Raw genomic sequence first — 54,073 nt, 5'->3', positions numbered from 1 at the left:
AGGCTTGACAAAGCCCTGGCTGGGATGATTTAACTGGGAATTGGTCCTGCTTCGAGCAGGGGGTTGGACTAGATGACCTTCTGGGGTCCCTTCCAACCCTGATATTCTATGATTCTATGAAACTTTCTTGATTAAATCACTTTCAGACCCTTCAGTTGCAGTAAACTGCTTGCAAAGACTCCATGAGGATTCCTTTCCCTAGGGCTTTTCTATGCAACAATTCACCCTTCACAGAAATTCTGCTCTTACCCTCTTTACCTAGGGCTTGCTCTAGTGGAACACTTTCCTGAGCAACAACAGACTCTTTCTGGGTCTCCCTTACATCCAGAATTACCTCTGGCCCATCCGGCGGATTCCTACACAATCCCCTTTCAGGCAAACTCACAGACTTCCTAGATAAAAGGTCAGAAGCATTCTCCTTCCCTTTGCCACACAAAAGTTCACAAATCTTTTCCTTCTTGCTACAGGTTTCCACACCCTCAGTAAATAACAAGATCACATCACCTTCATGCTCTCCTTGTGCCCTGGCTAGGATCTCACCCTGATTAGACAGAGTTGCTACACCCTTTCCCAACAACACACTAGCAACAGGCAAAATACAAGCACCAGAATTGTCGGGTCTCTGGGTTTTTACATAGACACTAACTGGATGTGACTTAGTTACAGGGCCATTCTCCTGAGCAGGCTTAGGACCCTTCCCTTCCTGGGCTTTAGCTGAATCCAGAACCAGCTCTGGGACAACTGCACGACCCTCAACCATCACGGGCTGAAAGGCCCCTTCTGTCTGCTCCACAGACAAAGAAGAGCCGGACACACTTTCTCCTTTCCCAGACACCCAGCTTGGGATCTCTTTCCCCTTGTCCCATCACACAAGGCTGGTCACAGACAACTGCTTGGAGATCAGGGTAGCTCCCTCCATAGGCAAGTCAATACCCCTGACAGACACAGACACATTTCCTTCCCTGTCACAGTTCTCCACCCAGCTAACAGGTAAGGTCCAGGGACACTCATCTTCCACTCTCCTCGCCTTCCCACCCTGCTGACTAGACAAAGCCATCAGCTCACAAGGTTGCCTAGGTTCATCCAGACTTTCCTTACCGAGCACCTTGCCACTCCCCACAGATCCCCTGCCCGGCTTGTGTCTCCCCCTACTCAGCTTGGGTCTCAGCTCCCACTGTGCTCAGCGCTGCCCTTGCTGTCCCAGTGGGGGTAGGCAGCAAGCTCGCTGCTTTCCTCCCTGCATCAGAGCCAGCGTGAGCCCCCTCTCCGGTGTGCAAAGGGGGGCGGGGAGCCCGGGGGGTCTGGTTACAGGCAGGCAGGTAGCCTGAGCCTAGAGGCTCCTCCCTGCTGCCAGCCAGGTCATCTGCATTTTCACTGACCGTTTCCCTCTCCACCGATTAGTTCCCTGGATTCAAATTCAAACCCTTGGCAGTTACCGGAGCAGGGCCTGGATCCTGTCCCAAAGAGACACAGTCACCCCACAACAGGATCTCGCAGCTTGTATCCTGGAGAACCCCAATGGCCAGACCCTCCTGGGTCTGCACAGGGATCTGGGCCATAGTGAGGGCGAGGGGCTTCATCCCTGGGACCCTCACCCAGCTCACCTAGTCCCTCAGCATCTGAGGCTGCACCACCCAGGGCCTGACAACAGTTCTCTCCGTCCCAGGATCTCGCCACCCTAGGAAAGTCTCCCCATTGACCATCACCTTCCGCTCCCACTGGAGGTCCGAGGGGCCTGGCCCAAGGAAACTCCACACAGACATATAGGTTGGGGTCAGGAGTGGGAGCTTGTCTACCTCCCCACCCATCTGGCTGATGGAGTCTATGGCCTTGGGACTCAGCAAGGGAGCTAGACACCGGGGCTTTTCCGCAGGGTCTCCCTGGTTCAAATCGCCAGCCTGCTCAAAGGCAGTGAGGTGGCATCCACATCCCCCCCCTCCCCAACCAGGGGCAGCAATTTAGCCTCGAGGTTCCCTGCAGAACTGGCCCCCTGGGGTCTATCCCCACTCACCCCTGGGAGGTCCCCTAACCCTCTCCGCTCCACCACTGCCAGTTCATGCTGCTGCTGCTTCTACCCCCTGGGGTTTTGGGGTGGCCAAAGGGCATGGGCCGCATAAACCTTCCCACATGTGGCCTGCGAGTGCTATCGACCACCCCCGACCTAAGGGAGGGCGTGAAACTGGAAGGGCCTGGTGTAACTCCCCACCAAGGAATGGGAGAGATGCTGGGGCATCCATGGGAACGTTGGTGGCTTCAAACTTCCCCAGGTCACCGGCTAAAGTGACCCTGCTCAGTTCGATCTCAAAGGGGGGAGAGATGTGACAAAGTGGGACTGTTCTTAATGTTTCCTCAGAATAGTGTGGGGGTGCCTCAGTTTCCCCTAAGCAGTTCTTAAGTATCTAGATGGTGGGTGTCACGGAGTCTCTGGGCGATGCTCTGGAACTGCTCCACATGAAGTCAGTCAGGACTCTGGGGTAGTCGCCTTTCTGTGAGCAGCCTGTCTTCAGGACACACAGCTCACACAGCTTCCACCTTCCTGGGTCTGACCTCGGAGCATTCAGCATCCTCTGCCTCTCCGTGCGCTTCCCACAGCGAGTCCGCTCAGGCGGGGCTCCTGGGGAAGCCAGAGGGTCCTGCACCCCAACTTCGCAGTCAGACGTGACTCTCAGCCAGCCAGTAAAACAGAAGGTTTATTAGACAACAGGAACATGGTCTAACACAGAGCTTGCAGGTGCAGAGAACGGGACCCCTCAGCTGGGTCCATTCTGGGGGGCAGTGAGCCAGACAACCACGTCTGCACTTCACTCCATGTCCCAGCCAGCCCCAAACTGAAAACCCCCTCCAGCCCCTCCTCCTCTGGGCTTTGTTCCTTTCCCGGGCCAGGTGGTCACCTGATTCCTTTGTTCTCCAACCCTTTAGCTCTCACCTTGCAGGGGGGGAAGGGCCCAGGCCATCAGTTGCCAGGAAACAGGGTGTTGGCCATTCTCTGTGTCCAGACTCCTGCACACACCTGCCCTCTAGGGCTCTGCAATGATCATACACCCTTACCCCACCCCCTAGATACTTAAGAACTGCCTAGGGGAAACTGAGGCACCCCCACACTATTCAGAGGAAACATTAAGAACAGTCCCACTTCGTCACAGTGGGGTAAGGGTGTATGATCATTGCAGGGCCCTAGAGGGCAGGTGTGTGAAGGGGTCTGGACACAGAGAATGGCCAACACCCTGCTTCCTGGCAACTGATGGCCTGGGCCCTTCCCCCCCTGCAAGGTGAGAGCTGAAGGGTTGGAGAACAAAGGAATCAGGTGACCTCCTGGCCCGGGAAAGGGACAAAGTCCAGAGGAGGAGGGGCTGGAGTGAGTTTCTGTTTGGGGCTGGCTGGGACATGGAGTGAAGTGCAGACTGGGCTGTCTGGCTCACTGCCCCCAAAAATGGACCCAGCTGAGGGGTCCTGTTCTCTGCACCTACAAGCTCTGTTTTAGACCATGTTCCTGTCGTCTAATAAACTTTCTGTTTTACTGGCTGGCTGAGAGTCACGTCTAACTGCGGAGTTGGGGGGCAGGACCCTCTGCGTTCCCCAGGAGCCCTACCTGGACGGACTCGCTTTGGGAAGCGCACGGAGGGGCAGAGGATGCTGAATGCTCCGAGGTCAGACCCAGGAAGGTGGAAGCTGGGTGAGCCGTGTGTCCTGCAGACAGGCTGCTCCCAGAAAGGCGACTGCCCCAGAGTCCTGCCTGGCTTCATGGGGAGCAGTTCCAGAGCATCGCCCGGGGACTCCGTGACACCGGTGCCTGCAGCACCAGCCCTTGCTGCAACCTGGGGGGTCTCCCATGGGGGGGCACAGAGAGAGCAGGGGTTCAGGGGGAGCAGAGGAGACAGGAGCTAATGCTGAGGCCCTTCCGGCAGCGTGGTTCACGCCAGTGAGCTGCTGCTCCAAGCTGACTGGCGCATGAAGGTGGCTGTGCCCACTGGGCTCAGTGCCACATGTAAGGACCACGTGTCACGGAGTGTGGGGGAGTCCAGGCCCTGCCCCCCTCTTCCTGGGATCCACTGAGACTCTCAGCCAGCCAGTAAAACAAGGTTTATTGGACAACAGGAACACAGTCCACAACAGAGCTTGTGGGTACACCCAGGACCCCTCAGTCACGTCCTTCTGGGGGAGCAGGGAGCTTAGACCCCAGCCCCGGGGTTCCCTGTGTTCCTCCACCCAGCCCCAAACTGAAACTAAACCCCCCCAGCAGGTTCCCTGCTGCAGTCTCCGTCCACATTCCTGGGCAGAGGTGTCACCTCCCCGTCCCCCTCCTGGCTCAGGTGACAGGCTCTCAGGTCTCCCATCCCCAGGGCACATTCCCAGGTCAACACTCCCCCCTCCCTGCTGGGTCACACCAGGATTCCTCACACACCAGTCTGGGCATCGGGTATTGCCCAGCGGCTGCTGACACAGGGAAGATGGAGCAGCATTGGCAGGTTGAAATGCCTGAGGGGGGCTACAGCTCGAGCTTTAAATGCCCTAGCTTGGCCTTGTCTTCACGCCCTACTCCAGAAGGCAGATGGCAGGACTTCGGCCCAACAGGGGAGACTTTGTGACCTGCCTTTGGGGGACCAGGTTTAACATAGAGACCAGTGAACTACAGCTCGCACTGGGAGAGCAGCAAGGGGTGGGGGTGGCAGACCTCCCCATGCCCAGGCAGGGCCCAGCACTGCCCCAGGCTGCCATGGGGGCTAGACTGGCTGGTGGGATTTGCATCCCCCAACTGTCAGCATGATCCTCTCACGCCGGCTGGGGAGGTGCATGGGGATGGCTGGGAGTCCCTGACACTTCACCGCAGTGATTGTGGCACCTGGCAAGGTGTCCCATGGTCCCAGTCCCATCCACCCCCAAGACAGACGCAACCTGAGCAGGGCTCGCTGCCCTAGCTCCTTCCCACATACCCCCCCAGCCTGCCCCCCCTTGCAGCAGCCACCCAGGGCAGTGCAAACTACAGGGCGCAGCGGTGGGGTGGACGGAGCCAGGAGCCGTGCGGGGAGCAGACAAGTTTATTGGGGCCCCGTGGCAGGGTCACGTCCCCACTGGGGGGGAGCACAGCCCACCTGTACAAACTCAGGGCAATGTGAGGGCTGCTTCACTCCGAACCCCTCCTCGTTCTGGGACGGCCATGCTGCTCCCCCTCACACCCGGTCGCCCTGGGCCTCGCCCGCAGAGAACACGAACTTGTGCATGGCGCGGACGTACTCTGAGCCGTCAGGGCTTGTCAGCTTGAGCCGGGTGAGCGGCATGAAGAACTGGGTGGTGAAAGAGCGCAGAGGGGGGCAGGGGGTGCAGATGGCTTCCAGGAACACCTGGGAAAAGCAGAGAGGGGGCACATGAGGGACAGCTCCAAGCTGGCGGTAGGCAGGGGACCTCTTGGGGGCTGGGGATCCCCTCGCTGAGGGGCAGGAGGCTCAGCTGACAGGAAGAGCAGGGCCATGTCAGCATAACAGGGCCAGAGCCCTGCCTGGGACTGTACAGACCCTTCCCCTGTCCAGGGAGCAGCCCCACCTTAGGCCCCTGTGGGCAGAGAGGGCTGCGCCAGGCTCCCCGCCCTCATGCTCCCTGGGAAAGGGGGCAGGGACAGGTCCCAGCCAGTCCCCCTTGCCCCAGCAGGCAGTGTGAAGTCAGGGGGTGGCTGCACCCTGTCACGGCCGATTCATGGCTCTTCTCCCCAGGGCTAGATTGCTCTGCGGGGACCCCTCCTTGGCACTCTGGCTGCTCTGGGGCTCAGGGCTTGCCTCAGCCCCTGGCCCTGGCCCTTTCCCCTCCCCTGGGCAGAGAAGCGGGGGGCTGGGAGCGACCTGCAGGACCTCCTCAGTGTCTTGGGCCACGTCGCGGAAGAGGCTCTGGCTGTGCTGGAGGTACTGGCTGTACAGGGCACAGGTCTGCGGGTCCAGGCCTTGCAGCACGCAGCCCTCGGTGTCCATGCGCTGCAGGTTGGCCAGGAAGCTCGTATTGACTGGGCCGCACTCAATCAGCGTGATGCTGCGGGAGGAGAGAGCAGAGACGGGGACAGCTGTCTGTGCAGACAGAGCCAGCACGCCCCACCCTGCCCAGGGGCAGAGCCCCCAGTGACACCCTACAAGCACACACAGAGGGGCTTTCACCCCCAGGCCCTGGGCACTCGGCCTCTTGAGCCAGTTCTGCAATATGGCCCCCAGGAGCTGGAGGGGTGTGTGTGACGGGGACAGGCCCAGAGGCGGGGAGAGCACAGCCGTTACATGCTAGGGCCGAGGATGGTGGCATGTTGGACTTGCTGGCGCACAGACGTCTCCAAGCCACCCAGATTTCCCCTCCGTAGCCGGCCGCGGTGCGAGCGGTGCTGGAACTGGAATGCTGCGTGCAGGTCTGGGGCGAGCGTTGTGTGGAGACCTTGGGGAGGTGGCAGGAAAGAGCCACAAAAGCGATTCCAGGGCTGGAGACGATGCTGCACAGGGCGAGGGACCGAGCCCAGGCTGGTCAGCTTCCCAGAACGGTGACTGAGCGGGGACTAGGACAGCGCGGCAGGACCTTCCCGGGGAGAAAATGTGGGCTCCCTAAGCTAGCTGAGAAAGGCAGAACAGGAACCAGCAGCTGGAAGCTGAAGCCAGATGAATTCCAGTTAGAATTAAGGCAGCGGTTTGTAACCGGGCGGGTGACTGACCACTGGAACAAGCTCCCCAGGGCACTGGTGGGTTCTGTCTCCTGGGGTCTGCAGACCCAGACTGGTGCCTTTCTGGGCAATGCTTTAGTCAGACCCCAGCTCTTGAGCTCAGGACAGGGGAACCGGGGGATTCTCTGGCCTGTGCCATGCAGGAGGCCAGACCAAACAATCTAACGGTCCCTCCTGGCCTTAAACTCCAGGAATGGATGAACGCCAGCGATTCGGGTGTTTCCATCCTCTTGCCTGGAACTGCCCCTGCACTGTCAATTGGCTGCAGGATTATTCTTCCCTTTGTCACGGAGTCCCTGGGCGATGCTCTGGGACTGCTCCCTACGAAGCCAGGCAGGACTCTGGGGAAGTCTCCTCTCTGGGAGCAGCCTGTCTGCAGGACACACAGCTCACCAGGTTTCCACCTTCCTGGGTCTGACCTCGGAGCATTCAGCATCCTCTGCCCCTCCGTGCGCTTCCCACAGCGAGTCCGCTCATGCGGGTGTGACGATGAGACGCAGCAGGGAGGGGGGAGTGTTGACCGGGGAATGGGCCCTGGGGAGGGGAGACCTGAGACCCTGTCACCTGAGCCAGGAGGGGGAGGTGGAGGGGGAGGTGACACCTCTGCCCAGGAATGTGAACAGAGGCTGCAGGAGGGAGCCTGCTGGGGGGGTTAGTTTCAGTTTGGAGCAGGGTGGAGGAATGCAGGGAACCTCAGGGCTGGGGTCTAAGCTTCCTGCTCCCCCAGAAGGACTTGACTGAGGGGTCCTGCTTGTACCCACAAGCTCTGTTTTGGACTGTGTTCCTGTTAATAAACCTAATAAACCTTCTGTTTTACTGGCTGGCTGAGAGTCTCAGTGAATCCCAAGAAGAGGGGTGCAGGGCCTGGACTCCCCCACACTCCGTGACAGCAGGGTCCTGGGGAAGCCAGAGGGTTCTGCCCCCCAACTTCGCAGTCAGACGGGACTCTCAGCCAGCCAGTAAAACAGAAGGTTTATTAGATGACAGGAACATGGTCTAACACAGAGCTTGTAGGTGCAGAGAACAGGACCCCTCAGCTGGGTCCATTTTGGGGGGCAGTGAGCCAGACAACCACGTCTGTACTTTTTAAGGTCAGGCTTGATAAAGCCCTGGCTGGGATGATTTAGATGGGGATTGGTCCTGCTCTGGGCAGGGGGTTGGAGTAGATGACCTCCAGAGGTCCCTTCCAACTCTGATATTCTATGATTCACACCATGTCCCAGCCAGCCTCAAACTGAAACTCTCTCCAGCCCCTCCTCCTCTGGGCTTTGTCCCTTTCCCGGGCCAGGAGGTCACCTGATTCCTTTGTTCTCCAACCCTTTAGCTCTCACCTTGCAGGGGGGAAGGGCCCAGGCCATCAGTTGCCAGGAAACAGGGTGTCAGCCATTCTCTGAGTCCAGACCCCTGCACACACCTGCCCTCTAGGGCTCTGCAAGGACCATACAACCTTATCCCACCCCCTAGATACTTAAGAACTGCCTAGGGGAAACTGAGGCACCCCCACACGATTCAGAGGAACTGTTAAGAACAGTCCTGCTTCGTCACACTCTTTCCGTCCCAAACTACTGAGCAATAGCACTAGGTTACAGCTGCCTTGTTCCACCCCAGAGGTGGCTGCAGGGCAGTGAGTGCTAGCGACAGGTATAAAGTCCTTTGCATGGCCTCAGGCCTGTTCACTGTGAGCTCCCCGCGGTACTCACTGCACATTGAACTGCTGCAGGATCACAGCCAGGCTCTCACACAGACCTTCCACAGCAAACTTGCTGGCGCAGTACACGGCGTTGAAGGGGATCCCTTGGGCACAGCAGGAGGGACGGGTGAGAACCAGCAGGGAGACCCAGGCCAGCTCCTCCCAGACAGACCCCAGGAGCTCAGATGTTATACTGGGCCCCACTTTTCACCCCTAGGAGGAGGGATTTGCAAGGCTACGTAGGTACCCACAGGCCATGGGGTGCGGGCAGCATCACAGAACACATGCATGGCTGTCCTGGTGCGTGCACACGTCAGGGGAGCTGCTCCCCAATCCCCGCCTCGCCACAGCAGCTGCTCGAGCTCTTTGTGAGAGGCCCAGTCTCCCCAGGGTCCTTGGTGGACGGTGAGGCCATGCATGGCTGGAATCTCCCCAAGAAGGGTGGGGCCGGGACCCCACAGGCTGCAGTGAGGGGCAGATGAGTGCAGTGAGCAGGCACCTGGGGAGAGGGTCGCTGGGTTCCACAGGGACAGGGCTTCTGACCAAGCCTGGCCTGGGAGGTACCTCCCCCATGGGGCAGGGGGGTCTCTCACCTTGCAGTGCCCCCACACTGCTGGAAATGATGATCTTGCCAGCCTTGCGGCGCTTCATGCCGGGTAGAAAGGCCTGGATGGTGCCAATGGTCCCAAACACGTTCACATCGAAGATGGTCTTCATGGCCTGGTAGGAGTAGGTCTCCAGGGGGCCCATCAGCCCCACCCCGGCATTGCACACTGGGGGTGGGGCACAGCAAGGAGCCACTGTTAGTGGGGTGCAGGGAAGGGAGCTCCCTGGGGCCCACGTCCCCCTCAGCACCAGCCCCATGTATTCAAAAACAAGTCAGCCCCCAAAACATCATGAAATTGGCTTAGAAATCTGAAGCATGGTGCTCTGGTCACGGGCTTTTGGGGGCTGAGCCCTTAGATCTTACCTGTCCCAGTGGCCACCCTGACACCAGGGCTGGACACTTCGGTTTCTTTTGCAGTGAGAAGCGTGATTCTCTCCCAGTCACGGGACAAACCCCAGGGACGGCAGGAGCAGCAGGACTGGACATTATCCCCTTCTGTGTGGTGGGGGGCGAGGGGGGCCTAGGGCCTCACTGGCCCTCCCCACATTGCTCTGGGGGCCTCCCTTTCCCTCAGAGGCTCTGCAGGGCCCATGGGCAGATCCCAGGGGCAGCCCCTCGAGGAGCTGGCTAGTGGGGTCTCAGCTGTGCAACCCCCCAGACCTGTCACACATGGCAAACCTGGCAGCTGGAGGGGAACCTGGCAGATCTCCCTTGGTGCCCAGCAGGTGGGGAGAGGCAATGGGCTGGCTGGGTAACTAGGCCCCTTTCCCAGGGCGGGCCCAGGGGGGCGGGACGGAAGCTGGGGCAGGGTCGAGGAGCGTGGGGCTTGCAGAGATGCCTGGCCAGACTGGCTCACCCAGCACGTCGACACGCTGCTCCTGCACCTGCTGCGCGGCTGCAGCGAGCGAGAGCGGGTCGGTGACATCCAGCTGCAGGATCTCCAGGGTGCTGGCGTGGCAGCCCCTCACGCACTCCAGCAGCCGCTCCTTCTTGGCCAGGTTGCGCATGGTGGCGTAGACTAGGAGAGAACAAGTGCCCGGCTTTGGGGTGGGGGCTGCTTGCAATCCCCCCCAGCCACTGGGCAGTTGGCAGCGGATCTTCTCTGCCTCCAGGGGAGGCCCCCCACTCTGGTGAGTACAAAGACCCTCCTGATATGGGCGGCTCCAGCAACTCCAGAGGACAAAGGCTCTGCTGTGGATTGCACCATGCAAGTGTCTTCTGAACGTCCCCCCCCCCCGCCCCCCAGGAGATACCTTGGGCCCATGCTCCCCTCAGACCGAAGGCTCATCCTGGCCAGTTCAGCCCATCTGCTGGCCCCAAGGGGCTAACTCCCTCCAGGGCCACGCAGGAGCAGAGCGAGTGACTCAGTTCCCCCACCTCCTGGGATGCAGCAGATCTCTAGGGAGCCCCATCTGCATGGACCAGGAGCAGCTGCTGCCCCACAAGTGCTCAGGACCCCAGCCAGCTCACCACCAGGCACGTGCTGGGACTAGACACCCCTTGTGCTGCCTGACACTACATGGCTCCAAGTCACCTCTCCTCCCCCAGGCTGCGACCTGCCCAGGACCATTTCCTCTTCTCCTCCCCTCTGGCCCCAGGGAGTTTATTCTGCTGAGACTGCTTGGAAGGGAGTAGCCTGGCTGCCCCATTGGTTTCTCTCTTAGGGGGCCTGTACGCCATTACCTTTAAAGGCGTGTGTATCCCGTCGGCCCCACCATGCCCGGCCCCACAGCATCCCCCATCTCCAGCCCACAGCTAGTACTCCCATCCCTTGGGGCTGAGGAGCCCACCTCCTTCCCAGCTGAGGAACACGTATCTGCCGGCCCCTCGTCCGCCCATTGCACTGGAGCGCACCAGCCATGGGGTCAGGACTGGCTCCAGCTCACGGCTCTATGAGCCTGGGGAGTACCTTTAAACCGGCAGGAGGCGTCCGAGGCCAGGCGCACAGCCAGCCCCAGGCCGATCCCCGAGGAGCAGCCTGTAATGAGCACCACGGTTTTCTCCATCGCTGGCTCTGGCTCGGAGACTGAGCATCCAATGCAGCTGCGACGCCTGCTTCCCGCAGACAGCCCATGGGCTGTGGGCTCTGCTATTTTGTCTACTTTCTTATCTCAAGGCTGGGCTCTCCCCCATCCCTCCTCCACCCCCAGCAGAGCTTCCCTTTTGCCTTCACTCTCAGCAAGCTGAGAGATAAGATTTCAGCAGAGAGGGCACGGCTGAGGCCCCAAGCAGGGGAGGGGTGTGGCGGGGCAGGGGCAGGCTGTTTGCAGGAGGCGACAAATGGCCTCACCCCGTCCCAGGACACGGACTTAAAGGGCTGTAACAGCCTCAGGCAGCCATGGTTAGCAGTGGGGTAGGGGGCTGACAGGTAGGAATTGGGGCCAGCAGAAACCCCTGGACTCAGCCTGATCCTTCCCCATGGGACAGGGCCAGAGCAGGATCGCTCCATGTGCTCTCCACCATTTCGTCCAAACCCCTATTAACACCAGCGCCCCAGCCAAGGAGCTTCCACTCCTCCCCTTGGAGCCACCAAAGCCTGGCGAAAATGGAGAGATGGCCCAGCTGCTGCTTCCCCCATCCACTTGGCCAGTGACCCTGCCAAAGAAGGAAATTCAGCTGGTTTGGCAAATCCATGCTGGCTAGTCCTTGTTATCCACCAGGTGCTTACACATGCATTGTTTAGTCATTTGTTCCAGTCCCTTTCCAGGGATCGAAGTTGGGCTGACTGGCCTGTATCACAGAATATCAGGGTTGGAAGGGACCTCAGGAGGTCATCTAGTCCAACCCCCTGCTCAAAGCAGGACAAATCCTCAATTTTTGGCCCAGATCCCTAAATGGCCCCCTCAAGGATTGAACTCACAACCCTGGGTTTAGCAGGCCAATGCTCAAACCACTGAGCGGTCCCTCCCCCCTGTAGTGCCCTGGCACTTCATTGGTCCCCTTCCTAAAGATGGCAAATGTCAAAGCCTTCTCCAGTCCTCTGGGACCGAACTGGAGGGAAGAAGCGACTGGTCCAGGGGCATCCAAAGCCAGGCCCCTGCAGTTGCTCATTTAAGACCCACAAAAGGGTATCTTGGCCATGAACCTCAAGCCAAACTCCACCGGCATGGAGCCCCCAGAGCTCCAAGGGCAGAGCTGAGTCCCGCAGTGAGGAACAGCTGCCTGGCTGCAGACAGCCTGGCCGGGATGCGCCGTGTTGTGACTGCCTGCAGCTGTGAACTCCAGCCTCTGGCTGTTCTCAGAGACCTGCTCCGATTCACAGCTGCCACCCTCCTCGCCCCGCTGGGCACAGCGCCAAGAGCCACATCGCCCTCTGTCAATAATGCCAGGAGGGGATGAGGAAGAGACACCCCCAGACGCGGAACGAACGGCTGCCAGGGCTTTAATTGGCAGGCACAGTACGGGCATCAGAGCCTCCGAAAAGTGCTTCCAGTTCAAACCAACTTACGCAATCGTATGAAAATCATTCGGCTAGAAGAGAGAGAGTCCACGGCAGCCCAGCCCCCGCGCTCCGGCTGCACCTCTCGTGCCCCGAGACTGCAAGCAGGTGCAAGGAGGAATTCAGACATGTGCCAGCTCTCCTTAGGAGCCTCACAGGCCGGTGCGGGAAGGGGGCAAGGCACAGAGCAGCACTCTGGGTGGAGGGGGGCGAGTGGGGGGGGTCTCTGGTGTAAAAATATACTGTCCTCATAAAAATATATTCCCAAAGTCTGTTTTTCCTTTAGTACAAAGGCACAGAGGGGGTTCAGAGTGGGGAGCCGGCCCCCATCCGGACAGGTCCTGGCACTAGGAATAACCCCACGTGGGTGAGCTGCTGTTCTGGGGCAGATCTGCCCCCATTTGAGACCAACAGAGAGGGCACGTGGGGAGAAGAGTGGGGACAGCCCTTAGAACTGCTCTGACACCCAGGGGCTGGGAGGGGGCTTCTGGGGGGGGCAAAGGGGGGACAGGAGTTGAGGCAGCACCCCCTAGCCAGGGACAGATGGGAGCTGCGGGCAATGCAATGCCTCCTCCTAGCCCTGGGCAGGGGGCAAGATTCGCAGGGACCCGGCTGCAGTGCGCACTTTGCAACGGCAGGATTGGGGCTTTCCGGCCTCCCTGGTTTTTGTTCTTTAGACCCCTGAATAGCAGCATGTTCACACTCCCCTCCCCGGACAGAGAGACTCTTCCCCTGGGCTTGCGAGGGTCCCGCTGCATTTCCCGCCCCGGGTCTGTTCAGAAGCGATTCCCTCCTCTGAGAGCCTCCCCAAACCTTGCAGCTGCCAGTGGTGGGGAAATGGGACTTGGGGGTTTTTCAGCCTACAGCAGCGAGGGCATCACCTACAAGGCGGGCACTGCCCACATGTGCCCATTCCAGATCTGCACCCAGCACCATGGTATCCCAGCGTCTATCCCTGCCCCCTTCTGCAAATCCCATGCCCCCAGGGGATCAGCACTCTCACCCTCCGTCCTCCCTGCCCCTGCAACAGGCCCCGTCCACCCTCCGCCCCACAATCCAGCGGCCTCCCCCAGACACTGGGATCAGCCTCCAAGCCGCAAGGCTGGGCCGATGGAGACGCTGGTCAGGTCAGAGCATCCCAGCTCCCCGAGGGTCAGTGCAGGATCGGTCCCTCCAGCCCTTTCCCCAGGAGCTCATTCCCCAGCTCGCCGTGCTGCACTGGTGGGTCCAGCCCAGTCCCGCTCCTGCCCACACGGCAGCGTGGCTCACACACAGCGCAAGGCTCCTGCTTGGTTTCCCTTTGGGTCCACGGCCTTGGTTCAGGCTCTGGCAGAGGCTTGGGGGGGTAGGACGGGGAACCACCCTCTCCGGCGTGGGAGAGGCCGGGCCAGCCGCAGAGACGCCGTTCCCACCCCCCCAGAGCCACCAGCCGCCCTCATGCGGCCCCCACCCGGCCGCGCCGCATGGCACGGGGGTAATACTTGAGGAAGATCTTCCTGACGATCTCCAGCGTGTCGCCGGCCGGCTGGGAGGGGTAGCGCTTGCCGTTGTAGATGAAACCCCGCTCCAGCTGGAAGACGGCCTGGTTGAACTGCTCCTGGTGGAAGGGGGTGCCGGTGGTCAGGCTCTCCACCAGCGCCGAGACGAAGAGGCTCCAGCGAACCCGGTAATAGTCCAGCACCAGCCCCCCGAGCTGCTTGTTGGCGTAGTCCAAGATGTTGCCGTTGGGCCCCCACAGCGTCACCTGGTTGCGGGCGTTCAGGTCGTACAGCTCGGCTTCCCTGTCGCTGGTGGCTGCGGCGCGAGCCTGCTCCAGCCAGCGGCCCAGCAGGAAGTGGGGGTCACTGGCCAGGAGGCCGTCCAGCGCCGGGAGCAGGTCGTACAGCAGCACCCCGCCGGCCGTCAGCAGCTCCGGCAGCGAGCGGCTCTCGAAGGCCCGCTTGATCTCCAGGTAGTACTCGCTCACCAGCTGCTGCGCGGCCTGCCGGGTTACGTCCACCAGGTCGTAGCGGAAGGCGGGGCTGGTGCCCAGCTCGGCAGCAGCGCCCAGCAGCAGGCGCCAGGCCTCGTAGACGTCGCTCGTGTTGTACCACAGGCCCGTGGCCATGCGCAGGGACGGCCGGCGCACCAGCGGGCTGCGGTTGTGGTTGGCGCAGAGCCCCGAGCAGTTGTAGACGCTGCGGAGCAGCAGCTGCCAGGCGCCGGCCGCCTCCGCGTTCCTGGCGCCGTAGCGCCGCTCGGCGTAGTTGGCGACCCACTGCTGGAGGTCCAGTGGCTCCTGGCGCCAGCCCAGCTCGCTCATCAGCTCGTAGACCATGTCGTTCTGCTCAATGCCCTCCGGGGCCAGGCCGGTGCCCACCAGGGTGGAGTTGGGGAAGCGCCGGGCGTCGAAGGGGCCCCGGTTGATGCTCTCCACCGTGCCGAAGAGGCCGTGGTTGCCGCCGAAGTTGTGCAGCATGCACCAGATGAAGGGCTGCCCATAGAAGGACTCCGTCCGCTGGTACACGGGCTTGGACTCCGCAAAGAGATCCAGCACGATCATCCTGCCGCTTGGCACGCCACGCAGCAGGGCCCGCACCTGGGCCGGCTGCCAGAAGTCGGGCTGGTGCTGGAAGAGCCAGCCCTGCATCAGCCACAGCGCGTCGGGGTCGGCTGGGCACAGACACACAGAGCCGTTAGTGACCTCAGGACACGCTGTCCCCCCACGACAGAGCTGCCCCACACCTGTCGCTCCCTATAAAGGGCTCAGCGCATCAGCTGCCCTTGGGCTCTGAGCGGTACCAGCCCCCCTCTCGTCCCAGGGCATCCGCCTGCCTGCCGGCCCCGAGAGCTCACTGTGCAGCTCACTCCCCAAGCTGCATGTGAGGGCCTGGCCTGCTGGCTGCAGTCCCCAGAGCCGGTTCAGCCCAGGCAGGCTCTCCCGTGCACTGCCCTCCCAGTCTCGCTAATGCCCCTGCCCTGCGGAGCCCGCACCATGCCCCTCCTCTGCGGAGGCTGCTCACAACTGGCCACCCATCCACTGCCCTGAAATGACCAACTCATTCCAGCTGGGCCACCAAGCCAGCGCAGCCTGGGGACAGTCTGAGCTGCAGCCCCGGCCGGCAGGAATCTAGACCAGCCTTGACCCAAAGCCCTGGGATGAAAGGTTCCCAGATCCCCACCCCTGAGCCATCCAAGCCCTTTAGGAGGAGCCTGGTTTCCTGCTCGGGTCCTACCTCCGGTCATGGATCTGAAGACAGCAGCGCTGACCCCTGAGAGGTAGGCAGGGTCGGAGGACAGGGGCCTCATCTCATTGAAGGTGTCTGCGTTGTAGATGTGATCCGTGCCGAACTCTCGGATCAGCTCCTTCAGGAAGAGGGTCCCGATCACTTGGAACATGGGATCGCCGGGGTCCAGCAGGTAGGCACATGAGTAGGTGCAGTCGAATTTGCTCCAGCTCCCGAGCCGAGTGACGTTTATCCGAGGGAAAACCCTACGGCACAGAGCAGCAGCCAGGAATCAGAGCAGGGGGCAGGGCTCCCCCAACCCACTCAGCAATGTAGAGCTCTGCACGTGGGTGCAAGGAGCCATCTGGGGAGCCTGGTCTAGATGGGTGTGCACAGCTACGAGGGACGGAAATATCGGTCAAAAAGGGAAACCGGTTAAATGATTAAAATTATCTAGTTTAACCGGTTAACTGTCAACTGAGGTGGCTCTGGAGGACCAGCGCGGGGCGGCAGGGGCTGGGCTCCCACTGGCCCAGCTTGAGCTGGGATCCCAGTGGGGCTGTGGGCCTGGGTCCGCTCCAACCGCCTACCCGCCAGGGTCCTGCCAGCCTACCACAGCCAGGGATGGGGTCCCGCCTGCCTGCCCAGCCTGGCACAGCTGGGGCTGCTCCAGCCGGCCACCGGGGTAAACGGTTACGGTTCGGTTAACAGTAAGCCTAATGCTTACCAGTTAACTGGTTAATCGGTTAACCATTTACATCCCTAACAGCTCTGTCAGTCCCATGGGTCTCTGCTGCTCTCAGACACATGTGGCTGAGTTGTATTCGGTGGGGACAGACGCCCATCTGGGAGAACTGGTCTTGCCCAAGCCCCAACCCTGACGCACTCACACATCTGTATCTACCTCAAGACACCCCTGGGGACATGTCCCGCGAACGCCGGCAGCACCGGGATCATTCCCAACGACCGCATCCTCTCCAGGATCCTGTACTGGGAGAAAGGAGGAAAAGCCAGATAAAGGGGGAGAAGGGGCCGGGAGACGGAGGCACGTTGCTCTGGGCTGCACCACCCAGCTCAGGGACAGACACGCACCACATGAGCGTATCCGTACTGGAGTCTCCCGCCCCCAATCGTAGCCCTGAACAAAGCTCCAAGCCCACAAGTACCAGACGGGGGGGGGAAAAAGACAGCCTGGCTTGGAGCTCAGCTCAGGGGCTGCTCTCAGTCCAGAGGGACTAGGACGATGGAGACAATACCCAGGTCAGCTCAGTGTCCCAGCTCTTTGCGGGCCAGGGCAAGATAGTCCCTAGAGCACGTTTCCTAGGGCCCTTCCCCCAGGCACTTATTCCACAGCCCCTGCATCCCATGGGCAGCACCATACCCCTGGCTCCCACATGCTTGTCTGGCAGTGCACGCTGAGGGAGGAAGAAAGCAGGGAGAGCTGTCGCGGGGGCGTCTCCACAACATGCAGGCTGGGTGCTCACAGACCTGGCCCCAACAGTGAGCCAAGCGCAGGTACCTGCAGGTACAGCTGCTTTAGGTTCCAGGAGAGAGGCAGGGGCCCCGCCCAGGTGTGCAGGTTCCCCATGCGGTTCCAGGCGAGGAAGGCGGGCCCGGTGAAGTACTCGTCTATTTCAGACTGGTTCAGGCCCAAGGACAGATACACCTGGAGCGAACGGGGGGAAGAACACAAGGAGCGACGTCAGCTGCTCAAAGCAGAGGGCCAGATTCAGCTGAAGCCCTTTGCTGCTCCCTCCTGCAGCTCCCAGGGGCTGCTGACGGGAAGATGCTGCCCTGCTGAGCACAGCGCTCGCTCAGCCCCACAGGGAGCGTTCGGCCTGGACGTGCCCAATGCTGGGAACGCTCCCCTCTGGCCAATCCCAGCATCCGCAGCCCCAGCTCGGCCACCGCAGCAGATCTACCTGGCCACGCTGACCAGAGATGGCTGGGCTGCTGGTCAGCTGCTGCCCCACATCAAGGGGCTGGGTCGCTCCCCGGACGGCAGCCCTCCCCACAGAGCGACCTGTTCTGTGCTGTCCACAGGACAATACATTTAACGTGTCCCCCCAGCCAGGCCCTGCATGCAACACGGCTTCACTAGAGACCAATCAAATACTCAACCCGCTGCCAAACAGCCTCCTGCCCGGTAAACGCCAGCGCTAGGTTGATGCCGTTGAGCGCCATCCAGTCGATCTCTCTCTCCCAGCGAGGCCAGTCCCACCACACGTAGGAGTAACTCTGGGTGCAGACGTTCTGGTAGTAGCGGAACCTGGGAGCGGAGAGAACAGATGCGTCAGAGAACACGCCAGACTCCGGACCCCACCCCAGGAGACTACCTCGGGGTTGGCACGGGTGAAAGAAGCCGGGATGGAAGCAGCTCCTCGCAATGGAACTTAATGTGCATCCAGGCATCTTGTCCGCTCCCGGCCAGCACTGGCCCCACGGATGCTGGAGAACTAACTCAGACAGCCTCTTCCCCTGAGCGCAAACGTTACACCCCCGATGCTACACACGGGGACTTTGTTTTTTCAATGGAGACACTTTTTTGTGTCGATTTCGACATCCCCCTGTGTGTTTTGCAGCTCAAACACCTACAGCTCATGCAAAGCCTAGCAGGGAAACCGATCCAGTTGTTTGCAACAAACCAAAGGGCCCATTCTCTACGTTAGACAGAGAGGAACGGTCATTGTCCAAGACTAATGAAGCACAAGCAGCGAACAGGACAGCGAGGACCAGGCGCTGAGACCCCCTGCCGCGCTCTCCGGTAAGGCAATATCTTTGCCCGTGAAGAATTGTAAACGGACAGGTCCCCTTTCTCCTCCAAGCAGCAAGAACAGCAGCAGGCTGTTTCCAGTTGATCTCGAGTGAGAGCCACAAGATTTCACGAGCGGCTTGACTGTATGGCAACGAACCAAGCCAAGACCCTTCCCGCTCCCTTGCATCCAGCGCAGCAGCTAGTGGGAAACGCTGCAGGGCTTTGCCTTCCGGCTGAAGGAGCACTAACCAAAGCTTCCTGACGAGCCGCACCAGACCACAGGCCGAGGGCCAGGGCAGCCTTGGGGGAAGAGGACTGGTTTCTGTGACGAAGTGGGACTGTTCTTAATGTTTCCTCTGAATAGTGTGGGGGTGCCTCAGTTTCCCCTAGGCAGTTCTTAAGTATCTAGGTGGGAGGATAAGGGTGTATGATCATTGCAGTGCCCTAGAGGGCATGTGTGTGCAGGAGTCTGGACACAGAGAATGGCCGACACCCTGTTTCCTGGCCACTGATGGCCTGGGCCCTTCCCCCCCTGCAAGGTGAGAGCTGAAGGGTTGGAGAACAAAGGAATCAGGTGACCACCTGGCCTGGGAAAGGAACAAAGCCCAGAGGAGGAGGGGCTGGAGGGGGTTTCAGTTTGGGGCTGGCTGGGACATGGAGTGAAGTGCAGACGTGGTTGTCTGGCTCACTGCCCCCCAAAATGGACCCAGCTGAGGGGTCCCGTTCTCTGCACCTGCAAGCTCTGTTTTAGACCATGTTCCTGTCATCTAATAAACCTTCTGTTTTACTGGCTGGCTGAGAGTCACGTCTGACTGCGAAGTTGGGGTGCAGGACCCTCTGGCTTCCCCAGGAGCCCCGCCTGAGCGGACTCGCTGGGGGGAAGCGCACGGAGGGGCAGAGGATGCTGAATGCTCCGAGGTCAGACCCAGGAAGGTGGAAGCTGTGTGAGCTGTGTGTCCTGAAGACAGGCTGCTCACAGAAAGGCGACTGCCCCAGAGTCCTGACTGGCTTCATGGGGAGCAGTTCCAGAGCATCGCCCGGGGACTCCGTGACAGTTTCCAAGACCTGCATGTGCAACCCCGCTGCCCCAGGATTCTTCCTTCGCTTTCACGTAGCAAAACCGATCAAGCCACGCAGCCCCGATGCGCCTGCCAGCAGCTTTGTCAGCTTTCACAGGCCAAGGGAAGGCTCCCCTCGGGCGCCCCAGTGGCCGAGCTAATTGGGTCGATCTTTGCTAGCCTGGGCATCAGGACCCAGCCAAGAGCACCCGTACACACGACCAGCACAGCCAGGATCCAAGCGGCTCTCAGTCAGCGTGGGGGCCGCTCCAGGACAGGGAGACACTTCCTCTTGCCGGGAAGGCTGCGGGCAGCTGACTGAAGCTCCCTGTTAAATGGGGAAGTGCCCTTTCCGCCCCAGAGCCCCCCGGTCCCGCCACGGGCCCACCCAGAGCGGCTGCACTGCGAGCAGAACAGGCGCTAGAGGCAGACGCCATCCCTCTCACCCCCGTGGGCCAGAGACACAGGACCACGGACGCCCCTGGGGTAAGCGCCATTAACTCCACGCCCTCCACCAGCCCCAAACCTGGCCCACGGCATCTAAATTCCAGGACAGGAGCGCGGGGGGGGGGGGGGGGTGAGAGAAGCCGGGGGGGGGCGGGGGCAGCGGCCGGGGGTGGGGGGACAGCCGGGGGGGGCGGGTACCTGTTGGGGCTGGCGGCGCGGATCACCCCGGGCACGGCGGGCAGCGGGTCCGGCAGCCGCAGCTGCGCCCCGGACCAGGACACGTGGCAGCCGCAGAGCTCCCGCAGGTAGCGGTAGACGCCGGCGGCGGCGGCCACCCCGCTGGAGCCGGCCACCCGCACCCGCTCCGCGGCGCCGGGCGGGGAGCTGAGCCGGTAGGTGTCCGGGCCGCCGGCCGCCAGCGAGCGGTTCACCGCCACGGCGAAGCCCGCGGCCGCCCGCGGCCCCAGCAGCCGCTGCAGCAGCTCCCGCACCGCCGCCTCCTGCCGCGCGTCGGCCGCCTGCGGGGCGGGGGCGGGGGCCGGGGCCGGGGCCGGGGCCGGGGCGGCCGCCAGGAGCAGCAGCAGCAGCGCGGCGAGCGCCATGGCCGGGTCCAGCCTCCCGCCCCGGGCGCGGCCAGCTGGGGGGGGCGGCCCCCCGGGAGCCAATCAGCGGCCGGCCACGCCCCCCCCCCCGCCCGATGTATCCATGCGCCCGAGCGAAACAGTGTCCGGGGATCGAGCCCTCCCTCAGCCGGCCCTGGGGACCCCTCCCGGCCCCCCCAGCCCAGCCTACGGATCCCTCCCAGCCCCCCCGCCCCAGTCTGGGGAGCAATCCCTCCCTCCCCCCCAGCCAACCCTTGGGCTCCCCCCCAGCCCCCCAAACCGACCCAGGGGATCCCTCCCAGCCCCCCCGCCCCAGTCTGGGGAGCAATCCCTCCCTCCCCTACAACCAACCCTTGGGCTCCCCCCCAGCCCCCCAAACCGACCCAGGGGATCCCTCCCATCCCCCCCCCCCCGAGTCTGGGGAGCAATCCCTCCCTCCCCCCCACCAACCCTTGGGCTCCCCCCAAACCGACCCAGGGGATCCCTCCCAGACCTCCTACACTATCCTCAGAGCCACCCCTGACCCTCAGAAACTCTCTCTGGCCTTGTCCAAGTTAAGGATTTCTTATCGCTGACTGTATCACTCTGACTGTTCTTCCCTGGTGTGTTTATTTATTCTCCGCGCCGTGGGTAGGGCCTGGGGACCTCATCACAGATCAGGCCCCTGTTGTGCTGGGGGTGCACACACACAAAGAGGTGGCCCCCGCCCCGAAGAGCTGGCAGCCTCAGCATCAGGCCTGGTCTGCCCTTAGAGATTAGCTCGACCTCCCTCCGTCTCTCAGAGCTGTGAAAAAGGTCACGCCCTGAGGTCGAGCCAACCCCCAGTCCTGACAGCTGAGTTGGCAGAAGAATTCTTGCAGCATCCACCTCGGCTATGTCTCCACTGCAGACCGCACGGCAAAGCCTGTCACTGCAGCTGTGCTGCTGGAAGGTCTCCCGTGTAGCCGCTCTAGGCTGGCGGGAACGGGCGCTCCCGATGGCATGATTAAACCACCCCCGGCGAGCGGCGGTCCTTACGGCACCGTCCACTTATGTCAGTGAAACACAGCGGGCAGGGGGGTGCTTTTTCACACCCCCGACAAAAGCGTTAGTGTAGACATAGCCCTAGCTACTGCCTCTGGGAGAGGACAATTAACTACGCAGATAGAAAAAGCCCTTGTGTTAATGTGGGAAGTGTCTACACCACAGCAGCAGGGCTGTACCCGCGCGGCTGTACCCGCAGGGCTGTACCCGTGCGACTGTACCCGTGCAGCTGTACCCGCAGGGCTGTACCCGTGCGGCTGTACCCGCGCGGCTGTACCCGTGCGGCTGTACCCGCAGGGCTGTACCTGTGCGGCTGTACCCGCGCGACTGTACCCGTGCGGCTGTACCCGCAGGGCTGTACCCGTGCGACTGTACCCGTGCGGCTGTACCCGCAGGGCTGTATCCGCATGGCTGTACCCGTGCGGCTGTACCCGCAGGGCTGTACCCGCAGGGCTGTACCCGTGCGGCTGTACCCGCAGGGCTGTACCCGCGCGGCTGTACCCGCATGGCTGTACCTGCGCGGTTGTAGTGTAGACCTGCCCTAAATGTAAAAGCGTGATTTAAAAGTGCATCGTTAGTATGTGGAACTTGTGTTAACCAATGCCAGCTGCTCTGCTGGCCAGAGGTCAGACACTACAAGTAGCAAATATGGCTCACAGTTTGGCTACTCCAAGATTAGTGGCAGTGTATCTCTCCCTGCTCTGGGCCAGATTCTCATCCCCTGGAGATCCTGGGAGCAGGCTGGGGGTCTTGGCTGAGAGCACCAGGAAGTAGCAGCAGGATAGTAACACAGATCCCTGAGCAAAAGGAGAATGGGGCCCAGTCTGCACACGGAACCACAAGCCCTGCAGCTCCCAGTGCAAGCTCATGTGTGGGCGAGTGTGGGGGGTGCCCCTGTGTGTGTTTGAACCGTTTTCTGTGTGTGGCTGATGTAAATGCAGAGCAACAGCTGTAATGTGACACTTGGATGGTTAAGCCAGAGAATTGCATCTGGAGTAGTGGAGTGTGTTGCTGTGAACCCTCCTTCCTATTTGTGAATTGGGCACTGAGCTGTTCTGTGGGCCATGCTCTGTTCTGGGGGTCCACAGCCACACACACGAGTCTTTAATTTTCCATTTGTGCAGCAAGTATCCGCCTCTGTCTGAACTGTGTGGCTCGCTGAGTGTCTTCTCTCGTCCCCAGAGGCGTCTGTTCCTCCTATTTAATTTTCCATTTGGGTGGGCTTTTCCCTGGAATTCCCCCTGCAGTCAGCTGTGGGAAGAGAGTATTTATATACACCCTGCCCCAAAGAAGATCATATGGCAGAATGTCAGTGGGATGCAGTCAAAGGCAGCTGATGGTAGAAATAACAGCGCAGGGTAGATGAGCCATCCTGGCCACATGGAAGTGACCCCACCCTCTCCAGAGAATGAAAGAGAGACGAGTGTGACTCATGGCCAGAAACATCCTGCAGAATAAATGACTCAAACTCAACCCTTAAAGACGTGGGGAGATGAGTAGCGGTCAACAGTGTAATCCACAGTCCCTGTCTCTGCTGTATTCTGATAATTCAAAGATCAAAAGAACGTCCTAGCATTTAAATGAATTGTAAACACGGGATATCGCTGTATTAATCTCTCTTTGAAATGTAGAGCCAAGCATTGGTGACTGGTGGAAGAACCAGCAGTTAGCTGATGTTAATTCGTATAGCTAAGTACTCGTGATAGACTGCCTAGTGCATAAATTGCCTTATGTTAATCTGTGTGAATAATTAACAACGATGCTTAGGAAATAAGGGCCTGTTGTTCCCTGAGGGAGTCCAACTTGTCAAAAAAGACCTGAAATTCTATAAAAGATCCTTGGGTCCTGATCCTTTTTATCTCATGTCTGCATAAGCTTCACCAGGGGAAGTTTGAGTGACAAGATGAGATCCCAGTTCAGCTGGTACACCCTGTATATGACAGTGGATTCTCACCTATGGACTAAATTCCAAAAGAACTCTTTGCAACTACAAAGCTCCCCATCTCTGCTTTGAATCTGAACCTCAAGAATTGAACTCAGGTCTATCTGTATATTGATCTTTTAACCATACTCTCTCTCTTTTCTTTTTTTTAAATAAAGTTTAGTTTAGTTAATAAGAATGGTCTTTTAGTGTGTATTTGGGTAAGATCTGGACTATTCATTAACCTGGGAGGTAATATTTCCGATCCTTTGGGATTAGCAGATCCTTTTCTTTTATATGATGAAATAAGATTTTCAGAATCTTCATAATATTTGACTTGGGTACCTGGATGGAGGGAACTGTGGTGTTGGCTTCTGGGCAACCACCAAGGTAATAAAGAAGCTGTTTTATAATGCCTTGGTAAATCTAAGTATTGAAAATATCCACCAGCTTTGAAGATTATCTGCCCAATTCTTTGCAGTTCACCCTAATTGAGTGACTTCAGCTGCCCCCCCGGGACACCGGTCACAGCAAGCTACAAGGCTGCGGCTACAGGACACATCAAACCAGCAGAGTGAGGCTGGCATTGGGTTGTTGGACATGGGAGCGACTGGGAAGGGCAGAGGGAGGGGGTGGATGTGTATCTGCTGGTCGGTCAGTGTGCGTATGGGTCCATGGACCTGCGTATGTCCCTGGGAGGATGTCTGGCTGGGTCTAAGAGGCACCAGGCTGGGAGAGCTAAGTTCTGAAAACAACAACTTTCCATTCAGGAAAACCACACACAGGCGGAGCAGAACGCCAGTCTGGCTTGGGACAAACCAGCTGTTCTCCAGACCCTCTGCCCCGCTGCTACTGAGGGGCCCTTCTGAGGGATCTCCGCGCAGCTGGTCAGACTTAGCCGGATTCTGCCCTCTGTTCCAGCAGGATGAATCAGGTGTGAGCACAGTGCCCCATGCATGGGGTTGCTCTGGGTTTACACCATGGGAACCTGGCCAGGAGTCTGCTAGAGGGAAAGCAGTCTCCCCCGTGACACTGCTGGATGCCATTCCAGCCCTCTGAGAGGCACTGCGGCCTGCCCAGGAGAGGGATGGGATCTGAGCCCTGAAATGGAAAGTCCTTGCTGGGATCCAGGGGCAAAATGCCCAAGGAACAGTGGAGGAGTCATGGGACCAGCAGGCTGTTATGTGTCTAGTGCCCCTTTGCCAGCGGTTTCCCACGGGATCGTTTCCCACCACCCCTCCACCCCCCAAAAGCTGCTGCCAGGGTCAAGGGTGCTGTCCAGAAATACAGCCCGTGGCCGAGATCTCAGCACCGTGCAGCATAGCTGGGGGGAGGGGAGTGGGACGCAGGCAGCCGTGTCTGAAGTGAAACTCCCCAGCTGATGGACTGCAGGGCTGTGTGTTCTCTCTGCCGGCGGCTGCCTTCCCAGGTCACCCAAACCAGGCTGACCCGGACAAATAGCAACACACCAGGGCCACTTCCTGGCTCCACCCCTGTGCATTCCCATTGACCACAAGAGCCCTGCAGGACTGCTCATGTCCTCCTGACAGTCACATGGGTCCTCTCTCCTGACAGCTGTCCTGTCCCGCTGTTCTCTCCTGGGCCCAGCACGTCTAGGGACGTGTTCCATGGGGAGAGGGGTCGGGGGTGCTTTGGGCACACAACTCTTCCCCACCCCAAGGGCTCCCAGCAGCTGCATGGGGTCACCACACACTGAGACAGGCGGTCCCGCTTCAGCCTGCACTCGTCCAGTGCCACTGTAATCGTCCTTCAGCTGTCCCACAGTGTCACGGAGTCCCCCGGCGATGCTCTGGAACTGCTCCCTACGAAGCCAGGCAGGACTCTGGGGAAGTCTCTTTTCTGGGAGCAGCCTGTCTGCAGGGCAATCAACTCACACAGCTTCCACCTTCCTGGGTCTGACCTCGGAGCCTTCAGCCTCTTCTGCCCCTCCGTGCGCTTCCCGCTGCAAGTCCGCTCAGGCGGGGTCCTGGGGAAGCCAGAGGGTGCTGCCCCCCAACTCCGCAGTCAGACGTGACTCCCAGCCAGCCAGTAAAACAGAAGGTTTATTAGATGACAGGAACATGGTCTAACACAGAGCTTGTAGGTGCAGAGAACAGGACCCCTCAGCTGGGGCCATTTTGGGGGGCAGTGAGCCAGACAACCATGTCTGTACTTTTTAAGGTCAAGCTTGACAAAGCCCTGGCTGGGATGATTTAGATGGGGATTGGTCCTGCTCTGGGCAGGGGGTTGGAGTAGATGACCTCCAGAGGTCCCTTCCAACTCTGATATTCTATGATTCACTCCATGTCCCCAGCCAGCCTCAAACTGAAACTCCCTCCAACCCCCCTCCTCTGGGCTTTGTCCCTTTCCCGGGCCAGGAGGTCACCTGATTCCTTTGTTCTCCAACCCTTTAGCTCTCACCTTGCAGGGGGGAAGGGCCCAGGCCATCAGTTGCCAGGAAACAGGGTGTCGGCCATTCTCTGTGTCCAGACCCCTGCACGCACCTGCCCTCTAGGGCTCTGCAGTGATCATACACCCTTACCCCACCCCCTAGATCCTTAAGAACTGCCTAGGGGAAACTGAGGCACCCCCACACGATTCAGAGGAAACATTAAGAACAGTCCCACTTTGTCACACCCAGTGCACTGGGGCTCCCAGAATCCACTGCTTCTGGGGGCTGAGCACCTGGGGGGCATTGCCATGGTGGGTGGAAGTGTAACGGGTCAGATCACGAGCCAGCCTGGCGAGCATGGACCGTCCGGGCTGAACCGGCATCTGTCCAGCTGGCCACTGCAGAGCAGCTCAGACTCGGGCCCATGGCGTCAGGCCCTGGCACGTGGCCCATTTCTGCTCTCACAGGCAGTGGGAGCAACAGGGTGATGGCCCCGGCCGGGCTAGTTCCACCTGGCCTTGCTCAGCCCAGGGACTTGCCCGCATTTCAGTACAAGCCTGGGCTCTGGGTCTGGGAACAGCAGCTGGCCCAGCAAACAGTGTCCCGGGTTGCAGGAGCCTTTGCATGGTGCTCGGCTGCCCCCTGCTGGGAGGCTGCAGGAAAAGAGGCCAGCCTGTGGTGACCAGCCCCTGCCCCAGCTGTTCCGGGGAGCTCTGCACCCAGGTCACTCTGGCTCCAGTTTTCCAAAGTGACCTCCAGTTGCCCAGCTTCTGGCACCAGGGGCGTGGTCAGCTGGAGATGCTCAGACCCCACAGTTCCCACCGCTCTCAGCAACAGCTGTGGGGGTGTTGGCGGGGGGGTGCTCCAGGCGGCTGGAGCTGGGTACCCCGGTCCTTCTCTCTGATCCTGGCCAGGCCAAGGGCCCCGGAACACTCTGGCCACTGCGTGCTCACTGACACCCCCAGCTCGCTGGCCACAAGGAGCCCTGAAAGCCCTACTGATGCGGGCCCCCCCAAGATCTGCAGCTCCTCGCTGGGAGGCATTGGCCAGTGGCAGCAGGGCTCAAGGGTGCTGGAAGGGAACAGAGGGCTGTAGCAGATCCCTCAGGGGTGAGCCCTGGCTGGCCAGCATGGGGGCAGTGGGCTCGAGGTGGAACGTGCTGAGCCGGCCCCAGGGAACCGTAATGTTATTTTCCCTTTTGCAGAGTGATTTGTTTTCCAGAAGCCACGTGATGGCAGAGCTGCCCATCCCGTTGCGCAGCCTGGAGGGGAAGCTTTGCTGTCCCAGGAAGAAGCCAGGTTACATAACAGAGCTGGTATTAAATTCCAGCACGCAATGCTGGCGATTCCTGCCGAGGAAGCCCGGAGATGCATGGTGTGCAGGCTGGGTACCCCAGGACGGAGGGTGTGGGTGGGGGGGCAGGCTGGGAGCCCCAGGACAAAGGGGGCAGGCTGGCTGCCGAAGGATGGATAGGAGGCAGTGCAGAGTTACTCCTTGAGACACGGCATGCGCAGGTGAAGAGAAATGCATTGCTCTGTATGGCAAAGTGGGACCCAGCTTCCTTCTCCCCAGAGGCGAGACCTGGAAGCAGCTCTCCAACCCCTCTGGCCTTGCTCAGCCAGGCTGGGGCGATCCCCTCTCTGGCCTCTCTCAGCCCAAGGATGCAGGGACCAGCTGAGGGGTGCAGGCTGTAAGTCCCTCCCCCTGCCTTGCATAAAGGCCCCAAATGGCTCCATGCGGAGCTGCCTCCTTCCCACTTTCCTGTTTATTTTGGCTGTTTTCCCTCTTTACCACAAACAATGGATGGGAAGGAGAATTTGGTCTCCATGGTGCATGCCACGTCCTCTGAGTGGGCCTGGAGCAGGGAGGACCGGGAGCCAGGACTCCTGGGTTCTATTCCCAGATAGGCCACTGGAGTCACTTGGGCTGAGTCCATTCCTTGCTCTGTGCCTCAGTTTCCCCCGCAGTGAAATGGTGCTACAGGCCCTGCCCATCTCCCAGGGGTGAGGGAGCATCTCTCCATTAATGCTGGTACCAGCTGCAGAGAGATAGATGCATCTGCTGGTGGAGGTGCTGAGCAGGGCCCAGCATCCCGGCAGGGGCCCAGGGGAAGAGGAGGAGTTAATGGTGTTTTGTAACTGCTTCCCACTGGGGGTTCCCAGGAAATTCAATAACCCTCAGGGAAGGTGCCCTGGGCGGGTCCAGGTGTGCCGCAGATCAGAGAGTGAAATACCCAGAGAAGCTCCCAGCGGAGTCCGGCCCCGCTCGGCCTGGCCCATGTGCAGCACCCTCGGGGCTCGCCTGGCAGAGCTGCTGTGTGAGGCTCTGGGGTCCAGTTCAGACAGGACTCGCCAACCTGGGGTGGAGTTTGGGGAGGTGCTTACCCTGCCTGTGCTGACTTGTAACAAGGCCCTGGGGGAACCTCGCCTCCCCCGCAGCCCCTGTGAAAATCTATTCTGTCCCCAGCCAGCTCCGGCTGGCCACAGGGACAGGACTGGTGCTTGGTGCATTCTACGCCTTCCTTGGTGGCCCACGTGGCTTGAGCTGGGGGGGCCTCATTCCAGTTTCTTGTAGACATGAGCCCACACCCCCTGGGCTGGCTGGGCCCCAGGCACTGTGCTGGGGAACCTGTCCCCGGCCCAAGGGTGCCCAGAGACCCTCCGTCTCCAGGGCTAGTGACCCAGCCCTTGCCCCCCCAGCAAAGCCCCAAATGGCTCCAGCAGACTGAGGCAAGTCCGGGCAGGCCCTGGCTGGGGCGAGGCCGTTGGGTAATTAATGCTGATTAACATTGTAACGTATGGATTCTTCTCCGGTAACAATTCCACAGGGTGGGTGCCTGCTGCTGCCCTGCTCCGGGCCTCCCTGTGGGGCCGGGAGCTGGGGCACCTGCCAAGCCAGCCAGGGCACCGTGGGGATGGTAGGGCAGCCATCGTCAGGGCAGAGCATGCTTCTCGTGGGCTCCGTGCTTCGCCCTGGGAGCAGCAAAGGCTGAAGTTACCAGCCGGGGCCAGGAAGCAGAGCGCAGGGCTCGGAAAAGCCTTGGAACACGGCCCCTTGCCACCCAGAACAGCCGAGTGCTGGCTGGTGTCAGCTGGAGAGGCAGGATCCTCACGCAGCCACCTCAATGCATCCAAGCCCCCTCAATCCTGACCTGCAGCCCCCTGCAATCCCAGCCCTGGGCTCCCCCCAGCTCTGCTGGTGCCCCTGAATCCCAACCCGCAGCCCCCCCGGCTAGCCCACACACTCCCCGCCGGTGCCCTTAACATTTGGGTTGAGGGAGACATGCCTGACTTGTTGTTTCCGCTGGGAGAAAAAGTATTTTCTAGCCTGAAGGTCCCTCCAGGGTCAGGCGGGATCCCGTTAAACCCCCAGCACAACAACCCCCACTCGTAACTCATGGCCCTTCTTGGCTGGGGGGCTCAGCGGGGCGGGGGCAAACAGCGCATCTCCTAATGCTCCGACCACAGGGCCCCTTCCAGCCAGCTGTGCCCCCTCCCACCAATTCCAGGGGTGGACGTTGCATTATGGGGGCGGCCTTGCTCCTAGGGAAGGGCGGCTCCAGCCCCAGGCAGCCTCGTTCCCATGACCCCGGGGGCCAGCCGCTCCCTCAGGTCGTTCCTGGCAGGGCTCTTATCAGTTTGGCCCCCTGCCTGCTGGGAACACAAAGGCTGGGGGGCGATTGGCATCTCAGAGCTGGGCTGGGGACACTTGCAGCGGCTCAGCCCCCCCGACACGCCCACCGTATCGCTCCCTAGCTCTCTGTGCTATGGTGATGGGAAATGCACGCCCTAGAGAGGAACACTGTGACCCCCCGGCTTTAGCGCCCGGGGATTGTTTCCTCTCTGAGCTGCCTTTTCCTGACTGATTTACCAGCCAGGGTGAGGTCACCTCTTCACCCAGCAGGATTGGGGAGGGAACTGGGAGGCAGGACTCCTGGGTTCTATCCCCAGCTCTGAGAGTGGGACAGGGTCTAATGGGTTAGAGCAGGGGGGCCTGGGAGCCAGGACGCCTGGGTTCTATCCCTGGCTCGAGCACTAGTAAATCAATCTCTGCCCTGGTGTAGACAGAATTCCTCCGTTGACCTGGCTCCATCCTCTTGGGGAGGTGGGTTAGCGACGCTGATGGAGAGTCCCTCCCGGGAACAGGCCATGGCTGCATAGTAGTGACCTGCCCTTCAAATGCTACAGTGTCTCTGGGTCAGTCCAGAGTCAGGGCTGGGGTGTGATTCCAGAGAGACCAGGGCCATAATCTGGCCTGTGGGCTAGTCCGGGGCCATGTCAACCCCCCTCTCTGCGTCCCTTGTTTGGAGGGTACAGAGACTGGGTGGTGGGGCCTCGAGCCAGGCTCCCGGGGGAGATTTGTGGAACTAGTCCCATTTAGGGACAAAGCAATGTGGCCCCAGGGGAGGGGGCTCCCCCGGGAGAAGGGGAGGGGGCTGTGCTGGGGGCAGAGTGGTGGGCCAGCCAGGAGCCAGTTACCACTGCACTACCCCCCCCTCACCCCCACCATAAAACATGAAAGAATTCAAGTGGAGAGGCTTTAATGAGATTTGGGGCAAGCATGCCAGGCAGGAAATGCCTAAACATTGCCAGGGGAATGCTGGCCGGCTCTGAGCCCGCCAGCTCCTTCCACATGAAGAGGGGCAGCTCAGGCCTGGGGCGCGAGACTGAGGCCAGGGCTGGCCCCGGCCCTGCTCTGGCTTTGGAGCAGGAGCTGTAATGGGCTCCCATGGGCTCTGCTGGGTGCCCTGTCCCAGCACCGGCATTGCCCACTCAGACCCAGGCCCACGGGGCAGAGCTCCCATGGCAGGCAGCACTGCCTTATGCCAGCCTATTCCTGGGCACTGTGGGGTGGGGCTTGCCAGGGAGTCTCTGCTCTTTGTCACCCCAAGACCCAAAGGAACCTCTTGCCCCCGGTCAAGTTACAGTCTGGGCATTTCCATCCTAGGCAACGTCCCCCAGCTCCTTGTGCCGCACCACTGCCCGGCCATCACCCCATGTCACTCCTGTGCCTTCACGCTGCTCCATGTCACTTCCCGGCCACCACCCCACGCCACTGCTGTGCGGTCACACTGCACCGCGCTGTTTTGCTGATGCTGTGTCCCACCCCAAAGGCAGCTTGTGATGGGCCATCAGCCTCCAGCACACGCCCTGGTGGCCCTGCCAGTGCCAGGCCTCAGCTCCCTGCTGGGGCTGGCGGTCTGCTACTCGGAGCTAGGGTCTAAGAACAAGAGGCCTCCTTGGTGGGGAGGTTAACCTCCTTGGTTAACTCCTTTTACAGGGTACAACCCCTCCTCCCCCTCATTAGTCCCCCGACAAAGTGGGCTGTAGCCCATGAAAGCTTATGCTCTAATAAATTTGTTTGTCTCTAAGGTGTCACAAGTTCTCCTGTTCTTTTTGCAGATACAGACTAACACAGCTGCTACTCTGAAACCCCTCAATATCCAGCCCTTCTTCTGGCTGGGGGCTAATGGCAACAAGTATCACCTCCCACATGCAGGCCTTGAATCCTGTCCTGCCTCCTGCAGGACTGAGTTTCACATCAGGCCCTCTCTAGTCCTCAAGCAGCTTGTCCGTGTCCGTGTCCGTGTCCCTGCCCCTTTGTACTCACTTCTCTTCACCAGCCAGCAGCTCCTGCTAACGTCCCCAGAGCTCTTATCCTTGTGAGCCCCTCCTTCGGCCGCCACCTGGCAGCCTTTGCCAGCCCCAAGTCCTCATTAGCCAATGAGCTGCCAAGTGGCCCCCTGGCCAGGTCATTGCTCACAGGTGGGCCAGGATGGGCTCCAAGGGGTGGCTACATGAGACACGGCTGCATTATGTGGCAGAGGGAGCGACTGCATGAACACAGCCCGGGCCGACCCTCCTGGGAGGGTGAGGGCCCATGTTCTGGCCGCGGCAGGGGACCCCTCAGTGCATCACTTACCCCAGGTCAATGAAGTCATCAAGCAGCATGTAATAAACCCTTTAACGAGCCCCATCGGAGAGCAGAGCTAAACTCCTCCAGTTCCCAGTTAACTGTCATTAAACCCACTGCCTAATCACCCCCAACATGAGCTGAGGAACCCCACGGCGGTGCTGGGCCCTGATTACCGGGTCCCCACCCTTCTAAGTGATCCAGAGCAGATCCCAGCCACCAGATCCCTGGCCCCAGTGCAGGCCCCTTGGCTGGCTGTCAGCCTCCAGTCCAGATGTTTCTAGGGGACGAGGGAGCATTTGTTTCCCCATTTGGCGCTGACCTCACAGAGCCAGATTCTTTATGGAGCTTTATCCCCCTGCCAGGCCCCAGGCCATGACTCTGCCCCGTGGCTGCTATCCGAGGCTCCACGGCTAGTCCAGGGCAGAGACTCCCCCCTTTTCCTTCGCAGCTGGACAGGACCATGACTCTGGGGTTGGCAGGGGCCTGCTGAGCTGCCCATTCCCTTCCCTCTCCCTGCTGCACAGGGACTGTTCTCTCCATGGCCGTGGCTCCTACCAGCTGGGCAGGGGGTCCCCAGCTGGAATGCGCTTGGTATCTCTTGATGGGAGCTCAGACCCAATGGAAGCTGGGCCTCGCAGCCTGGCAGCAAGTTCCCTGCATGGCCCAGCGCCATATGCCAGTGGGAAAGGGGGCGGGGGGGCTGGAGCACTGCGCCATATGTGAAACAAGCCCGTGGGGCTGTATTGTTCCCTTCCCTCGTCGCAAACGAGTCCAGACAGGCAGCTCCGTCTGCAGCAGCAGCCACTCACCACAGAACTGCAGGAGAATTGTACTGAGCAGCGATGCCAGCAAGTGTGCGGGGCACGGGGAGACACTGGGGTAGTGATCCCAAGGCTGCTGGCTGTCCCTCATGCTCCTGCCCATCACCATGGTGTCACGGCCCCCGCTAGCTGCTCCAGGCCCACAGCTGCTCAGTGACACCAGGTTTATCACCATCCCTGATCCGTGCCTCGAGAGACAGCTCTGTTGCTGGCTCCCACCCCTCCCCCTGGGGCTGCTCTCAGGATGCATGGGGACAGAGTAAACCCAGAGTGTTCCTGAAATGGGATGATCTGGCTCCATTGGTTCCTGGTGGATACCTGTCCACATCACAAAACCACCCCACAGCTCAGCCTGACGGGCAATTGGCTTAGGGCAACCCCAGACTGGGACAGCGGGGGGCTGTGGGTTGGGACTGGGGGACAACCAGCAGAGCTGGGGGTGGGAAGCTTGCAGAACCCTAAGCTGCATCCACCACTATCAGTCACTGATCAAGATTTGGCACTGGAAGCCGGGAGTGGCTGGTAGGGAGCTGGTGATAGGCAGGGCCCTGTGGGGCTGGGCCATAGCCCATAGTGTGGTGGGGCAAGGCTTGTGCCCTCCCTGCTGGGGGGACAATGTTCCCATCTCCGGGGCCATCCATCAGGCACCAGCACAATGCCTCTCCCATGATCCCTCCTCACTGTGGCAGGTGAACATGGGGAGCCCCTCTTCACAGTGTCCTGCCCCCCTAGCAGCGGCCATGTCGTGCCCCAGAGGTGGGAGCATTCCATTGACGGAGAAGATGGGTGCTGTGCATGGTAGCAAAGCCCTTGGAGAGACAGGTGTCCTAGAGATGCCAGGGTGATTCTCCACCTGCACCTCTGGTTGGCTCCTTGCTCCTCTCCAAGGCATTGCAGCCAGTCACAGCCTGAGAACCAGCCCCTCTGATTCCTGCCAACCATCCCCTGGCAGGTCTGGCACTGGGAGGCAGAAGCTCAGATGGTAACTTCCCCAGCCCCAGTGGCTTTGCTGAGGTGCTAAGCAGCAGCGTCGGTGCTGAGAGCAGGTGGGCAGGGCCCAGCCAGGTCCGAGGGAGCTCAGCCTGTCCCCAGCGGGGTGTGCTGTGGCTGGAGCTGGGCAGAGCCTCGCTGGGGACAGTTAGACCATGTGGCTGCACTTTGCTCTGATAACTTGACTCAGGGAAGCCAACGGGTGGGACCTGGAGAACTGGAGGCAGCCGGTGGGATTGTGGTGGGGGATGCTCCAAAGAGGAGCCAGACTAAACTCGGCCCCTTGCCTTGCCCACTGGCGCTTGGCGTGGCCTCTCTGGATCCAGATCCTTCTGCTAGGCCTCACTCTGCACTGGCCAGCTCCTCTTTGCAGCCTGTGGGCAGTGCTGACCCTGTACACTCCTGTCCGGGCTTCCCTTCCAGCAATGCTTGGCTGGGGCTGGAGGAGGGCACAGGGCTGGCATGCAGAGCTCTCACCGTGGGCACCAGACAGACGGGCCCACGAGATGCCCTATCACTCTCCCTGGGAATTGGGTAGTTACTCCGCAGGCTTCTAAGCAGCAGGAAGGCCAGGTGGATCCCAGCTGGGCCTGACCAGGGCCTCTCTGAATGGGGTCACATCTGCGGCAGATTGGCTGAAGCCACAATGACAGTGGCTGAGATGGTGCCTTGCAGAATGACATCAGAGCAAAGCAATTGGGGGAGGGATAGCTCAGTGGTTTGAGCATTGGCCTGCTAAACCCAGGGTTGTGAGTTCAACCCTTGAGGGGGCCATTTAGGGATCTGGGGCAAAAATTGGGGATTGGTCCTGTTTTGAGCAGGGGCTTGGACTAGATGACTCCTGAGGTCCCTTCCCACCCTGAGATTCTAGGATTCAGGGTCTGGCTGGAGCTGGTCCCATCCGTAGCACTGCAGTTAATACATTCCTGGATTTTAAGGGCAGGGGGGACCGCTAGATTGTCTAGTCTGGCCTCCTGCATGGCACAGGCCAGAGAATCCCCCAGCTCCCCCGTCCTAAGCCCAAGAGCTGGGGTCTGACTAAAGCGTCACCCAGAAAGGAACCAGTCTGGGTCTGCAGACCCCAGGAGATGGGGAACCACCAGTGCCCTGAGGAGCTTGTTCCAGTGGTCAGTCACCCGCCCGGTTACAAACCGCTGCCTTATTTCTAACTGGAATTCGTCTGGCTTCAGCTTCCAGCCGCTGGGTCCTGTTCTGCCTTTCCCTGTTCGAGTAAAAAGCCTGTTAGCACCGGGAATTTTCTCCCCGTGAAACATGCCGTGCTCGAATCCCCGCTCAGTCGTCTCTCTGGGACGCTAACCAGCTTGAGCTCTGTGAGTCTCTCGCTTCCTCCAAACCCCTTGAGTCATTTCGTAGCTCTTCTCTGCGCCTTCCCCAGCCACACGTTCGTCTCATAACCAGGCCCCCCTGCAGCTGAGCTGTCGTCATGAAAGAGCCCAGAGATCCCAGTGCTGGATGCCGGATCCTGCGATGCTGCTGCCCCAGTGCCTGTTTGCAGCGCTGGTCGATTGCAGGGGGTGAGGGTGTCTCTCACTGGTGCTGCTCCACCCACCCAGCCCCCACTCGGAGTCACTTCCTCTGTTACATCGCAGCTCAGAAGCATCCTTCTCCCTCACAGCTCTGTCTGGAGCAATCCCAGGCAGTGACAGAGTGTTATAATTATAATTGGGATGACGTCCCCACGTCCTGTAATTAACTGTGATCTACAGGGGTTCCCACGTGTGGTGTCAGGTGCCAGTTTCCTTATGGATTAGTAACTGGGGAGGAATTCTGAGCACACGGGGTGAAATTCACCCTGGGTGTAGGGCGGGTGGCCAGCCTCGGTTGAAATGCAGTGGCAGCTGTCCCATGAGGACCTGCTCCAGACCCCTGCAGTCTGTCAGGGCTTTGCACACTTGCCTCATGGGGGTTCTCTGCGGCAGCTCATTAAGCACCAGGATCGTGGAGCCAGAAACACATGGGCAGTGCTGCAGGGGGTGGGGTGGGGGAGAACCCAATGCAAACCTTGTCCCACCTGTGCACCAACCGCTCCCTGTCCCCAAGCTCCATTAGAGCACACAGGAGAGGGAGTCTATGGAGCTTGTCCTGGAAGAGATGGTGAAGAGGGCCCTGGTGCTTGTTCACGGTCTGTTTGGATGCTGCTGAGGGCACCAGAATTCCTCTCTGGAGGAATGTCTGTGAAACCTCCCTTCTTACCTCTGGCTTTGTCATTCCTCTGGCATGCTAGACGGTGAGTGTCCCAGGAGCCTGTGCAATGCCTGACGCTAGTGGGGCCGGGGCCTGTTATCGTAGTACATACTAAATAACAAGGGTTTGTTATTGTAGGGTTGAATATAATACACCTAACAAACAAGGGTTTGTTACTGTAGGGCTGCTCCTGCCTACGGCCTTCAGGCCTGTTTCTGTTTTGTAGGGAGGCAGATACCCGGTCCTGGGTTGGGGAGTGAGCTGGGGGCAGGGGCAGGTGTGGGGGGCGGGTAATGGGGGATGCTTCTGCCTCTGGCCAGTGCTGAGAACTGTTACTACCGGGGCTGCCCCCAGCTCCCTGGGGCCAAAGCAGCACCCCCCCCCTTTGCTCCCCAGCCCAGGAGGGGGCGCAGAGCTGCCCCTCCCCAAGGAGGCCTCACCTGGGTGCCCACGTCCAGGGTCCCCAGGTGTGTCCCCGTGGCTGGGGGGGTCTCTCGTCCCACGCGCTGTCTGCAGCACGGACCCCCCCATCCCCAGCGAGCCGCCGCCGCAGAGGCAGGGGGAGGGACCGGGCCTGGAGCCGCCCCCGGGAGGAGGAGACGCCGACGGGGCTGAGCGGCCCCCCCCGGGCCCTGCCGAGCCAGACTTCGCTGCACACCAGAGCTGGCCCCGGCCTCGGGACCGAGCCGTCCAGAGCCGCTTCCCCCTCGCCCGGGACGGGGCCAGCACCGGGACCCGAGCGTCTCGGCAGCGTCCCCTGGGCGCCCCGTCCAGCATGAGCCGCCAGGGCATGGCCGCCCACACCCAGACCCGCATCCGCACGGAGCGCTTCGCCGACAGCTACACGCTGCTGGGCCGGGAGCTGGGCAGGTGAGCGGGGGGCTGGAGGGGTCCCCCGTGGTGCCCCCAGACTAGGGACCCGCTCGCCCCTCAGTCACTGGCCCGCAGCAAGGAGAGGGGGGCTGAGTCTGGCAGGTGCGGGGGGGGGGCGTGTTTGTGTCAGTGTGTGAATGTGTGTGTGTGTGTGACCGCTCAGCTTGTGCTTGACAGTGTGTGAATTAGTTGGGGGGCGGGGGGATGTGTGTTGCTGTGTGTGAATGGCCCGGGTGTCGCTGTGTGTGTGTGTGTGTGAATGGCCCGGTGTCGCTGTGTGTGTGTGAATGGCCCGGTGTCGCTGTGTGTGTCTCGCTGTGTGTGTGAATGGCCCGGTGTCGCTGTGTGTGTCTCGCTGTGTGTGTGAATGGCCCGGGTGTCACTGTGGGTGTGTGTCACTGTGTGTGTGAATGGCCCGGGTGTCGCTGTGTGTGTCTCGCTGTGTGTGTGAATGGCCCGGGTGTCACTGTGGGTGTGTGTCACTGTGTGTGTGAATGGCCCGGGTGTCGCTGTGTGTGTCTCGCTGTCTGTGTGTGTGAATGGCCCGGGTGTCTCGGCCTGGGGAAGCGTAGGCCAAGCGCTGTTTTGGGGCCTCGCCCCCCGGCTGCGAGCGCCCGCGGTGGGGGCCGTGAGTGCGCGGTGGAAGTTGGGAGCAGGCTCCAAGCCCCCGGGGGGGCGCGATGTGTGTGGCCTCGCTTGGGGCCGCACCGCTGGTGCCCACATGCGGGGAGCACTGAACAAAGCTGCCCCCGTGGGCGTCACAGCCCAGGGCCACTGAGGCAGGGGACAAGCCCTGAGCCCGGGGCCCTGCAGGTTGTGGCAGCAGCTCTTGGCTGAGAGCCGGGGCCGGGAGAGGAGGTGGTGGAATCGCCAGATGCCGCCAGGCCCTTGGGGTTTGTCGCTCACTCTGCCGCCTGGAGCAGGGGTGGGGAGGCCTCCTTGCAGGCACCGCCAGTGTCCTCAGCTGACCCCTGAGCCAGGCTTGCAGCAGGGAGCCGGGCACAGCATGGACTGGGGGGTGGAGGGATGCCACTGGGATCCCCTTCCCCTCTGGGGCCTGAAATAACCCGTGGGGGGCATGGAAAGGGCCTTTCCTAGCCCATCTCCTCACTTCGCTGGCACCAACCGAAAGTGCCCAGGTCGGGCTGCGGCGTCTGGGGGAGGGGAAGGAAATACAGCAGCTTCTGGTGAAGGAAGAATCTCTTGTCACACAAACCGCAGCCACACACGGGGGCAGAGAGCCTGTAACCCTCCCCCCCCCCCCCCCCCCAGGCAGAGAGCCTGTAACTGTCCCTCCCCCCCCCCCCCCCACGGGGCAGAGAGCCCTGCACCCCCATCTCTCTGAGACCTTCCCCCGGCGCCTGGCTTTGTCAAACGCTGGTTTTCCCGCCGCTGAAGTGCTGTTTGGCTGTAGCTGCCCGGTGTCAGGCGGGGGGAGCTGGTTGCAGGGAGGCCCCCAGCATTTCAGTGCTCTGCAGACTGTCGGAAGCCGAGTGCGGTGCGGTTTCTTGCTTAGAGCAAGTCTCTTGCTACCTGCTGAGTTCCTGCTAGCCAAGAGGAGACCAACCTCCCTGTGGCGTGCGGCTCTGCACAGAGCGGAGTCACTGGGTGCTGGGCAGGTGGTGTGCCCTAGGCGTAGCACGAGCAGCCACCGGCATGGGGGAGCTCTCTGTGTTTAGCAGGCTGCTGGCACTCTGAAAGCAGCCCTGGATTCCCCAGGGCTGAGGCCGGAGCTGGTACCCACCCTGGCTATCTTTAGCAGCACAGTCTGCCCGGGACAGACGGCTGCAGCTGGGTTCTTGTGGCGGAGGCTATTTCTGAGCCGGAGCCTGATGCCCTCGCGGCCTGGGCGAGGACTTGGCATCTCACCCTGTCTTAGCCATTGTGCCAGCCACCTCTTGCCCTAGTCCACACTGGCTGCTGCCTGCCCTCAGCAAGGGGAAGGTAGCACAGAGGCTGGCCCCCACCTTCCGACCCTGAGAACGTCACCCTGGGAGCAGCCCGCAGGGCCTCCTTTCCGTCTGTGCCTGTGGCCTAGGGGCCAGTGTGGCCCTGTTTCTGGCAGAGCCAGGAGATAGGCCCAGCTGCCCCAACCCAGTGTCTGAGCCTCACAGTCACTGGTGGATTGTGTCCCCCCAGCCTCCCTGCGAGGAAGGGAACAATCATCTCCATCCCACTGCTGGGGACTGAGGCCCAGAGAGATGAAGGGACGCAGCCAAGGTCACACGGGGAGTCTGTGGCAAAGATGGGAACTGAACCCAGGTCTCCGGTGTCCAGCCCAGTGCACAGTCCTTGTACCGCCGGGAAGAGCCGAGAGACCCCTAGTGGTGGCTGTGTAGCCCCTCCCCGCCCCTCAGGGAGTGGCGCCTGCTCTCCTTATGCTTTTTTTAAAGAAGAATTCAAGCATGAAGTTCAGAGCTTGTGAAAGTGAGAGACAAACTGCCCATGGCTGGAGCCAGGCCCGGTCCTGGGCAAGCCTCCTGCAGCAGCTCTGCTGGTGCCCCTCTAGCCCGCCCTGCAGCCCCTGCTACTCACCCGGGCTCCCTAGACACAAGCTCTTCTGGTGCCCCACAACCTTGACCGACAGCCCCCTCTCCCACCCCCCCAGCCATTCCTGCTCTGGGTCTCTCTCGAGTGGGGTCGGCACATCAGGCTGGCCTGGGAGGTGCATAAGGAGGAGCCAAGATGAACCAAATCCAGTCTGATGGGGAAACACCTGCCCCCGCCCACGTGGTTGGGCCCAGATGCCATTGGGTGGCACCTGTGAGCCCAGAGTGCTGGGTTCAAAGCAGCTGGGCCCTGCTGGGCTGCACAGCCCCCATGCCCATCCCCTGGCACTGTCTGATCTGAGCAACACTTCGAGGACCCACCCAGGAGTCCGGCTGACCACAGAGCTGGGAGCTTGCTGGTCCCTGCATTTCCTGGGCATAGAGGGAAGCAGAACCGGGGGGCTCCTTTCGGGCACCTAGCCCCTGGCCTGCTCCCTGCATCATCCTCAGGAGCTCGCTGGCTGCAGCTGCCCCTCTGGCTTTGGGAGCACAAGCCATGGAAGCAGGTGGCTCATTTCCTGCAGGAGGAGAAGTGGCTCCAGGCGGAGCCTGTCTCATCTGCCCCAGCTTAGCACAGGACACCCTGGAGACGAGCCCCACAGTGTGGGTCTGCAGAGTAGGGGCTGCGGTCTCCTTCAGCTGCCCTGGCCGTGGGGTCCAGTGAGGAGCAGTTGGGGTGGGGGGTGTCAACTCCTCGTGCTGCAGGGAGAGAGCGAGATGCTGACCCGCTGCAGCATGAAACGTTCCTGCAGCGCGACGCACTCGTGTCCAATTTCCGCTCGCTCAGGGGCAATGAACAGGCTCCTGGAGACGGGAGGCCATGAATCCTAGGTCAGCCCAGGCTGGGCACACGGTGGAGACGGCTGGCCGAGCTCCTGGGAAGGGAGCTCCTCTAGCTGGGTGGTGGCTGGAGCAAAGGGCTCTGGGGCTGCTGGGCGGGAGGCAAAGGGCATCCCCCTGGGCTGGAATTCCAGTCGCTGCTCCTGCCCCACTTCTCTGTGCACCTGACCAAGGAGGCCAGGGGCTCCCAGCTTACCCCAGGGTCCCCAGGCTGCATGGCAATAAACTGGAGGGTTCATCCTGGAGGAAGGGCCCCCCCTTCCCCCCCAACTGCTTGGCCCAGCCCAGGAGGGTGCAGAGCTGCTGCTGCCCATGCCTGCCGCAGGGGGTTAAGTGACCCGCAGGGAGCCCCGGCTCAGAGAGGGGAGTCCTGCCATGGTCCTGCCAGGTGCCATAGTGGCTGGGGCCAGCTGACCAGTGAATTGGACTAGCCCATGCCCCAGTGGTCCCTGGAGAGCCCTGGGCCCAGGGCAGGTTGCGTGCTGCCAGTGGAGAGCCAGCTCCCAAAGGGGGGCTCCCCCGGGGACCGAGCTGGGGTGTGAGCAAAGGGCACCAGGGCTGGGCTGGCAGGGGGCCGCGGGCAGGACTGAGGGGCCCTGGCAGAGCTGTGGCGGGGGGAGCCCAGGGCTGGGCTGGCAGGGGGCCGCGGGCAGGACTGAGGGGCCCTGGCAGAGCTGTGGGGGGGGGGGGAGGGTGCCATTTCCAAACGTTCTGGGGACGAGCGGCTGTCGCCAGAGGTGGCCCTGAGAACAGCCGAGCGGCTTGGGGCTGGGCATGAGCCAGCTCTCCAGTTCTGTCCAATGGTGCAGCCGGGGGAGCAGCTGGGCGAGGGGTCTGTCATCTCTCGCTAGCCTCACCCAGGCCACTTGTCTCTGGAGCCCAGGGACAGGGGATGGGCGGCCTGCCTGAGGGGCCAACTCCCCAAAAGGGCCTTGCTAGGAGAGGCCCCAGACACTGCGTGTGGCAGGTCGGGCCTGGCTGGGTGGCCTGGCCTGTGACGCGCCGATTGACGCCCGGGGACAAGGGCTAGGTCCCTGGATGGCTCCGGCTAATTGGGAGCAATTTGCTCTGGCTTCCTCCCGCTTTTCTTCGGGGCCAATGACGCGAGACAGGGAGAGACTCAGGCTGTGCCAGGGCCAAGGTGCTGGCTGATGCACGGTTTCCTGGCATGGCACGGCACAGCGTGGGGCCGGCTGGCAAGGGTGAAGGGCTGCTTCGTGCCAGGATGGGGTGGCCTGTGCCAGCCAGGAAAGCCGTGTCTCTCTCTCTCTCGTAGCCAAGGGGCAGTTTTGGTAGGGCTGGGCCGGGACTTCGCCTGGAAGCCGGGTTCTGCTTGGGCTTATGGGGTGGTTGGAGCCAGAGCTGGGGGGCCAGGGTGAGGTGGCTGCGATCCTGTGCAGGGTGAGTGCTCGGCTCCTCTGGCTCGCAGGAGGGGCTGCCGCTGTCTGGTTGTGGCTGGAGCCGTGTGGGTCGGTTGGGACCCACGTGTATGGCATGAAGCAGCCTGTGGGGGAAGTGCTGGCAGGTCTCTGAGCTCCTGCTGGCTGCTGCCCCAGGGTCTCCACAGTGCAAATGGGCCTGTGTGCTGGGGTTCTGGGGTGCCCCCAGCTGCCGCTCGCTGAGGAGCGGAGTCTGGTGCCTGGGACACGTGGTTCCCCTTAGGCGAGGGGTTCCTGGAAACGGCAGCAGGGAACCTCTCTGTTTACACGGTGAGATCCCGGGATCCTGGCTCCTCCCTGCCCCGCGTGACCCTTCTGCCTGCAGGGCGGGAGCTACCCTGCCCCTGCTTGGTGGCTTCTTCCCCCCGGGTGCAAATCTGCAGGGCGCTCCCCTGGCAGGGGGATGGGGGCGTCTGAGTGGCTCTGGGGCTGGCCCTGGGGGAGCTAAGCTGCAAGTCGCACTCCCCCACAGGGAGGGGGCCCTGTGGATACCGCAGGTCCCAGAGGTCCCCAGCCAGGCTGTCACTCTCCAGCCCCAGAACGCAGCTGTGGATAATGGGGATACCAGGCCGTACCCCTGCTCAGGGGGCCACAGGGGAGCTGTAGGGTCTCTGCAGTGCTGGGGGCCGGGTTGGCAGTCGGGGTGCATGACGCTGGGGAGGCCTGTGCACCCCCTTCTCAGCACTGAGTAGAGCCATCTCCGCCCTCCCTCTGACCCAGGCCCCTGTATGCTCCCCCCGCCGGGCCTCCCTGTCAGCGCCCGCCCTGGGCCTGGCACCGCCGGTGGGTGCAGGCCATAGCAGGGGAGGCTGAAGGCTCCTTCACTGGCCCGAGTGCCACTTAAACCCTTCGAGCCAGCACCCCCAGCCTGGCTGCTCCTTCACCTCTGTGCCCCCAGCTTCCTGCGGGAAGCAGGGGCTGGGGCATTTGCACAAAGGGGGCTGCTCGGTCACAGGCTGGGGCAGGGGGGTGTACCCCCATGGGGGAGAGGACCGTGGGCACTACAGCCTGTGGGGGACGGGCAGGGGGTTGGGCCCAGGGCTGGGGGCCCAGGGCTGGTCCCTGAGTCGCGGAAGCTGCACCTTGTGGTGACTCTCACAGCTCAGGGGCTCGCCGGGGCGGGGGCTGGCTGCGAAGAGATGGGGAGGGAGGGCAGGGGGGCCGCGCAGTGTGGGGAGGGGGCGTGGTGATGGAGGGGCCGGGGCCAGCCCCTGCTCAGTTCCCTGATGGCTCCTCTCCGCAGGGGCAAGTTCGCGGTGGTGAAGAAGTGCCTGGAGAAGGCCACGGGCCGGGAGTTCGCAGCCAAGTTCCTGCGGAAGAGGCGCAAGGGCGAGGACTGCCGGCTCGACATCATCAACGAGATCGCCGTGCTGGAGCTGGCCGCCCGCAGCCCCCACGTGGTGGATCTGCACGAAGTCTACGAGACACCCGCCGAGATCGTGCTGGTGCTGGAGTGGTGAGTGCCGGACGGCGGCTCGGGTCGGGGCTCCTCGCCGCCATGGGCCTGGGCAGACAGGGCCCCCTGCCCCTCACGCCTCGGCCCCACGCTGAGCCCAGCCGGGGCCCCACGCTGCCTCACCTCTTTGCTGGTCTCACGGCCCCAGCCCTTCCGTACGCGCCCCTGGCTCTGCATCGCGAAGGCTGCCCGCTGGGCCCATTCCCTGGTTCAGCCAGTGGGGTCGGCGGGGGCAGGACCCTCTACAGAGCGGGGCATGGTCTCAAGTTGCAGTGGGGGAGGTTTAGGTTGGATATTAGGAAAAACTTTTTCACTAGGAGGGTGGAGAAGCGCTGGCATGGGTTCCCTAGGGAGGTGGTGGAATCTCCTTCCTTTGGGGTTTTTAAGGTCAGGCTTAACAAAGCCCTGGCTGGGATGATTTAGTGGGGATCGGTCCTGCTTCGAGCAGGGGGTTGGACTAGGTGACCTCCTGAGGTCCCTTCCCACCCAGAGATTCGAGGATTCTCCTTGGTGCTGCAGGGAGGTGTCTCTGATCAGGGCCCTGCAGCCTCCTGTGGCTAGAACGTGCTTCCCAGGGTCCTAGAACAGCCTGTCCATAGAGTGCGGACAGGGGGTACCTACAGGCTGCGGTGGGGCCCGTGTCAGGGCACCAGCTCCCTGCCCTGCCTGGCACCTGTGCTTGAAACCTGCTGCCTCGGCTGGCTGCATGGCTGGGGCTGAGCTCAGCAGGAAGTGACTTAACCAGAGCGTGTCTGAGAAACAGCCTCAGCCCTGTTTCTCAGCTCTCTTTCCGGGCAGCTGCTGATCTCGGGGCCGCATCCTGCCCGCACGGCTCCACCACAGGGCCCTGGCTGGGTCCCTAGAGAGCGTGGCTTCCTGTCTGGGGCCTCTGCACGAACCAGGCCAGGCTCACTTACCGGGAAAGAGACCCAGGTGGTGCCGGGACAGTGACGTAGGGACGGGAGTGGCAGGAGACAGGAGTGACACACCGCAGGGCTGAGGGGACGGTGGGGCTGATCATGGGGTGGAACGGAGCAAGGGGGACCCTGTGCTGTTGGTGGGGGAGGGCTGGTTCTATGGGTCCGGCAGCCCCCTGCAGTGGGAAAGGAGCTCTTGCTACTGGCAGGGCCTCTGGACGGTCCCATGCTCTGCCCTCCAGAGGCTGGTGGGTCGGGGCGGTGTGTGGAGGGGTGCCAACCCAGCCTGCCTGGGGAGCACCCTCCTAGGGAGGAGGGAGAGCTCGACCTTCATGTCCCTGTAGGGACTGGACGGAGCAAGGCCTAGGGGGCATTCCTCACTCAGGCCGGGTCGGAACCGGTGACCCTGAGGTGCTGGGACCCTCCTAAGTACCCCCCTCACTGGTCCTGGAACAAGCGGGAGGGGCTGGGCTGGGGCTGGCTGTTGCCGGCACGATGCCATGGGCACGTGAGGCAGGCTGGGCATCCGGGTAACGAGCGTGTTGGGCATGGATGCTACCCTGGGCCCCTTGCGCCAGTGTAAACACCAGCTAATTACACAGCCCTTGACGTGGTGCTGGCAGCAGGCACCTGCCCAGGTGGCTGGGGGACCCCGTGAGACCTGGGCCTTCCTGGCAACTGCACCCCTCCCCGCTGGGCACGCAGGTGGAAACAGAAGCTTGCAGCTGCTCTGGGGATTTTCTGAAAGTGCCTCGCTAGCCCTAGGGGTCTTGGGCCCACTGGAAAGGCGGATGAATTCTGCTCCCCAGCTGGCCCCTGCCCGCTGCCGGCGCGCTGTGCGGCCGCTGGGAAAGGTGCGTGGGTGGCAGTCTCTGAAATGCGGCGGTAGCTCGGCCTCGAGTTCCCAGAAGCAGCCAGTGGTTTTGTCTGTGTTTTCTGCACCCAGAACGGGGCTGTGATCTGCTCTCGCTGTAACCACAGCATGAGGTGAGCTAAGCAAACCTGCCCGTCCGCACGCTCCCTCCGCTCCTGCAGTGGGGCTGACAAGCCACATCCGAGATCAGCGCCCCCAGTGCGCAATGCAGAGCCTAGCGCAGTCCCTGCCCTACAGGTTTCAAGCTGACTAGGCAAGACCAGGGTGGGAGGGGACCAGAGAAGGGAAGGGACAGGCCCAAGGTCCCATGGCAAGTCAGGAGTAGAACCTAGGTGTTCGGACACCCAGTCCAGGGCCCTCACCACTGGGCCTTGCTGCCTCTGATGTCCCCTAGAGAGTCCCCCCAGATTTGAGGAGCAGCTCAGCCTGGAGTGACCCCTCCGTGGCCTTGCCCACACTGGGGACTGGCCCCAGTTCCTGCAGTCACAGAACCCACGGCTCCCTGCCTGGGCCAGCTGCTACCTCACCCCTCTGCTCAGGTGCGCCAAGCGCACAAAGCCAGGGCACCAGGGGCAGCGCCCTGCAGCCCCGGAAAGCCACGATCTGCCCCCTCCCTTCCTGGCTTCCGGCGGGGGCCACAGCGCGTGGCTACCTGCTAGCCTCCCGCGTGGCTGAGCGTGGCATGGCAGGCACTCCCGGTCTCGTGGGCTCAGCCCTCCATATGACTCCCTCAGAATTCAGTCCCCTTCCAGGGTAACAAACCAAGGCTGCTTTCACCCCACTTGGGCTCCCTTCAGGCCAGTCCCCTCAGAGTTACCTCCCTGCCTCCGGACTAGAGCCCCGCGTCCCAGGCACCTTCCCGGAGCCCCCAGCAACCTGCTGCAGCCCCTCACTCGGGGCCGGGGCCGGGGCCAGCTGCTCGCCTTGGTTCCTCTACTCAACCTGAGGTCTCAGCTCCTCCAGGGCCATCACCCCTCTGATCCCAGCCAGCTGGGGCCAGCAGCCAGCAGCTCCCTTTAAAGGGCCAGCCAGCCTGCGCTGGGGTTAGCTGCCACGATGCACATCGCTGGACTCCAAAGGGGAAGTCTGGGAAGAGGATCCTGGGGTGGCAGGGCCGGGGATGGGCAAAGACCCACCCATCCCACTGGGGCACCTAGACTGGGGCCTGCTCTGAAGCCGTATCCAACCCTTCCTGCCCTCACTGGTCCCATGGGTGCAGGCTCCCCAGGGAGGTTTCTGCCTCTCGCAGTTCCTGGAGGCCAACCCCTGGTTCCCTCCCAGCCTGGGCCTGCCTGGCACTGTGACCCCTTGCCAGGAGGCTGGGAACAGCCCTGCGGGCCAGTTGGCAGGGAAACGGCCCCGGCAGTTCCTGGTTAATCACTGGCACAGGCTGGAGGGTGTCCTGCGCAGAGCTGCAGAGACACGCCGGGCGAGGAACCAGCCCGGCGGGCGCCCAGGAACATGCGGCATCCTGGCTGTTTGGGGGCACCTTAGGGTCAGCAGCGTGGGAATGAGCAGCTCCATGGGGACGGTGCCGTGCTCCCTGCGGCTGGGCCTGGAGCCGGGCGCTGGAGCAGGCAGGGCCTTGCCAGGCTGGGTGCACGGCCCTGCCCTCTGGGCGCTGGGGCTGCTGCTGCGGGGACATAACCAGCGAGTAGCAGGCTGGGTGTTGGCCACGGCGGCTGGGCCAGGAGAGTGAGCTGCCAAGAGCCATCTCCTGGGATCCCGGCAGGAGGGGGCTGGGGTACGGGGCCCGGGGGGGGGGCTGTGCTGACGCAGGGAATGGGGGTGGAGCCCTTCCCCGAGGGGTCCCCGCCCGCCTGCCATTTGTGAAACGAGCAGAGTCAGGACGCCTGGGTTCGACTCCCAGCACTGGAGGGGAGCGGGGCCGAGTGCTTAGCACCAGGGGTGGAGGGGGAGGCTGGGAACCAGGTGCCAGAGCTGTGCCTGCAGTGGGGAAAAGGGGGGGTTAGCGTGCGCTGGGGGGCGGGCTAGCACATGCAGGTGCTGGCGGGAGCATTTGCCGGCAGGGCTCTGTCCCCCCCTCACCTGCCGTCCCCCCCACCAGCGCGGCCGGCGGGGAGATCTTCCAGCAGTGCGTGGCGGAGCAGGACGAGGCCTTCACCGAGCGGGACGTGATCCGGCTGGTGCGGCAGATCCTGCGTGGCGTCGCCTACCTGCACCAGAACAATGTCGTCCACCTGGACCTGAAGGTACCGGCGAGGCCGGGCGGGGGAGGGCGGCTGTTCCTGCCCGAGGTGGGTCTGGCACCCGCCTTGCTGGGGGCGCCCGGGAGGGCGGTCGGATGGACACAAGCTTGGAAAGGGCTGGTTCCCCCAGCGCTCCCAGCAGCCTCCCCTTGCCCCGGCACCAGGGCCCCTGCCCTCGGCTCACACCCTGCCCCTGCCCCGCAGCCCCAGAACATCCTCCTGACCAGCAGCAGTCCCCTGGGCGACATCCGCATTGTGGACTTCGGGCTGTCGCGCCGGGTGGACGCCGTGCGGGAGGTGCGCGAGATTCTGGGCACGCCGGAGTACGTGGGTAAGTGGCACCTCGGCTGGCAGCAGAGACCAGGGACGGGCGGGGGAAGGGGGCGGGGATGGGGGGGGGACCATCCCTGTTGGGCTGCAGACAACGGTCGTGCACTCACGGGGGTGAATCTGCCCCAAGTGCCTGGGTTCTGAGCCATGTGCCCAAGGGCCCTGGCACCTCGCTCCAGCAGAGACGGGCACGGGGCATGGGTCCCGCCCCGAGCCGGTTCAGCCCTGTGCTGAGCTCACTGCGCAGCTGCTGCCCCCTCCAGTGCCCCCCGCTGCCGGCCTGGGCGCCCTCCTCACCCAGGGGCAGAGTCGCTGGCAGAGGCTGGCCCCAGCGGCAGGGCCTGTAACTCCCGTACGTTTCCCTTTGCAGCCCCCGAGGTCCTGAGCTACGAGCCCATCAGCACAGCCACCGACATGTGGTAGGTTTCTGGGGTCCCTTTGCCCTCTCCTGGGGGCATGCGTCAGCTCTGGCCTGTTGTGGGTCAGGGTGGCGGGTCTGTCCTTTCTCCTGTGGGGTGGGAGCAGGGTAACGGCGCATGGGGGTCCGGCACTAAGAGGCAGCTGGTGATGTTCCCCCCGCCACAGGTCACCAGGTAGCTGCAGCGTTTGCTTGCGGTGCCTCGTCTGCAGAGCTGAGTTCCTGCTTGTCCTGGCACGGGGCACCCCGGGAGAGGGCGCGAATCTCCCCCGCCCCTGCAGATACTCTCCCCCCAGAAGGCGCTGTGGCCCGCCCCAGGGTCCTCGGCCCCTCACCCAGTGGGGGGGCGCAGTGCCCACTTGGGGCATGACCAATACTGCAGTTGGGGCCTGCTGGTGGGGTGTGGGGGGTGCACAGGGCTAGGTCCCCTCCATCGGCCCCCCCAGCTCCGGGAAGGACTCTCAGCAGAGGCGTGGGGGTGACAGGGGGCTCAGCCTGGGGAGGGGCCGGGAGGGAGGTGAGCACAGCCAGCGAGTCTCATGGGTCTGGCCTTGGCTGCGGGGCTGTGCCACCCTGTCGGCTGCCGCGTCTCCTCCCGTCACACACAGACCAGGCGGCTAGCGCCGGGGGGAGCCAGGCCCTGGCCCGCTGGGCTCCCTGCGGGCTCTGACCCCAGGGCCTCTCCCCAGGAGTGTCGGGGTGCTGACCTACGTCATGTTGACGGGCGAGTCGCCGTTCCTGGGTGACACCAAGCAGGAGACCTTCCTGAACATCTCGCAGGTGAACGTGCAGTTCCCGCCCGACGTCTTCCAGGGCATCTCTGCCCAGGCCATCGACTTCATCCGCTCCCTGCTCGTCAAGAACCCCAGGTACCTGCCGCTGCCCCCTGGCCTTGTGTCACGGCGTCCCCGGGCGATGCTCTGGAACTGCTCCCCATGAATCCAGGCAGGACTCTGGGGAAGTCTCCTCTCTGGGAGCAGCCTGTCTGCAGGACACACAGCTCACCCGGCTTCCCCCTTCCTGGGTCCGACCTCGGAGCATTCAGCCTCCTCTGCCCCTCCGTGCGCTTCCCACAGCGAGTCCGCCCAGGCGGGGTCCTGGGGAAGCCAGAGGGTCCTGCCCCCCAACTCCGCAGTCAGACGGGACTCTCAGCCAGCCAGTAAAACAGAAGGTTTATTAGACGACAGGAACATGGTCTAACTCAGAGCTTGTAGGTGCAGAGAACCGGACCCCTCAGCTGGGTCCATTCTGGGGGGTAGTGAGCCAGACAACCACGTCTGCCCTTCACTCCATGTCCCAGCCAGCCCCAAACTGAAACTCCCTCCAGCCCCTCCTCCTCTGGGCTTTGTTCCTTTCCCGGGCCAGGAGGTCACCTGATTCCTTTGTTCTCCAGCCCTTTAGCTCTTACCTTGCAGGGGGGAAGGGCCCAGGCCATCAGTTGCCAGGAAACAGGGTGTTGGCCATTCTCTGTGTCCAGACCCCTGCACACACCTGCCTTCTAGGGCTCTGCAATGATCATACACCCTTACCCCACCCCCTAGATACTTAAGAACTGCATAGGGGAAACTGAGGCACCCCCAAAATATTCAGAGGAAACATTAAGAACAGTCCCACTTTGTCACACCTTGCCACGCAGCCTCAGGCATGTGGCACCCGGGTCAGAGCCTCCTGCCAAGTACGCGCTCCCGGCACCTGGGGAGATCAGCCCTGGAGCTGGCCTCGCTGGTGTCCCTGGGGAGGGGGCTCGTTGCTTGGCTGTCACCCCTGATGCGAGCACGGTACGGGAGGAAGGCTGGGCTCTCGGAGCTACGGGAAGGCAGGGCAGCCCCGGGGCAGTGATGCAGGCCGGGGGCAGTCGCAGGGGTAGGGCCAAGGACTCCTAGGCTGGGAGCACTAATCCCCTCCCTCCTGCCCGCAGGAAGCGGGCCAAGGCCGAGCAGTGCCTCCAGCACCCCTGGCTGGCCCCAGCCCCGGCCCCGGCGGTGGAGCTAGTGTCCCCGGTGCGGGCTGAGACGGAGCAGGCCCCGGCGAGCGAGGGCAGCAGTGGCCCCGAGGAGGAGAAGGAGCTGGTGCTGGTGGCCTCCTACACAATGCCCTGCCCCTGCCGGCAGCTGGGGGGCCTGGAGGGGCGGGACACGGAGCTGCCCGGGGCGCGGAAGCCGTTCCCAGCCCTGCAGGAGATTGCCCAGGAGCTGGTGTGCTGAGCTGGCAGCCCGCGCCCCCTCTGCCCGCTGCCTTGGAGAGCAGCACGCAGGACTCGCCGTGGGCCTGCTGGGCACATTTCCGAGCCTGCCCCGGACTCGGGAGGGATGGGCCCCTGGAGGGGTGGCCTCCCTGGGAGCAGGAGCAGCTTCGCCTCGGTCCCGGGAGAGCCAGACGGGATAGGTTGGGTCACTGGGGGGGAGGGGAGCCCCCCACTGTCAGTGATGGGGACAGAGCACCCGTTACCAGCAGGAGCTTGCTGGGGTCACTGCCCCACAGAGCTGGACCAGGCAGCGGCTGCAGGAGGAGACCGAGCCCCTGTGGCCTCTATGGGAGACAAACACCTTGGAAAAGCCCTGGGGGTCACCCCTAGATCCCCACAATTCAAACTGCAAACCGAAATCTGCAGCAGCTTCCCCTGGAGTTGGGCAGAGCAGCTGCCGGCAGGAGCACAGGGCCTGGCAGGGCAGAGGCTGCTTCAGCTCCGAACCCGGGAAGCTCCATTTGGGGGCTACGGCACAGGGATGCCCCCCCGTCCTGGTGTGGGGCATGGAAGGGCCCCACGGCCTGGCCCCACCCCACCCAGCAGCAGACCCAAGCTTTGCCTCTTGTTTCTGAATTAGCAAATAATGTACTGGTCCACTTGGGCCGGGGGGAGGTCCACTGGGCCGCAGTGACTCACTGTTCTGTGCCAACGTGCTGGACACGGGGAGAGCCCTGGTGAGGGCAAGGGGCAGGTGGCACTAGGAGGTGGCTGTGCCACCAGATTTCCACTGACGCTCCAGGTGCCGATTGCAGGGGAAACTGGAGCAGCCCACGGTCTGCCTGCCTTCCCACCTTGGCATCAGGCCGCCAGGCAGGGACCGAACCGGGAGCTCCTGCCAGCGGGTGCCTGGCCCAGCAGGTGTCTGGCCCAGCAGGTGGTGCCAGTGGGCTCCCGCTCAGGGCAGCCTGTGGGGCAGCAGCCAGGGCCTGGCGCTCCCAGCTGCGGCCGCGCCCGGCGCTGGGCTTGGCGGCCGCGCTGCCGGGTGCTGCCGCTTGCCCCGTGGTTGCTTCATGGTTTTGAAATAAAGGATTAAAGTTTCTCTCTTTAAAAATATTATAGCTCCTCCCCCAGGGGCTTCCCATGGGCCCCGTGCCCCACAGGGGCCCCACACGCTCACCCAGGCAGGCACAGAGCCTAGCTAGGGCTGGTGCAACCGGCCTCTGCCCCAGGGCTACGGCCACCCCAGCAGGGCCCCCTGCCTGCCTCTCCCCGCCAGATGCAAGCCCGGGCTCCATGCGAGCGGTTTGGGCAGGGCAAGGGGGGGCTGCCAGTGCAATGGGACGGGGAGGAGCAGGTGTCCCAGGCCCCAGTGACCTGCTGACTCTGGCTTTGAAGGGAGCAGGTTGCAGGGGCTCCCCCAGCCGCTGAGGGCTGAGGCCCCATGGGGGCTGCAGTTCCGGCCGGCACAGGTGGGCTCGGCCCCCGCGGTGCATAGGACGGGCGGTGCGTTTCCCGGTGCGGCGAGCTCCTGGGAGCGATGGCAGAGCAGACGGCCATTGACTTGTAGCCCCCAGTGCCCGCGTGGCGGGGCTGGGCCAGGCAGCTCCTAGCCTGGAGGGCCGAGCACCTGACTCCCTGCCAGGGCCATGACAACAGCCCAGCATCACAATCCCACCTGGTCGGCACGGTGCTGCTGGGCTCAGGAGCCACCCAGGGGAGCTCAGTACGGTTTGCTGCTCTGCCAGGCGGGCACCGGTTCACCCCCTTCCCCTGGAATGCACCCAGGAAATGCCCCGTGGCTCTGAGGATGTGCACATGGCAGCACAAGTGGTGCCCCCATCTCAGCCGGCGTAGCTGGCTCGGGTGGTACATGGCCTGACCCATGCCCAGCCCTGCGCGTGGCTGCACTGTACTGGAGCTGGGACCTAGGGCAGAAGGAACAAACCCGGGCACCCACCTCCCCATCCTCCCTGGGGCTGGCTCTTTCCTCCAGCTCCCCTGCCTCAGCTCCTGGGGCACGGGCTTGGTGGCCGAGCCACCTCCCCCCAGCTCGGTGGGCTTGCACAGGGCAGATTCATCAGTCTCTGCTCCCACATAAGGTGCAGTGAGGAGCTAAGTGGCTCCAATTTCCCGGAGCCCCACACAGCCCCGGTAGGCAAGTCCTGCTAGCACCCAGTGCCTGCCGGGCAGCCCGTCTCCATGCACCCAGCCCCTGCCAGGTACATGCACCCAGCGCCCCCCAACAATCCAGGCATCCTGCACGGGGGTTTGCCCCACAACGCGCTCATGGCCACGTGCCCTGGATGAATGGCCAGCACCCCCGCAGCGCCTCCCTGGGGCCGAGCACAGGGGCTCTGACCCACTTTGGGGCTTTCTCACCACTTGGGGGGCTCCACAGGGCACCGGTGGCCCCCGAGCACTGCAGCTACCCCTTGGGGGCGCCTGCCTGTGGGAGCTCTGCTCCTGCCCCATGGACCCCAGCCGCGTGGCGACGAGCTGATTGGCTGCCTGCCCGCTCTGCCAGGAGGGAGGCCGATGCTCGAAGGGGCAGGCAGCGTGAGGCCCTCAAGCCCCCCCAAAATTTAAAAATCCAAGCGAGCGAGGACTCCCCTGCTCCAGGGAGCCAACCCCCGGGAGCTCCACTCAGCAACCCAGGCTTTGCCCAGCGCTGTCTGCACTGGGTCTGGGTCCCAGCTGCCCAGTACTCCCTGGGGTGAGTCCCCAGGAGCCATTTCCCCCCCATTCCTGCCCTGCAGCCTTTGTGCTCCCGCTGTGATCTGACCCCCTGGCTGGCTGGGCTGTGAGCCCCTCGGGGCAGGTCCCCCCGACCCAGGCCGGGGCCCTGGCCCCACTGGGTGTGGGGCAGCACTGTGCCCAAGGGCCCTTTGCCCATCCCGGCTGCACCAGTCCCGGAAGAGGCTCCACCAGTCCCGGTCTCTGCTGTCACCTAGCGAGCGCGCAGCAGCATGCACGGGCCTGATCCCTCCGTGCAGAGCTGCTTGTCCCTCCCCGGGGCCAACAGCCCCTCGCACTCGGGCCTGGCCTTGCTCTGTCCTGCTGCCAGGGCAGCCGCGGTCCCTGGGCCCAGCCGAGGGCGAGGGGCTGCAGCCGGGAATGGAAGCTGGGGCTGACCAGGAGAGGGCAGTGCGGCACCAGCGGTGGCTGGGGCCCTGGTCCAGGCTGGGATGGGGAGCAGGCAGCTCCCCCGTCTGCCCCTTTTCCTGCTGACTCTGCCCTGGGCAGTTTCAGGGGCACCTGCAGGGGCAGAGCTGGCGTGCAGGAGCCCACCGCTGCCCCCCTTCCCCCACCTCGTCTGTATGTCCCCTGGCACCCAGCCCACACCGCCCCCGAGCAGGGGAACCGCGGGCCCCAGGCAGAAGTTGGCACGGAGCGCTCTGGGCTGCCAGTATTCCAGGGAGGATGCCAGGACGGTGGCCACGCCTCGGCGCAGAGGAAAGGCCAGGCTCCTTGCTGTCTCCCCGCACAAAGGTCAGGGCTGGAGCCTGGGGCCCCGCTCAGGGCTGTAGGTGCACGGGCAGCCGGGTGCCATAGGGTGGGCAGGGTAAGCTAGCTGGCGAGGCATGCCCGGGCGAGGGTGAGCAAAGCCCCCCCAGCTGCCCCTGCATTTACAGCCTCCTTAGCTCCATGCCACCCGCCTGCCTCCCCCTTCCCCCAGCTCAGGCCCTTCCTCTCCCCGGAGCTCAGGCTGCGAGGTGGGGCCCCGGCCCCACCACTGGTTAGCCCACAGGGGCTCTGAGGTGCTGGCCAAGGTTGCCCCAGGTCTTGTCCATCCCCCTCACAGTGTGCAGGGTCCCCCAAGCCCTCCTCCGCCCCAGGCTGCAGCGACCCGTCCCCAGCCTGCCCCGGCTGTGCCCAGCTCGCCAAGGGGCGAGGAAAGGTGGATTGAGCAGCCGGCCCCAGGGGCCTCCCTTCATCTCCGCCTTGAGCCGCTCTCTTAGAAACGGGCCCCCAGTCGCAGGTGAGGAATAGGGGTGGGGGCTTCCCCCACATGGCCAAACCCCATCAAATGGCAGGGCAGGGGTTGAGGCACAGGAAACGCCCCTGCAGCCCTTAGGGGCTCCTGTCCCCTGTGGTACTGAGGGCAGGGCGGGGCATGCACCCCACGCCCCAGCATTCGTGGGGGCAGGAGGGAAGGGATGGTGCTGTTGCCCCGTTCAGAGGAGTGGGGAGCAGGGCTGAGGGCATGACGGGGGCCAGGGTGAGA

General features: G+C 62.4%; 3 protein-coding genes across 4 annotated transcripts; 1 reads left to right on the top strand and 2 right to left on the bottom strand.

Annotated features, from left to right (window-relative positions):
- Nucleotides 1-5,018: 5,018 nt before the first annotated feature.
- HSD17B1 (hydroxysteroid 17-beta dehydrogenase 1) lies at nucleotides 5,019-12,216 on the bottom strand. Of its 2 annotated transcripts, none has more exons than XM_048830048.2 (6): nucleotides 10,889-12,216; nucleotides 9,836-9,997; nucleotides 8,966-9,145; nucleotides 8,383-8,476; nucleotides 5,832-6,015; nucleotides 5,019-5,339 (listed from the first exon to the last, which is right to left on the bottom strand). In XM_048830048.2, exons 1-6 carry the CDS (start codon nucleotides 10,983-10,985, stop codon nucleotides 5,169-5,171), a joined length of 888 nt encoding a protein of 295 aa, XP_048686005.2. In that variant the 5' UTR covers nucleotides 10,986-12,216; the 3' UTR covers nucleotides 5,019-5,168. The 2 variants fall into 2 exon arrangements, with proteins under 2 accessions (XP_048686005.2, XP_048686006.2); XM_048830049.2 differs by having other exon boundaries at nucleotides 5,841-6,015.
- Nucleotides 12,217-12,345: 129 nt separating this feature from the next.
- On the bottom strand, nucleotides 12,346-20,486 carry NAGLU (N-acetyl-alpha-glucosaminidase). The gene is made up of 6 exons (XM_048829967.2): nucleotides 20,083-20,486; nucleotides 17,746-17,893; nucleotides 17,144-17,290; nucleotides 16,529-16,614; nucleotides 15,634-15,890; nucleotides 12,346-15,070 (listed from the first exon to the last, which is right to left on the bottom strand). Exons 1-6 carry the CDS (start codon nucleotides 20,484-20,486, stop codon nucleotides 13,854-13,856), a joined length of 2,259 nt encoding a protein of 752 aa, XP_048685924.2. The 3' UTR covers nucleotides 12,346-13,853.
- Nucleotides 20,487-36,361: 15,875 nt separating this feature from the next.
- LOC125626702 (serine/threonine-protein kinase 17A) lies at nucleotides 36,362-50,959 on the top strand. The gene is made up of 7 exons (XM_048830036.2): nucleotides 36,362-36,624; nucleotides 42,699-42,911; nucleotides 46,771-46,915; nucleotides 47,117-47,243; nucleotides 47,613-47,661; nucleotides 48,350-48,529; nucleotides 49,579-50,959. Exons 1-7 carry the CDS (start codon nucleotides 36,530-36,532, stop codon nucleotides 49,862-49,864), a joined length of 1,095 nt encoding a protein of 364 aa, XP_048685993.2. The 5' UTR covers nucleotides 36,362-36,529; the 3' UTR covers nucleotides 49,865-50,959.
- The last annotated feature ends 3,114 nt before the right edge of the window (nucleotides 50,960-54,073 follow it).

Source organism: Caretta caretta, chromosome 27 (assembly GCF_965140235.1).
Source record: "Caretta caretta isolate rCarCar2 chromosome 27, rCarCar1.hap1, whole genome shotgun sequence".
Lineage (NCBI taxonomy): Eukaryota > Metazoa > Chordata > Testudines > Cheloniidae > Caretta > Caretta caretta.
This window is presented reverse-complemented; position numbering and strand designations above follow the sequence as displayed.

Excerpts from the sequence above, each read along its gene's own strand:
- HSD17B1 (XM_048830048.2), bottom strand. The coding sequence starts at position 10,985 with ATGGAGAAAACCGTGGTGCTCATTACAGGCTGCTCCTCGGGGATCGGC. Across the intron at positions 9,998-10,888 it reads CGCCTCCTGCCGGTTTAAAG|TCTACGCCACCATGCGCAAC; the intron begins GTACTCCCCAGG and ends GTTCTCTCCTAG. Across the intron at positions 6,016-8,382 it reads CTGCAGCAGTTCAATGTGCA|CATCACGCTGATTGAGTGCG; the intron begins GTGAGTACCGCG and ends CTCCTCCCGCAG.
- NAGLU (XM_048829967.2), bottom strand. The coding sequence starts at position 20,486 with ATGGCGCTCGCCGCGCTGCTGCTGCTGCTCCTGGCGGCCGCCCCGGCC. Across the intron at positions 17,291-17,745 it reads AGGAGGCTGTTTGGCAGCGG|GTGTATCTGTCCTTGGGCCT; the intron begins GTTGAGTATTTG and ends CGTTCGCTCCAG. Across the intron at positions 16,615-17,143 it reads TAAAGCAGCTGTACCTGCAG|TACAGGATCCTGGAGAGGAT; the intron begins GTACCTGCGCTT and ends CCTTTCTCCCAG.
- LOC125626702 (XM_048830036.2), top strand. The coding sequence starts at position 36,530 with ATGAGCCGCCAGGGCATGGCCGCCCACACCCAGACCCGCATCCGCACG. Across the intron at positions 42,912-46,770 it reads ATCGTGCTGGTGCTGGAGTG|CGCGGCCGGCGGGGAGATCT; the intron begins GTGAGTGCCGGA and ends CCCCCCCACCAG. Across the intron at positions 47,662-48,349 it reads AGCACAGCCACCGACATGTG|GAGTGTCGGGGTGCTGACCT; the intron begins GTAGGTTTCTGG and ends GCCTCTCCCCAG.